Below are 60,920 nucleotides of genomic sequence, written 5' to 3'. Positions count from 1 at the left end.
TGATGAGTCGGAGTACAAGAAGGAGATTGAGAACCTCGCATCCTGGTGTTTAGACAACAACCCTTTTCTCAATGTCAGCAAGGCAAAAGAGATAGTGATTGACTTCAGGAGGTGAAGTGGAACACATACTCCAGTTTGCATTGACGGCGCCAAAGTAGAAATGGTTGAAAACTTTGAATTCCTAGGAGTAAATATCACCAACATCTTCTCCTGGATCTCCCACATTGAAGCAACCAAGAAAGCACAGCAATGCCTCTACTTCCTTAGAAGTATCCCACCCATAAGCATACAAAAAAGATAAAGCTAGAAATATCTAGACATGGCTATAATATACTAACAGTAACTAACTTAAGCATAAATGGCTCCTACAGCTTCGAAGTTCAGTTTAGTTTATATTCATGTGTACCGAGATACAGTGAAAAGCTTTTCGTTACGTGCTAGCCAGTCAGCAGAAAGGCAATACACAATTACAATCGATCCATTTACAGTGTATAAATACAGGATAAGGTAATAATGTTTAGTGCAAAGTAAAGCCAGCAGAGGATTGTCCGAGGGTCATCAAAGAGGTAGATAGTAATTCAGCACTGCTCTCCGGTTGTGGTAGGGTGATTCAGTGCCTGGTAACAGCTGGGAAGAAACTGTCCCTGAATCAGGCGGTTTTCAAACTTCTATAACTTTTGCCTAATGGGAGAGAGGAGAAGAGGGAGTGGCCAGGGGATGACTCGTCCTTGATTATGCTGCTGGCCTTGCTGAGGTAGCGTTAGGTATAAATTAAATCAATAGAAGGGAGCTTGGTTTGTGTGATGGTCTGGGCTGTGTACATAATTTGCTGCAATTTCCTGCAGCAAATGGAGCTGTTCCCAAACCAAGCTGTGAGGCATCCAGGTAAAATAACTCTATGGTGCATCTGTAGAGGTTGGTGAGAGTTGTAGGGGATAGGCCAAACTTCCTAAGCCTTCTAAGGAAGTAGAAGCGTTGGTATGCTCTCTTGGTCATTTCTTCAATTTGGGTGATCCAGGAGAAATTGTTGGTGGTATTGACTCCTAGGAATTTGAGGTTTTCAACCATCTCTACTTTGGCTCCATCAATGCAAGTCCCGCTAGTTTGGTGATAAGCTTGGATGGCATATTGGTATTAAAGGAAGAGCTGTAGTCTATGAATAGGAGTCTGACGTAGGTGTCTCTCTTATGCAGGTGTTCCAAGGATGAGTGCAGGGCAAGGGCAATAGCATAGTTTGTGGACCTGTGTGGCAGTAGGTGAACTGCAGTGGGTCAAGGCCACTGGGTAGACTGGATTTAACGCGTTCCATAACTAGCCGCTCAAAACATTTCATGATGGTGGATATCAAGGCCACTAGACAGTAGTCGTTTAGGCATGAAGTCTCGCTTTTCTTCGGCACTGAGATGATGGTGGTCATCTTGAAGCAGGTGGGTACCTCAGAATGGTGTCGGGAGAGATTAAAGATGTCCACGAATATTCTTGCTAGCTGCTCCGCGCAACTACCAAGGGCACGGCCAGGAAATAGATGCTTGGGCTAGATGCTTTTCGTGGGTTTACCCTCAGAAAGCCTGTCTAACCTCTGCTACAGTCACCCTGGGGAGAGGCACACTGGAATCTGAAGGGCCAGGTGTATCCGCCCTGTTGGCTTTCTGCTCAAAGCGAGCATAGAAAGCATTCAGTTCATCGGGTGGGGTCGCACTATCACCAATGATGTTGCCTTGCTTTGCAGCCAGTTATCTTATTCAGACCTTGCCATATTCTCCTTGTGTCCGAGTGATTACACTGGGAATCAAGTTTGTCCTGGTATTGTCTCTTGGCATCCTTGATAGCTTTGCGGAGATCATAATGGACCTTCTTGTACCACTCGGGGCCGTTTGATTTGTACACAGCAGACCTGGCCTTAACGTGTGAATGTACATCGTGGTTCATCCGTGTTTTCCGGCTGGGGAACACACAGAATGTTTTTGTCGGCACACCTTCCTCTATGCACTTCCTCTATGAAGTCAGTCACGGCAGTGGCGTACTCATTCAGGTTAGCTGCGGAATCCGTGAATATGGACCAGTCCACTGAGTTATAGCAGTCAGGTTGAGATGTCATCCGTGTTCATTGACCAGCATTTCACAACTCTCCGATTTCTCCTGCCTCAATTTTTGTTTGTAGGCAGGGAGCAGAAGTACTGCTAGCTGATCAGATTTCCCGAAATGTGGTCGAGGGGCAGAGTGGAAGGCATTTTGTATTGATGTATAGCAGTGATCGAGGTTGTTCTGGCCCATGGTGGGACAAGGGACATGCTGGTAGTACTTTGGCAGTACGCCCCTGTGGTTGGCTTGGTTGAAGTCTCTGGGTACAACAACCAGTTTGTTTTTCTCATGCAGTTGATAATAGAGTACAGTTCGTTCAGAGCAAGCTTGGCATCTGTGTGGAGTGGGGGGGAGGGGGGGGGGGGGATGTTGACTGTGGTCAGGATAGCTGAGGTGAATTTCCTCGGCAAGTAGTAGCTGCGGCACTTCATAGTCAAGTATTCCAGGTCTGGGAACATAAACTCACCAGGATTGCTACGTCTGAACACCAGGAGGCCTTGACAACCCCCTTTGGCTTTTAAATATCACCTCTAATTCTTCTAAATGCCAAAGAATACAGATCCAACTTTATTTAGCTCTTTGTGATAGGATAACCCTCTCATGTCAAAAAATAGTGAATCTCTTCTAGACGATCTCCTATGTTGGTACATCCTTTCCTAACTAAGGAGTAAAAATGAAACATATTGAGCCACGACTTACATTTGGAACCCAAAGACCACATTGCAGAAATGATGTAGTAATCAAAGTACAGATATATACTGGCAATTTTGAGTTACTTAATGTGTACTTGTGAATATACTATCGAACAATAATTGTGGATAAGGACAGGGCAGATGCACAAGTTAAAGTTCTGAATTGGGGCAAGGCCAATTTTGATGGTAACTATTTGCTAAAATTGATTGGAATAGTTCCCATTGAATGGAACTATTTGATTGGAATTGTTCGCAGGCAAAGAGACATCTGGAAAGTGGGATGCTTTTCAAAGTGATGGTGAGAGTGCAAGGTGTACAAGGCAGATGGGAGTAAGAAAGCAATCGAAATTGAGGCTCTGGTCAGAAAATAGAAGAAGGCATGGGCCAGGGATAGGCAGCTGGGATCAAGTGTATCCCTGGAGGACTGAGGATAGAGAACTGAAGAGCATACTTAAGGAGGAAATTAGGAAAGCAAAAATCAGGCAGGAGATAGATCAGACATATAAAATTGTGGAGAATCCAAAGAGATATTACATTAAGGAAAACAGGGTCACTGGAGAGAGAATAGGGCACTATGGAATCCCAAGCAATCATCGATGTGTGGAGTCACAGGAAATGGCCAAAATCTCTATGAATCCTCTGTATTTACCATGAAAGCTAGAGAACGGGATCGTTAATGGAGATATCTTGAGGACAGTCCAAATTATGGTTCAGGAGGTGCTGGATGTTCTAAGGCAGCTGGAGAGAGGTAAACCTCATGGGTCAGAATGGATATATCCGAGGACACTGTGGGAAGCTAGAGAAAAGATTCCAGGAGGTTTAGATGAGATAAATGAATCATCGTTAGACATGTGTGAGATGTGTGAATGACTGGAGTGCAGCTAATGATATACCTCTGTTTAGGAAGGACGGCAAGGAAAAGCCAGGGAACTATAGACCAGTGAGCTTAGGTATTTGAGGTAGATAAGTACCCCCATTCTGAGGGATAGGATATATATGCATTTGGTTTGACGGGATAGTTGGCATGGTTTTGTATATGAGATGACACAAAGTGGTGGCGTAACTCAGTAGGTCAGGCAGCATCTCTGGAGAATATGGGTAGGTGACATTTCATTTTGAGACCCTACTTCAGACTCTATATATGGGAAATCATGTTTTACCGATTTGATTGAGATTTTTTAAAGAAGTAAATAAAAAGGTTGAGAGGGCAAGGTCGTAGATGTTGACCATATAGCAAGGGAAAGGTCACCCAGCGATAGGAAGTATGTCATTAAGCTGGAAGAATGCAGAGAAGATTTATGAGGATGATGCCAGGATACAATGGCATAGCTATAGGGATAGATTGGGCAGCCTTGGATTTTATTCCTTGGAGCACAGGAGGTTGATGCGTGATCTTATTAAGGTCTCTAAAATCATGAAAGGGATAGATGAATGCACATAGTATTTTACCCAGGTAAGGCAATCAAGAACCAGAGGACATCAGTTTAAGGTGACATGGGCAAGATTTAAATAGAACTTGAGGGGCACCATTTTCACTCTGGGGGTTACAAAAGACTCCCGAATTAATAGAAAGGAAAGTTCGAGAAGGGATAAGAGAGTAAGGTCAGGGAGCGGTGCGAGAGGGGAGGTGAATACCAGAGTCAAAGTGTTGTATATGAATGCGCGAAGTACAAGAAATAAAGTGGACGAGCTTGAGGCTCAGTTAGAAATTGGCAAGTATGATGTTGTGGGAATTACAGAGACATGGCTGCAAGAGGGCCAGGGCTGGGAACTGAATATTCAAGGTATACCTCCTATCGAAAAGATAGCCAGGTGTGCAGAGGGGGTGGGGTAGCTCTGTTGATGAGGAATTAAATTCAGTCCCTTGCAAGGGGTGACGTTGAAACAGGAGATGTGGAGTCAGGGTGGATAGAACCAAGGAGTTGTAAGAATAAAAATACCCTAATGGGACATCTACAGGCCCCCAAACAGTAGCCTGGATATAGGGTGCAATCAGGGGTTAAAATTGGCATGTAGTAAAGGTAATGCTACGATTGTTATGGGAGTCTTTCAACATGCAGGTAGACTGGGAAAATCAGGTTGGTACTGGACCCCAAGAAAGGGAATTTGTGGAGTGCCTCCATGATGGTTCTTAGAGCAGCTTGTATTGGAGCCTACCAGGGAGAAGGCAATTCTGGATTTAGTCTTTTGTAATGAACCGGATTTGATAAAGGAACTTGAGTTTAATGAGCCATTAGGAGGTAGTGACCATAATATGGTCAGGTTTAATCTACAATTTGAGAGGGAGAAGGGTAGATCGGAGGTGTCAGTGTTACAGTTGAATAAAGGGGACTATAGAGTCATGAGGGAGGAGCTGGTCTAAGTTGACTGGAAAGATACACTAGCAGGGATGACAGTGGAACAACAATGGCAGGTATTTCTGGAAATAATACAGAAGATGCAGGATCAGTTCATTCCAAAGAGGAAGAAAGATTCCAAGGAGAATAAGGGGTGACCGTGGCTGACAAGGGACGTCAGGGACAGTATAAAAATAAAAGAGAAGAAGTATAACTTAGCAAAGATAAGCGGGAAGCAAGAGGATTGGGTAATGTTTAAAGAGCAATAGAAGGTAACTGAAAAGGCAATACAGGGATAAAACATGAGGTATGAAGGTAAGCTAGCCAAGAAGGATAGTATAGGAGGATAGTAAAAGCTTCTTTAAGTATGTGAAGAAGAAACAATTAGTTAAGACCATCGGTGGTGAGGAAGATGCTGGAGGCAATCATAAAAGATGAAATGGCGACACATTTAGATAGCTGTAACAGGATCGGTCCGAGTTAGCATGGATTTACGAAGGGGAAATCATGCTTGACTAATCTTCTGGAATTTTTTGAGATGTAACTAGGAAAATAGATAAGGGAGAGCCAGTGGATGTACTGTACCTGGACTCTCAGAAAGCATTTGATAAGGCCCAACAAAGGCCAGAGTGCTGACATGGAAAGAAAATTGGTTAGCAGACAGGAAACAAAGAGTACTTTCACTAACGGGTCCCTTTGAGAATGGCAGGCAGTGACTAGTGGGGTACCGCAAGGCTCGGTGCTGGGACCGCAGCTATTTACCATATACATCAATGATTTAGATGAAGGGATTCAAAGCAACATTAGCAAAATTTCAGATGACACAAAGCTAGGTGGCAGTGTGAACTTTGAGGCGGATGCTATGAGAATACAGGGTGACTTGGACAAGTTGGGTGAGTGGGCAGATGCATGGCTGGTGCAGTTTAATGTGGATAAATGTGAGGTAGCAAAAACAGGAAGGCAGATTATTATCTAAATTGACGTTGGGAAAATGGGATCTGGGGTCCTTGTTCATCAGTCAATGAAAGTCAATGCAGGTACAGCAGGCAGTGAAGAAAGCGTGTTGCATGTTGGCCTCCATAACAAGAGGAGTTGAGTATAGGAGCAAAGAGGTCCTTCTGCAGTTGTATAGGGCTCCAGTGAGACCACACCTGGAGTATCGTGTGCAGTTTTGGTCCCCTAATTTGAGAAAGGATATTCTTGCTATTGAGGGAGTGCAGCGTAGGTTTACAAGGTTAATTCCAGGGATGGAGGGACTGTCATATGCCAAGAGAATGGAGCGGCTGGGCTTGTATACTCTGGAGTTTAGAAGGATGAGAGGGCATCTTATTGAAACATAGAATACTATTAATGGTTTGGACACGCTAGAGGCAGGAAACATGTTCCCGATGTAGGGGGAGTCTAGAACCAAGGGCCACAGTTCAAGGAGTAAGCCATTTAGAACGGAGATGAGGAAACATTTTTTTCACACAGAGAGTTGTGAGTATGTGGAATTCTCTGCCTCGGAGGGCAGTGGAGGCCAGTTCTCTGGATACTTTCAAGAGAGCTAGATTGGGCACTTAAAGACAGCAGAGTCAGGGAATATTGGGAGAAGGCACGAACGGGGTACTGATTGGGGATGATCAGCCATGATCACATTGAATGGCGGTGCTGGCTCAAAGGGCCGAATGGCCTACAACTGCACCTATTGCCTATTGTCTATTATCATCCTACTTTTCCAACCTGTCCAAGTTTTAGTCTTAGTTTTGGAGATACAACGCGGAAACAACCCCTTCGGCCCACTGATTCAAGATTCAAGAGATTCAAGAGAGTATTGTCATGTGGCCCAGATAGGACAATGAAATTCTTGCTTTGCTTCAGAACAACAGAATATAGTTGGCATGAATACAGAACAGATCAGTGTGTTCATATACCATTATATAAATATATACACACATGAATAAATAAACAGAAAAAGTGCAAATAAACAGATAATGGTCTATTAATGTTCAGAGTTTTGTTTGAGTTGAGTTTAATAGCCTGGTGGCTGTGGGAAAGTAGCTATTCCTGAATCTGGACGTTGCAGTCTTCAGGCTCCTTTACCTTCTACCTAAAGGTAGCGGGGAGGTGAGTGTGAGGCCAGGATGGTGTTTGTCCTTGATGATGCTTCCAGCCTTTTTGAGGCAGCGACTGCGATAGATCCCCTCGATGGTAGGGACGTCAGACCCGATGATGGGCTGGGCAGTGTTTACTACTTTTTGAGTCTGCACCAACCTGCGATCCCCGCACATTAACACTATCCTACACAGTAGGGACAATTTTACATTTACGCCAAGCCAATTAACCTCCACATCTGTACGTCTGTGGAGTGTGGGAGAAAACCGAAGATCTCGGAGAAAACCCTCACAGGTCAGCGGAGAACGTACAAACTCCGTATAGACAGCACCCATAGTCAGTATCGAACCTTGGTTTCTGGCACTGTAAGGCAGCAGCTACTGCCATGCTACCGTGCTGCCTGTCCTTCCATGTCCTATCTGGCTACAGCAGATTGCCTGTAGTTTGTAGACAAATAATCTGCCATAATATGCTTTACTGTGGCAGGATGAAATAGTTTGAATCATAACTGATGAATAATGACATGATTGCTGTGTCTGTGGAGCTTGCGGAATCTCCCTGTGGGTTTCCACAAGGGTGTTGCAGTCTCGTCCCCTATCCCAAAAACACGTGGTTTGGCAGGTCACTGTAAATTGCTCCCAGTGTGTAGGTCAGTTGTAGAATATGGTGGGGGCGGGGGTGGAAGTGAATATGAAAGAATAAAATATGGGATAAATTTTTTAATCAGTGGAACGTGGTGGTTGATGGACGCTGTGGACAAATACATTGATCGGACAGTTTCTGTTCTGTGTAGCTATGAATCTTTGACATGGTCAAATTGTGCAATGTCCTTTGAAAGAGGTATAAATACTTTTGTACATGGTATTCACATTTAGGTATTATATTACTGGAAACTTAGCTCAAAGGAGTGTTATATTTCAGTCTGAAATGTAAACATGACCTGCTAATGCTATCAACAGCCCTAACATTTGCACCATCCACATTTTGGAAGCCAACGTAACCTAATCTTCAAGAAATATTTATAGGTTTTGAGGAGTCAGATATTTACAAAGAAATAATATGTTACTCCTTTCAAAAATATATAATTAACTTATTTTTTAATTTCAATCACTGGTCAATGTTTAATTTTAATTGGAATCTTTTCACCTTCATAAGACCTCCCCTCAGCCTTCTCTGTTCCAGGGAATAAAGTCCAAGCCTGCCCAATCTTTCTCTATAGCTCAGGCTCGAGTCCTGGCAACAACCTTCTCCGGACTCTTTTTAGCTTATTGACATCCTTCTTTATAACAGGGTGACCAAAACTGAGGAACATAATACTCCAAATGCGGTCTCACAAGTGACTCATACAACTGTAACATAACACTCGAATGTCTATACTCAATACCATAACCGATTAAAGCAAATGTACCAAAAGCCTTCTTTACCCTCCTAGCTACAAGTGATGCCGCTTTCAGAGAACAATGTACTTGTACTCCTGGATCCCTCTGCTCCACACACCCCTCAGGGTTCTACCATTCATTGTGAAGGTCCAGTCCTGGTTTGACATCCAAAAATGAAACACCTCCCACTTATCTGCATTAAACTCTACTAGCCATTCCTCAGCCCATTTGCCCAGATAGGCACGATCCTGCTGTAATTTTGATAACTATATTCACTCTCAACAATATTACCTACTTTAGTGTCATCTAAAGAAGGTAATGTCATTAAGAATGTAATCTACAAACATACTAATCATACCTTGTATATTATCATCCAAATCGTTGATATAAACATTTCACTTGCACTTTATGTGCAATGTGACGAATAAAACTGATTGTATTGATTGAAACGACAATGGGATTCACTGAGGAAGACCGTCATCGGCCTACAGTCTGAAAAACAACCTTCCACCACCACCATTCGCTTCCTCCCGAGAAGCTGTTTCTGCATACGGACCAAGCTGTGCCTGGATCCCGTACGATCTAATCTTCTAGTGCAGCATACAATGCAGAACTTTATCAAAGGCCTTGCTGAAGCCCATTTCAACAATATCTATGGCCTTGCCCTCTCAACTTTCTTGGTTATTTCTTTAAAAAAATCATTCAAGTTTGTAAGTACAAAACCATGCTAACTATCCCAAATCAGCCAGTCTATCTAAATGCATATATATCACCCTTCAGAATCCTCTCCGGTAACTGTTAGGCTCACAGGTCTATAGTTCCCAAGCTTTTTCTTGCAGCCCTTCTTAAATAGAGGCAAAAACATTAGCCACCCTCCAGTCATCTAACGACGGTTCATATATTTCAGCTGCGACTCCTACAATTTCTTCTCAAGCTTCTCACGTTGTCCTCGGATATATCTGATCAGGCATGGGAGATGTATCTACCTTCAAATGCTTTAGGACATCCAGAACACCTCAACCATAATACTGACTGACTCTATCTATCTGTCTGTCTGTCTGTCTGTCTGTCTGTCTGTCTGTCTGTCTGTCTGTCTGTCTGTCTGTCTGTCTGTCTGTCTGTCTGTCTGTCTGTCTGTCTATCTATCTATCTATCTACCCACCCATATGTTCTTGGGATTTGGGAGGAAATCAGAGGCATCCTCAGGGTTTACAAAAGTGCTATATTTGTGTTGGAGGAAGCTCACTTCAAGAACCAGAGTACAAGAGTTAAGATGAGCACTGTTGATTATAGTCTATGTAATGAGTAAAACAATTCCCAGTGGAAATGTAGAAACAAGGAACTGATTTCCTAAAAAGACACAAAATGCCAGAGTAACTCAGCGGTATAGGTAGCATCTCTGGAGTCATGGACAGGTGATGTTTCGGGTCAGGACCCTTCTTCAGACAGTCTGAAGAAGAATAAGTCTGAAGTAGGGTCCTGACCCCGAAATATCACATATCCATGTCCTTCAGAGATGCTGCCTGTTACCCACTGAGTGATTCCAGCACTTTGTGTTCTGCAAAAAATTCCAGCATCTGCAGTTCCTTGTGTCCACTGGTATTTCTGTGTTCCTTATTTTTACTGCGGGACAGATCAGAGAACTTGCAACATCACAATTACAACAATGTAGCTGCAAAGATTCATACGCATAGAATGGCAAGGATGTTGGGTTGGTAGTAAAACCCAAGTTACAGTAATTAATATGCGCAAACCAACTGAATCTTTGATATAATAGAAAACAAAATACAAAGTCTTGCAGTAACTGAGCAATTCAGGCAACATCTCTGGAGAACATGGATAGTTGATGATTTGGATCAGAACCCTTGTTCAGACTGATTGATGGGAGAGGGGAGGGGAGATACCTGGAAGAGAGGAGGGACAGGACAAAGCCTGGCAGGTAATTGGTGTAGACAGGTGAAGTTGTTTTTTTGATAGTCACATGACGGACAAAGACCACAGACGAAAAGACAGAAGGTGTGTGTCACAACGATTGAAGAGTCATAGTCATGGAGCACTGAAACAGACCCCTCGGTCCAACTTGCATGTGCTGACCAAGATGCCCCATCTACACATGTCCAACCTGCCTGTATTTGGCCCATATTCCTCTAAACCTTTCCTATCCATGTATCCTGTCCAAATATTTTTTAATATCCGGTGGGCGGTGTGACTCTGGTCAGCAGCGGCCTCTGCAGTCTGTCCGCGTTTTATTATTTTCTGTCTGTGTGTTTATGTAGTTTTTGTTATTTTTTGTTGGGGTGTGTGTGTGTGGGAGGGGGGGGGAAACTTTTTAAATCTCTCCCTGCACGGGAGACCCGACCTTTTCTCGTCGGGTTTCCGTTGTCGTTGGGGCCGCAACGAGGAGCGGCCTCCAACAGGAAGAGACCGGGGACTCTGGTGCCGACGACTCACCTCACCGTCGCGGGGCTGGCCTGGCCGAGTCCGGAGCGGGTGAAGCGGTGGAGGAGCGTTGCTGCTGCTGCTGCTGCGGCCCGACCGGAGAGTCGGAGGCTCCAACGGCAGGTCTGTGGACGGCGGCACCGGGAGCCTGCGGCTCCCTGGAGGGAGACCACTTTTCAGGGCTCTAGCAACGGCGACTTCCCCCGCCCGAGTTGCGGGGTCGAAGAGCTCCTGGAGCGGGGCCTACATCACTGCCCCGCGCGGCTTGGAATGGCCGCGGGACTCTGCGAGCGCCCGCCGGGGGCTCTAACACCAAGACCCGGTGTGCGACCTCGCACCACCCGGCGTGGCTTTAATGGCCGCCGGACAATCGCCATCGCCAGCCGGGGGCTTTGACTTTGACTCTGACATCGGGGGGGGAGTGCAGTGGAGAGATAAGTTTATTTGGCCTTCCATCACAGCGATGTGATGGATGTTTATGTAAATTATGTTGTGTCTTGGGTCTATGTGTTTGTAATGTATGGCTGCAGAAACGGCATTTCGTTTGGACCTCAAGGGGTCCAAATGACAATTAAATGTATCTTGTATCTTGTATCTTGTAAATGTTGTTATTGCACTTGCCCCTGGCAGCTACATCCATTTGCCCACCAAGCTTAGTGTGAAAAAATTCCCCCTCAGGTTTCTATAAAATCTTTACCCTCTCAAGTTAAAGCTCGACACTCTGCATCTTGATTCCCCTACTGTGGGTTAAAATATAAAAGTAAAAATAAAAAAGTATTACCTTTAAGTAATACTCTAATTATACACCTCTGTAACATCACCCCTCAGCCTCCTGCATTCCAAGGAATAAAGTACTAGCCAACCAAACCTCTACATATAGCCCAGGCCATCAAGTCCTGCCAACATCCTCATTAATATTCACATAGAAACATAGAAATTAGATCCAGATGTAGGCCATTCGGCCCTTCGAGGCTGATCATCCAACTCAGTATCCTGTCCCTGCCTTCTCTCCATACCCTCTTATCCCTTCAGCCACAAGGGCCACATCTAACTCCCTCGTAAATATAGCCCATGAACTGGCCTCAACTACCTTCTGTGGCAGAGAATTCCAGAGATTCACCACTCTCTGTGTGAAATTTTTTTCACAGCACTTGTTCCAGCTTCACAACATCCTTCCAATAGCAGAGTAACAAAACTGAACACAATACTAAGTGGAGCCTCACCAATATCTGGTACAACTGTATTATAACATCCCATCTTCATGGTCAATACCTTGACTGATGAAGCCCAATGTACCAAAAGCCTTCTTGACCACCTTATCAACCCATGATACAATTTTCATGGAACTATGTACCTACACTCCTCAATCGCTCTGTTCTACAACACTCTACAGGGCCCTGCCATTTACTTTGAATGTCCTGCCCTGGTTTGACTTCCCAAAATGTAATACCTCGGACTTATCTGTATTAATCTCCATCAAACATTCCTTCTCCAACTTGCCCAGCTGATCAAGATCCTGTTTTACTTTTATTTTTAATCATTATTGTCATTATCTACAACAGCACCCACTTAAATCCCATCTGCAAATCTACCATACCTTCTCATCCAAATCCATAATGAAAAACACAAATAGCAATGGGCCCAGTACTGATCACTGATGCACACTACTGCTCACAGGCCAACAGTCCAAACAACAACCTTCCACCATCATTATATTGCTTTCTTCCATGAATCCAATTCCCTATCCAGTCAGGTAGCTCTCCCTGTACTCTAACCGATCGAAGCAGCATACCATACGTCTCCAGCTTTGCCTTCTTCAACCTTTTTGGTTACTTCTTCAAAAAACTCAATCAAATCAGGGATCCCTATCCTTGTTCCTTCTGGGAAACCAATGATGTTCCCTGCATATCTCATATGCTGGTAAAAGGACTAAAATAACAACATTCTTTTGGCTTATGCTCAGCAATCTGGTAATACTTCCACCAATATGTCAAGCCAGGAGCCACACAATTTAACATCACCATAATAGAAGCCAAAGAAATAACATAAATGTTTCCATGTTATACCCACAGATCAATGAATAATTTTATACTGATGCTACACAAAGTCTTATATCTTATGGTAGCACTAAATGACACTGTCTGAAGAAGGGTTTCGACCCGAAACGTTGCCTATTTCCTTCGCTCCATAGATGCTGCCTCACCGGCAGGGTTTCTCCAGCATTTTTGTGTACCTTCGATTTTCCAGCATCTGCAGTTCCCTCTTAAACACTGAGTACATTAATTCCTGGAATCATATTACCTTCACAATCAAAAGCTATTTCCAACACATTTTGATTTAAACCAGCATCTGCAGTTCCTTCCTACACTGTTTTCATTCATATTTGAGGACCACCATTCCAACAAAACTGAAAAGGTTTGATTTAGTTTAGTTTAGAGATCCAGCATGGAAACAGCCCCTGTGGCCCACAAGGTCAATGCCCACCATCAATCACCTATTCACATTTTCTCCCACTTTCTCATCACTTCCTACACATTAGGGGATATTTACAGAGGCCAATTATCCTACAAACCAGCCTTTGGGATGTGGAAGTAAACTAGAAACCAGAGGAAACCCATGAGTTCACACGGTGAACGTGCAAATAGACAGCACTCGAGGTAAGGATGGAGTCCGGGTCTCGAGCATTGTGAGGCAGCAGCTTTATTAGCTCAGTAACTGTGCTGGCTATTTTTGTTTTCAGATGCAGTATGGAAACAGACCCTTCGGCCCACCAAATCCACACCGACCGTCGATCACCCATTCACACTAGTTTTATGTTCCCTCACTTTTCCATCCATTCCCTACACGCTCTCAGCAATTCACCGAGGTCAATAAACCTACAAACCCACACTTCTTTGGGATTTAGCAGGAAATTTGAGCATCTGGAGGAAACCCATGCAGTCACAGGGAGAAGGTGCAAACAACACACAGACATCACTCGAGGTCAGGATTGAAACCTGGTCTCTGTCGCTTTGAGGTAGCAGCTCTACTAACTGCACCATTGTGCCACCCTGTTTAAGCAGCAGAATCTGTTTTTTTTCTGATTTGATAAAATTGCCAGAGAAACTGAAGAAAACCTGGTTGCCACCTGATTGAGATCCTTGAAACAATGAAGACCTGGAGGAACAAAACTTTACTACTCAGACCATTCCCTAGTTCACCATGGTTACACTTTACTGACAGCGCAGAGTTGTTTGGAGAGAAATTCAGAAGAACCCCAAAGCAAAATACTGCAGACAGTGAAAATCTTATATAACCAATGATGTAGGTAGTTCGAGGAAAGAGGTTCTGCTGAAGGAATTTGAGCAGCTAAGTACCAAATTAAAAAGCAGAACCAAGAAGGTAATAATCTCTGGATTGCTACCTGAGCCATGTGCAAATTGGCGTAAGGTTGAGAGGATAAAAGTTGAACGCACGGCTCAAAGACTGCTGTGGAAGTAGTGGTTTTGAATTTGTCGGATATTGGTATTGGGGAGGGAGAGCACTGTTCCAACGGGACGAACTCCACTTGAAGCCGACTGGAACCAGACTCCTGGCAGACCATATAACTAGGGCTATAGATAGACCTTTTAAAAATAGTGGGGGGGGGGGGGGGGGGGGGTGGGGTGTCAGCAAATGGGAGGTGTGGAGCTAAAGGGAAAGAGTGTGCAGGATATGTTACAGAAGTCTCTCAAATTAATGGGACGGTAAGTTCAAGGGTAAAAAGGTCAAAGGTCAAAGGTTATTTTTATTGGTCACATACACCTAGGTGTAGTGAAATGCTTCTTGCCATGCAGCACATAAAGAAAGAATACAGACATAACATTAATAAGAGATTTAAACATAAAGAACATCCCCCCACAATGGTTCCCATTATGAGGGAAGGCACAATGTCCAGTTCACCCATAGTCGGGCTTATTGAGGCCTCCACAGTTGCTTCCACGGAGGCCCGATGTTCCAGGCCGTTCTCGCCGGGTGATGGTGCTCCGGCGACGGGAGAATCCTCACAATGGCTTGGGGCACCTGGAACGGTCGCTTCTGTACTGGAGGCCACGGCTTCCAAAGCCGCGCGCCGGATGGAGCTTTGCCACTCGCGATCTCATCGAGAGATCCCAGGCTTCCGATGTAAAGTACAGCGAGTAAGGTTGGGCAAAATCTGGACCAGTGTGAGAAGGGAGGTGAATATATGGAATTAAGGGAATTATAGCAAGTCATGCGTTGTGAATCAAAAGTGATCTTTAATAAGTAACTAGACTAAGTGGAACCAGTTGGGTCCCAGCATCACATGGGAGGGCTGGTCACCAAATAAATATTCCACCTCTTCACCAATTCCAATATTGCTCGCCAGTGGGGGGGGCGCTTTCTGTTGCGCTAATATTGGTGTTTCGGGCCGAACGTACTGGTTTCCAGAGGGCTAGTTGTGGGCCGAAAGGATTCTTGGGCTGGCAGCCAACTGTTGCAACGATTTTAAAAGCCAAGCCAAGGCAACCAACATTCATTTTGTGAACACAAACGTTTTTTAAAAGGCGAGGTAAACAATTGGGCAGCAGCCACCTGACAACCAAAATTCATTTTGTGAACACAATGTTTTTTAAAAAGGCGAGGCAAACAATTGGGCAGCAGCCACCTGCCAACCAAAATTCATTTTGTGAACACAAACTTTAAATAAAAGGCAAACAATTTGGCAGCAGCCACATTGAGTGGACTCACCGTGGAGTAGACGTGCTCACAGCTCAGAGAGCCGTGACATTCTTGCTTCCTGGGTCTGGCAGAGACTGAGTGAGGCACGACACTTCCGGGTTTAATAGTCCCTCCCCCCTCCCTCCTGCCGCCAGCGGGGGCAGCAGAGAGAATGGGGATTTTAAAAAACCCATTAATATCTCTCTGATTTTTCATCGGTGGGGGCTCTGAGCGAAGTGGCCAAAAATGACAGCCGTAGGTGGTGCCGTTCTCTCGGAAATCGCAGCACAGTGGGCCAAAAGCGATCAAGATCAGACTTTTAGTAAATTAGGTACAGCACACACGCGACTGGGGAGTGTTCTCCCAGAGCTCCGACTAACCACCAGGGCACACCCCTCAACCATGTGACGTCTTCTTCCCGCCAAACATAGTCACATGACCCTGCCAGACCTCGTTCCGAGGGTTCACTTAGTAAATGGCTTAACCACCAGGTGGCGCCCAGCTCCCCCCCCCCCCCCCAGAACAGGAGGCACGAAAATGAAACAGCAGACGAACGAGGCGCTGCCCCCTCACATCTACCAATAGGGATTGAGCCCAGAGGAAATCGATGCCCAACAATGTCTGAGAGACGTCGGCAATCGTAAAAGTCCAGGTAAAATGACAGGGGCCAAAGATGAGCTGGACCGTACGAGCCCCATACATCCGGATGGACCCGCCATTTACTGCAGTGAGAGAGGGCCCACGCTTACTGGAACGAGTGTCGTCCCCCGATGAGGGCAAAAAGTTAACTTCCGCACCCATGTCAATGAGGAATCGTCGTCCCGAAAGTTGGTCCCAAATGCAGAGGCGATGTTTCTGGTCGGCCGCCGCAGCGACTACAGGCATTTCCCGGACACAAGCAGGGCGGGTGGCAATGATGGGCCGCGGGACCCCAGCGCTGATGATAGTAGCAACACTTCCCTTTCCCGGCGACGCCCAGAACCAGCTGCACAGCCGAACCCCTGGCGGATGCAGGGCACGGTCGATGGGCTTCCCAAGGCACTGCCGACACCCGATCGATCGAAATGCCGCCCTGCTGCTTGGACTGCCACAGCTTGTCTGCACGCTCCGCTAGCTGCAGAGGGTCATCAAAATTCTCACCCGCGAGGAGCAGGTGGATGTCGGCCGGCATCTGCTCCAGGAAGGTGTGAAGAGGAGCGCTTTGAGGTCATCGTACTTGTCCTCAGCCAGTGGCGCGCGTGGGTAACGGACCAGACGACGAGTGCGCCGACCAAGTCCCAAGTCCCTTTGTACCCCCGATTTCTGGATTCTCACCCCATTTAGAAAATAGTCTATGCCTTTATCCCTACTATTAAGATGCATGACTCCACAATTTGCAACACTATATTAAATCTGCCACCTCTCTGCCCACTCTCCCAAACTGTCCAAGTCCTTCTACAGAGTCCCTGCTTTCTCTACACTACCTGCACCATCCACCTATTTTCGTGTCATCTGCAAACTTTCCCACAAACTTTGCCACAAATCCCCTCGTCCAAATCATTAATGTACAACATGAAGAGTAGCGACCCTCCCACCGACCCTTGAGGAACTCCATTTGTCACTGGCAGCCAACCTTTATTGCCACTCTTTGTCTTCTGCCATCCAGCCAACCTGCTATCCATGCTGGTAACTGCCCTTTGATATTGTGGGCTTTCATCTTCTTAAGCAGCCTAACGTGTGTCACCTTATCAAAGGCTTTCTAAAAATCTAAACAAACAACATCTACTGACTCTCCTTTGTCTGTCCTGCTATTTACTTCTTCAAAGAATTCCAGCAATTTTTTCAGCAGTACCTCCCCTTCAGGAAGCTAAAATGTTACCAAACCTCATCCTTTGTAATGGATCCGAAATCCGACTGGCCGGCCTGTAGTGCCCACTATTCTGCCTTGCTCCCTTTTTGTGCAGTGGGGTCATATTAGCATTTTCCATTAATTTGGGACCACTCCTGACCCCTAATTCCTGAAATAGCATTATCAATCCCTCCACAATCTCTAAAGCCAGTTCTCTCAGAACCCTAGGGTGCAGTCCGTCTGGCTCAGGTGACTTATCCACCAGCACCTTTTCCCTAGTAATAGCCACTCTACTAACTTCCACCCCCTGACTCTCTTGGATTTTAGGCACATTGCTGGTGTCTTCCACTGTGAAGACTGATGCAAAATAGTAAGATTAAACGAGAACTTACCAGTTTGAAGTTTGATCTTTATTTTATGAGGAGGAACGTTGAGGGAATACGTGAAGAACCCCGCTAGGACGCATGCGTGTCATTCTTCAAAGCAGCGGTGTGGAATCACAGATAACTATAATGACTAAACATAGTAAGATTAGAGAAGAGATACCAGTTCAGGATATGATTAAGGGTGGGAGCGGAGGGCACGTATTCCCTCAACGTTCCTCCTCATAAAATAAAGATCAAACTTCAAACTGGTAAGTTTTCGTTTAATCTTACTATTTTACTTCGGAGTCACGTCAGTGACTATGTGAAGATTTTAAAGCTCTGTGATTCTATGCCGTGGAACGAGTCCATGCCTCACTTCTGCCTTGATTGTGGGGAGAATATTGTTAACATCATTAGATGTCAATACGATCTTGAAACAACGAAAAAAAAATGTTTTTAATTAAATCCAAATCATAGCCCCTATTTATGGGTGAATCATATTACAGAACTTAAAAGTGTTTCTGCAAATGTTCCAGGTTCTATGACCGGTTTATGATAAAATCGTTGGAACGTTCTTTCCGTTGACCATCCTGCAGTCTTGAGGATTTGGTCCATAGGAACACCCAACTGTTTTGCTGCTGATGTAGCTGCAGCCCTGGTGGAGTGAGATTTAAAAACGTTAGTATCTACTCCTGCCTTCATTAGGACCTGTTTTAGCCATCGTGAGATGGTCTGGGCTGTTACTTTTTTATGTGGCTGTTTGTGGCTAATTAAGAGTGCCATTTCTTTCCCTCTGATGATTCTTGTCTGTTCAATGTATAATAGTAAATGAGTTACTACACAGAGGCGGTCATCCGTTGGGTAGGCCTTGAATTCTATTTTTTGTCCTGCTGTTCCCGGTCTGTTCTGTTTTATTAAGTCATGGATAAGAAAAATCAAATTCCCAGATGAAGTGGTCAAGTTGTCCAGCCTTAGTTTTTGTAGTGACTGGACCCTTTGTGTCGTGACCAAAGCCATCAGCATGACCATTTTCATAGTTAGTTTCTGTAGGGACAGAGCTGTTGGTGGGGACCAGTTTCTCAACATGGTCAATACAATGCTCACGTCCCAAATTTGGGTGTACCTGGTTCTTGGGGGATTTGTGATGAAAATGTCCCTCATTAGTTTGGTTACCAGGGGGTGAGTCCCTACAGAATGCCGCTCTGTTCCGTGCCATACGTAGTTTGACAGAGCACTTCTGGCACAGTTGATGGCACTGTAGCTGAGTCCCTCATCGTAGTGTAGACTGGCCAGAAATTCCAGGACAGATGGAATATTGTTGGACCTGTGGTTGAGGTTATTGTCGTGACAGTACTTCCCCCATTTCTTGATGTACACCAAGTACTGTTTTTTGGTGGACTGTCTGTGGGCCGATGCAATCATGTCCATTGTTCGGTCCGTCAGTCCCATGTGTTGTAGAGGCGCTTTCAGACTCTACAAATTAATAAGTTGGTGTGTTTATGACAGGGGTGACTTTCCTGTGTTACTGGATGGACCAGTAAATTTGGTCTATGTTGAATGGTGATGCACGGTTCTAATGCCATGTCTAGTATCATCGGGAACCATGGTTGAGTAGGCCAATCGGGTACTATAAGAATCCCAGATGCAGAGTCTTGTTGTATTTTCCTCAGTACCCGACTGATGAGGCAGAAAGGAGGGAATGCATAAATAAACAATTTCCCCCAATGCAGCGAAAATGCATCTGTAGCTGCTGCCCCAGGGTCTGGTTCCCATGAAACATAACTTGGTAATTGGTGATTTAGCCTGGATGCGAAAAGATTGATATCTGGTGTTCCATACCGTGCTGTAATTTCAGCAAATACATGTTTATCCAACATCCATTCAGTGTTTTCATTGAATTTGCGTGACCTGGTGTCTGCCACTAAATTTAGTTTACCTGGTAAGTCGGTAGCTGATATCCAAATATTCCTCTGGATGCACCATTGCCAAATTGTGTTGGCCAGATTGTCACATGATGTCGATTTATTTCCACCCATTTGGTTGATATATGCTACCATGGTGGTGTTGTCAATTTGTAGTCTAACATGCTGGTGATTTAACCCCGAACAATATGACTTAAGGCCATGGAATGCACTTAACATTTCCAGGTAGTTTATACCCCGTGCTTTTAATAATGATGCTTCCTGTGCATTCCATCTCCTTCCACAGCTCGAGATGGAATTGGTGGCTCCCCAACCAAGTGCACTGGCATCAGTTTGTAGTACCATAGACGGGTTGCTGATAATTAGTGGGTTGGAACAATACTTGCTGTTGTGTTCCCACCATTTTAGTTCTATAATGGCTTCTGTAGGTAGCTCCATTGGCCTGTCAAAATGGCCCCCATTAATTTTGAGTGCTCTTATTTTAGCTCTCTGTAAATTTCGATAATGCAAAGGTCCGAATTGTGTGGCTGGAAATGCGGCCGCTATTTTCCCAATTATCCTGGCTACCAGTCTAATGGAGGGTTTGGTGATGTCAATGATTTCACTGCAAGCCTCTTTTAAGGCTGTAGCCTTTTCTATCGGCAAAGTCACTGACATGTGAACCGTGTTAATGGCGAACCCCAGGTAATCCATTTTTGTTGAAGGCGTTAATTTAGACTTAACTGGATGGATGATGAATCCCAGTTCTTCGAACAGTTGTTTCGTGGCTGTTACTGCTAGTTTCGCCAATTCCAAAGTTTTGCCAACAATAAATATGTCATCCAGATATGCCATTACCATATGTTTTTGTTTTCGCAGTAACGCCAAGGCTGGTTTCAAACTTTTTGTGAATAACCTGGGGGCTGAAGTTAGCCCATTTGGTAGTGCCTTGTATTGCTAGAACTGTCCCATCCAGTTGAATTTCAAATAGCATCTGTGGTCACCTCTGATGGGTACTGTACATTAACCATCTTTTAAATCGATGCTTGCCATATAGTAGCCTACGGAAACTAATTGCTTAGCAGTAACAAAGGTTTCCATTTTGCAATGAATATATTGTACAAAGGTATTTAAAGTTGTCAAATCGATGATGATGCGGCAACCACCATCTTTCTTGTTTTTGACAAAGATATTGGACACGAATTCCTGTGATTCGTGTTGGGTGTGTTCAATTACTCCTTTTTTATGTAGTTGTTGTAGTTCAGCATGTGCTTTAGATTTTTCTATGCTTGTGAGCACGAACGTTCGGTTCGGTGCATGCTGTACTGGTGGGTTATGTTTTAGTATAAATTCTATGGTATAACCCTGGATACTGCTTAGAATGTAAGTGTCTAGAGTTATCTTATTCCATGCATCCAAATAATATTGTAACTTCCCTCCAACTTTCGTGCTCCCTTTAATTTTTAAGGAACCAGACCCACCTATCTCCATGGTTACCAGTGGTAGGTGTGTTATTTCCTCGTCATCTTTCGAGGACGTTGAGGCGCCATTGTTTGGGTCTGTTGTTGGGTTGGAGGCTGGCGCATTTTCCAGGGCAGTTCTTCTGGGCCATGCCCTAAAAAAGACCGCTGTTGGGTACTCCTGGTTTTTGTGCTCCCTGCGATTTGTGTTGGCCGTCTGGGAGGTCCGTAGGGCTGATATTTTTTGCCAAAGTGTGTTTTGGTGGCTGCCTTTATGAGCCCCAGCGTTTTCGCCTCTTCATCCAGTTCCATAACTTGTTTGGGTAAATCCCCTCCAAACAATAGAACAATAGAACGGTTTGGAGGTTCCTGGTTTACAAAGGCTGGCAAATTTGGGGTCCAATGCTGGTTCGGTTGCACTTTTTCTAATGTTATTCAACTCATACTGTGAGTTGCACAATAGAGCCAGTGCATCCTGGTGGTCTTGGGTCATATCTTGCTCCTTCAAAGTACGGGCAAAAGCTGTTATTCCTGCCGTTAATGCTTTTAGGACCTTTTGAATTTTTAAATCACTGGTTCGAATTGCTGTCCCCACATGCTTCCAGATGCACTGGTTTACACTCGGAACATGTAATGACTTGCAGTTACCTGGAGGTAAATGTCGTGCCATGGTGTCTGATAGAGCCTGTGTCTGTAATTGATTAAAGGACATGTAATCAATGCTAGGCTTACTGGGGGTATGTTGTTCCCTGCCCTGTTCAGGGTCAGCCCAGAACTGATCCTCCGTGTTCTCCTCTGATGAGGAAGAGACACAATGCAGCCCCACAAGGGGTTATTGATTGCCCACTGTGGCTAGCCTCCATCTCCTGGAGTCTGCCACTTTGGAGGATCTCCTCCAAAAGCCGCTCCAACTGGCTCTTATGCTCTCGGGCTCCAATTCCGGCAGCCGGTCCAACCGGCTCCAATGCTCTCGGGCACTGGCCGCTCCCGGCTGCTAGTTATTCTGCAACCGCTCCAACCGGCCCCGGTGCTCATGGGCACTGGCCGCTCGCGGCTGTTCCTCGTCCTGCAGCCGGTCCAACCAGCTCCAATGCTCTCGGGCACTGGCCGCTCCCGGCTGCTCATCATCCTACAGCCGCTCCAACCGGCCCCGGTGCTCACGGGCACTGGCCGCTCGCGGCTGCTCAAAGTCAGACTCGTCTGATTCTGGCATTCGATTCGTCTTTAGCTTCGCTTTCCCGCCCGGCCGAGGAGTGGATTTTGCCGGTGCGGGAGCGAAGTCGGGCACAGCTGATCCCACTTTGGGAGATTGGCGTGCCGTCGGCTGCTGCTGTTGCTGCTGGCTGCTGGTTCTCCCCCTCCAGCTTTTTCGCAGCCTTCCTTCTAGTCACTCTGTCCATTTTTCCACCTGCAAGGTAAGTTGGAAAAACGCAGAGTCCCTTACCTGCTGTTGTCGGCTTTTAGATTCTGCCACTAAAGGGGACGTCCTCCCCCTGCTGTGACTCGTTGCAATGCGTGTAGCGATATGACACGCATGTGTCCTAGCGGGGTTCTTCACGTAGTCACTCACGTGACTCCGAAGTAAAATAGTTATTCAACTCCTCTGCCATTTCTTTATTCCTCATTGTCACTTCTCCTGCACCATGCTCCTGTGGTCCAATGTCCATTCTTGCCTCTCTCTTTCTCTTTATATAACTGAATAAATTATTTTAAATTATTGGCTAGCTTACCTTCGTATTTTATTTTTTCTCCCCGTATTATCTTTTTAGTTACCCCTGGTGTTCTTTATAATCTTCCAAATCCTCTGGCTTCCCACTAGTCTTTGCTATGTTATACGCCATCTCTTTTAGTTTTGTACTGTCCTTGACTTCCCTTGTCAGCCATGGTCGCCTCTTTCTCCCCCTAAATTCTTTCTTCCTCTTTGGAATGAAAAGATCCTGCATCTTACAGATTATTTCCAGAAATTCCTGCCATTGCTGTTCCACCATCATACCTGCTAGGGTCCCTTTCTAATCAACTTGGCCAACTCCTCCCTCGTGCCTCTGTGGTCCCCTTTGCCCAGCTGCAATACCGACACATCCAATTTCACCTTCTCCCTCTCAAATTGCAGATTAAAATTTGTCATGTTGTGGTCACTACCTCCTAATTTGGTTAATTAAATAACACTAAATCTAAAATTGCCTTTTCCGTGGTGGGCTCCGCTACAAGCTGCTCTAAGAATCCATCTTAGAACCACTCTACAAATCCCCTTTCTTGGGATCCAATACAAACCTGATTTTCCTAGTCTACCTGCATATTAAAATCTCCCGTGATCACTGTAGTCGTTTTTACATGCTAATTTTATCTCCTGATGCAACTTGCACCCTATATCCTGGCCTCTGCTTGTGCGCCTGTATATAACTCCCATTGGGGTTTTTTTACCCACATAATTTCTCAGCTCTATCCACAATGACTACATCTTCTGATCCTATGTCACCCTCACTAAGGACTGTATTTCATTTCTAACCAGGAGAGATACCCTACCTCCTGTCATTCCGATATGATGTATAAGCCTGAATATTTAGCTCCCAGTTCCGATCCTCTTGCAGCCAAGTCTGTGTAATTCCCACCACATCATACCTACACAGCTTTCTGTGGCAACAAAATCCACACATTCACCACTCGCTGACTAAAGATTTTTTTTCCTAATTTCCTTCCTAAAAGAATGGCCTTTAATTCTGAGGCTATAACCTCCAGTCCTAGACTCTCCCACTAGTGGAAACATGCTCTCCACATCCTCTCGATCCAATCCTTTCACTATTCTGTATGTTTAAATGTGGTCCTGCCTCATTCTTCTAAACTCAGACAAAATAACACTGGTTGACGTTTCAGGTCGAGACCCTTCTTCAGACAGTCTCAAGAAGGGTCTCGACCCAAAATGTTACCTATTCCTTTTCTACAGAGATGCTGTCTGACCCACTGAGTTACTCCAGCTTTTTGTGTCTATCTTTCATTCAGAGATCTGTTAACAATTTCTTATTACATCAAAAGCATTTGACTCATTTCCGATTAGTTCATTTTGTTCCAGACCTTCATACATTCATAAAAATCTTTTATTTTATGATTTTTCATTGAATCTCTGTGACCTCCTGCCACATTCTGACTCTCAATGACATCCATAAATCTGGCTGACAAAGAGTATATATACTCCTGGATCAAATTATTCGGTAACTCGACGCTTCCTGCATGCCCGCAGCTAGGATTTATGTTCTTCGTGTCCCAGGGAAACACAGCAGATGAGGCTATTGGGAATTTCAGATCTCCAACCAATCCTCACATGCTGCAGCTGCAAATCCTTCCTGTCATCCCTACATAATATTGTCACATATGCTCAACAATAGGTTGCCATTCATCATAATGAGTTAATTTATTGACTCATTCAATTATCTGAAGTTAAGCAGTCTACATTATTGATAACAACCATTTTATTTGTTGAAAGCTGTCTTTTAAATACAGTCATTTAAATTAAGCACTAATTCTGTAACTGTAAATCCTTCCCAAGATTATCATCGAGGCATCACAGGTATTAGTGATAAGTAGCATATTGTTTTGCATCAAATTCTCACAATTACCTAATTACCCCATTAGGACACGCTTGCATTCCATCAATTTCCATTCTCAATGACCACTTGCGAAACTCCAATTGTTTCAAATGATTGCAACCATTAAGCATTTTATTATAAGTGTCGTCACAGATGTAATGAAGAAAATTCACACCAATCAGCACATTTTGGAACAAGTATGGTCTCCTAGCTAGAACTCTCATTACTAGAATCAACTTCTATCTTGACCATATCACCAGGACCATGACTATTACACACCGTGCATCTACCGATAAACTCAAACATAGTCATTTATAAGATTTCTGTTTATTTATCTTGGAGTTGAGCTGCTGGGCAACACCTCCAAATGTTTCAAATGTTACAGACAATTATGTTTCTTACTAGAAGTGTAATGTAGGACATAAAAGAAGGCCGCAGCATTCCACATATTTTGATAGCAAGACTGAGAGCAGATTGCTATTTTTAAAAAGCATTTAAGGGAGAAAAGTTACAATTTTGGTGTAAACACCCAATTACCCACCACTATTTGTTGTTGCACTATTTGCACACTCTCAACACTATTATGACTACACAAATCTGGTAAATCTTGTTGGGTGTAAATTATTAGTTTGCATGAACTACAGAGTTTACGCAAAGACATAATAAATGGAAGCATGAATTGTCCATTGGTCTACCCAAGCTTGCACTGATTTTCATTACGACCTGGCTGATTTTTTACTTCGGTGACATAGTCTGGCATTGTCCCCATATCTTGTTCTCTTAATATTCTGACCAAAACGACTGAGGCTTTTCAATGCTCTATGATAGTAAATTCCTAATCTTCACCGTTGTGTGAATGAAGAAAAAAATGTTTAAGCCTCCTATCCTCTCTTCTGAAACTGTGCCCTCTAGTGCTAGATTCATCAGTCCGGGAAACATTTCCCCTGCACCCAGCCCATCGAGCCCTTGAGCACTTTATATGCATCATTGAGATCTTACCTTATCCTAAATTCTAAAGAATGCATTCACAGTCTACTCAATCTCTCCTCAAATAGTAAACATGACATCCTGTTATTGTACTAGACTAGTGAATGTTTGCAGCACTCTTCTGGTAAATATAGCCTGTCTTTTGCCCAAAGTTATTAATACTACACACATAACTCCCAGTGCAATTTCATCATGGCCTTATGCTATGGTTTGTGGAATATGTCACATTTTTCACCATATATTTTATGGAAATTATGGAAATGTACAATTTTGCATTTTAATTAAAGCTATACTGACCTGACCTTTTTTTTTAAATTAAACTCCAGCTGTCCTGGCCATAGTTTCAAAATGGATATTAGGTGCTGGACAGGAATTTATAAAAACAATTTAGTTTTTCAAACGGATTTGTAAATTATAAATGTGGCTTGTGCTTATGGAAAAAAAAAGTACCACCTGTTTAGTAGAAGCCTATTTTAGTGGAATGGCTCAGTGGAATGAAGATACTAAAACTTGGGTGTGTTATTTGTCAGCTTTACAGCTTCAACTTATATGGCTACGTGTGGTGTCAATCGGATTACTGCTAATGAATTCCAAAGCAAATTGCTTATGTTGCTTGTCTAATTATATCCCGATATTAGAACACCAGTCAATGCAACAAGAAAATCTGCTCATCAGGCTGTTGTATACTAAATATAGGAACAGGACTTGCTGTGCTCACAAAAAAAAAAGTATATATAAGTTGACCGGGGCACAGAGAAAGCTGCTGGTGCCCAACCATCGGGGTAAGTTTCTCACTTTCTTCATAAACATTCACTGGCGAAGCCGGGGAGGGGAGGGGGAGACCCCATCACGTCTCTCGGGTATTAAATGATGAGGAAGAAGAAATCAATCCAGAAAAACCCCACAAATAGAATTGACCAACCAACATAAACATTTTGGCTCATGTAGATCAGACCCCGAATGATGTAAAATTAATTAATTTATTATTTTCTTTTGCTAGAATTGCGTGGAATATTTTATTCTTCACCGGGACTGAAAAAGGTAAAGGATGATTGAGCAAGCAAATGTTCTAACAGAAACGTGTGATTGATGAAACTGCGTTTGATTTTTTTTAAGTTGATAATCGTTCGGTGATAGCGCATAAAATTCAAATATATATGATCCATATGATTCAAATACTTAATGATTCAGTACGAGTTGTTATTGAACACCGCATTAAAAGTAGTTGCTTCAACATCCACCGGCGCAGCGAGATGTATCATGTATCACGTATAGCATAAACGCTGCACATATTCTGTGCAACAGTGGCGAGGTGATCATCATTTTCTACAGTTACAAAGCAAACGATTCACAAATATTTAATACCAATGAAAGGTAACCAGTGCATATAATTAACCTTGTAATTAATTATTGGCATTCAAGAAACGGATTCAAAAGATTTATTAAATGAGATTTTCGCGCTATTTTCTCGTTAAATTAAGCGATGTATAATTGCTCTGGTCTTGAAGAGTGAAGCTCCACGTTTTAGGATTTTTGAGAACACTATGGCCAGGCCACAAGAGCACGTTTGTACATTAAATAGTCGTACTCTACAGAATCAATACATTCAGAATGAAATGAGAAACATGCTGAAAAGAACGTGCCTCGTTGCTTTCTGATAAATAAGTCAGTGAATCATTTGTTACTGCTAAAACGAAATGCATGGATTTTGCTGATGCTATTTAGAATCATATAGAAAACCTTTTCTCGTCAATTCCAGCAATAGACCGAAGCCATGGGGGATGCGGAGATGGCAGTGTTTGGAAAGGCGGCGTCGTATTTACGGAAGACTGATAAAGAAAGGCTTGAAGCTCAGAACCGACCGTTCGATGCCAAAACCTCCTGCTTTGTTATCGATCCTAAAGAACTGTTCGTGAAGGGAACCATCAAGAGTAGGGAGGGCGGCAAAGCCACCGTGGAGACCTTATTAGACAAGAGGGTTCGTTGAATAGTTACACATAATACTGCATTCGGAAACCTCTGCAGCGTACGCCAATGACACATTTCATTAAATTTGCCTGTTGATTATTTTCAGACCGTTACTGTTAAAGACGATGACGTCCTGCCAATGAATCCTCCAAAATACGATAAAATAGAGGACATGGCCATGATGACTCACCTGAACGAGGCAACCGTGTTGTTTAACCTCAAAGAGCGTTATTCGGCCTGGATGATCTACGTAAGTACAGTTGTTGGATCTTGCAAAATGAACATACTGAAATACCTGATAAATTCTAATTCCATTCTCCCACCTTAGACCTACTCTGGGTTGTTCTGTGTCACTGTAAACCCCTACAAGTGGTTGCCAGTGTACGACCCGCAGGTTGTGACGGGATACAGAGGGAAGAAGCGTCAAGAGGCTCCTCCTCACATCTTCTCCATCTCTGACAACGCGTATCAAGCCATGCAGACGGGTAGGTGGCCAGACTTGATCATAATAGTTTTTACTTTCTGTTTAGAGTCAAATTACTACCGAGTTGTAGCAAAAACATGGAACAAAGGTATACAGATAACAAATAATAATTCCGACATCTGTACTCTTGCCTTCATCGGTCGGGGCTTAAGAGAGCCAGATGACATGTTGCAATTTGATAGGACTTTGGTTCCGCTGCGTTTGGGATATGGTTTGCACCTTTGATCGCCCCATTACAGGAAGGATGTGGTGTGTAGACAATAGGCAATAGACAATGGGTGCAGGAGTTGGCCATGTGGCCCTTCAAGCCAGCACCGCCATTCAATGTGATCATGGCTGATCGTCCATAATCAGTACCCAGTTCCTGCCTTCTCCCCATATATAATACAATAATATAAAATATTTTATTACATGTCATTTGAACCTCAGTGAGGCTCAAACAAAACTCCGTTTCCCACAGCCATACAAACAAAGACAATTCCTACAAGACATACAAACAATTCAATTTACACAAACATCCATCAAAGTGAATCTCCTCCTCACTGTAATGGAAGGCAAAGTATTTTCTCTCCCCTGAATCCGCTATCTTCAAGAGCCCTATCTAGCTCTCTCTTGAACGTATCTAGAGAACTGGCCTCCACACTCTGAGGCAGAGAATTCCACACTAACAACTCTCTGTGAGAAAAAGTGTTTCCCCATGTCTGTTCTAAATGGCTTACCCCTTATTCTTAAACTGTGGCCCCTGGTTCTGGACTCCCCCAAGATCGGGAACATGTTTCCTGCCTCTAGTGTGTCCAAACCCTAAATAATGTTATAAGTTTCAATAAGATTGCCTCTCATCCTTCTAAATTCCTCAGTATACAAGCCCAGCCGGTCCGTGCTCTCAGCATATCTCAGTCCCGTCATCCTGGGAATTAACCTTGTGAACCCATGCTGCACTCCCTCAATAGCAATAATGTCCTTTTTCAAATTTGGAGACCAAAACTGCACACAATACTCCAGGTGTGGTCTCACCAGGGCCCTGTACAATTGCAGAAGGACCTCTTTGCTCCTATACTCAACTCCTCTTGTTATGAATGTAGGAGGTACAACAGAATGCTACATGGATTAGAGGGTATAAAATGTAAGGACAAGTTAGACAAATTTGGATAGTTTTGTCTGCAGTGCTGTAGGTTGAGGAAAGACAATATAAATATATTAAGCTATAAAGTATCTGTGCTCAGTCAGTATCTGTGCCCCAAGGTGGAAAGATTAAAGGGCATCGTTTGAAGGAGATGAGTGGCCAAATATCCCCTGGTGATGGTAGTGGAGGTAAAGACAATATGGCATTAAGAGGTTTTCAGACAGACACATTGTTATGCAGGGAATGGAAGGATGTTGATCCCGTGCAGGCAAAGGAGATCAGTTTAATTTGGCATCAGGTTCGGCACCGATATTGTGGGCTGAAAGGCCTGTTCCTCTGTCATACTGTTCTATATTCTACATGTGCTGTGTCGCCCAACAAACCCACACCTCTCTGTGATTTGAACTCTGGATAGTGATGTTGTTTTCTTTTTCCCAGATCGTGAAAACCAGTCCATCCTGATTACGTGAGTGTTACTGAGTACAGAGCTTGCGATAGTGTGATAGAGGTGTCATTATTTATTTTTGCATATCCATCACATCGCTAATATCACCATGTAAATGCATTTTCTGTTGAAACCCACTTCCCTGTTTCCTCGTCGACCCCAACTGCCGTCCACTTCTTCAATCCAAAAACCTCTCCAATTCGGCGAAAGCTGCGCTGTCCTCCTCCCCATTCTTATCCAGTCACATTTAGTTCTGTGCTCACAACCTTCCCTGTAGCGACACATCATTAAGATTCACAATTCTTCCCTGGCGTTGTCTCTTCGGCTATATTTTCTATCCATGTAATCAGGGGACATCTAGAATCATTCAAATATAGTCTCATATGCGGCGCTGATTTTAAATCACTCTACGTTTAATAATTAATAATATAATAAATAATCAATAATTGAATAAATAATTAAATATTCTTCAATAAATTTGCTATAATTTTATAAAATAATTCCAAAAGTTAGCTTCTTACACATAGTCAGAGCTGAGTGGTGTCCAAATCACCACAGGGTTTCTTCGGAGTTTCTATTATTAGGTTACGTGATCGGTCTTTTCATAGTCTCGTCGACCTCCCCCTCCAAACCCCTCAAGACGTCCCACTATGGCAACCTAATTTGCGAGTTTAGAAGAGTTTGCGCTCGCCACAAACTCATAGCGTGGTCGACACGTGGTCCGAGGAGGTCACTGTAACTCTCCTTCATGCTCGAGAGAAGTTCCCGCCTACTTGCTGCCTCAGTTTGGTCGAGGAACATTTTTCAGTATGCTGAAAAAATTTTCCGCAAGTAAAAATTGGTCGTCATGTTTGAACTCGTAGTGCAGTGGTAGTGGGGTCGCCATGTAAGGCAGTCGAGGTAGCCATAGGCAATCTCCTTTGCTGACCGGGCATTTTAATTGGCTCATTGGAGTTTTCAGAACCAAGGAAAACCGACCGGTAATGTTAAATGCCCGCTAAACTTTATTAAAAGTTGTTTGGGTGTGTGTGTGTGCTGACGGTCGATGCGTGCAGCCAGCTCGCGGGTTTCATCGCTGACAGTCGATCCAGCTCGAGGTTTTTCAGGCGAGTGCCCTCGAGCTTGAAGGTCGAAGACAGTTGCTGAAAAGTCCCGTAAGTGGGACAGGTCCTTAAGTGTTTCTTCTTCATGGCGATGTGAAATCACATTCATTGGTGCAGCGGTAGAGTTGCTGCCTTACAGCGAATGCAGCGCCGGAGACCCGGGTTCCATCCCGACGACGGGCGCTGGCTGTACGGAGTTTGTACGTTCTCCCCGTGACCTGCGTGGGATTTCTCCGAGATCTTCGGATTCCTCCCACACTCAAAAGACGAACAGGTTAATTGGTTTGGTAAATGTATAAATTGTCCTTAGTGTGTGTAGGATAAAGCTAATGTTCGGGGATCACTGGTCGGCGCAGAATCGGTGGGACGAAGGGCCTGTTTCCGTGCTGTGTCACCAAACTAAACTACACCAAGCTTTTTTTGGAATTGTAGTTCACTTGAATCTTTATTCCTTCAGTCTGTCTCGCTGTTAGTTTGGTAATTGTTCACTTCGTCACGTTCTTCATGCAGCGGAGAATCCGGTGCCGGGAAGACTGTGAACACAAAACGTGTCATCCAGTACTTCGCTTCGGTTGCAGCAGTTACCGACGCCAAGAAGAAGGAAGCTCAAGCTTCTGGGAAGATGAAGGTGAGAGAGAGCTGGTACCACGCACAATCTGACATCATCTTGCAGTTTACTTCTAACTTAATTTAGTAAATTAGTAAATTCTAGATTCTAATATCGAAAGTATTTTTGCAGGGATCACTGGAGGATCAAATCATCCAGGCTAACCCACTGTTGGAAGCCTTCGGTAATGCCAAGACTGTGAGAAATGACAATTCATCTCGTTTCGTAAGTTTCCTGTGCAGTTTCATTACCCTCTTGTGTGCAGGCAATGATTAACAGAGCAGTGTTGATCACAATGTTTCACACAACTAAATCGGTTTCTGATATGCATGTTCTTTATATTTCAAGGGCAAATTCATCAGGATTCACTTCGGTACCACTGGTAAACTGGCTTCTGCTGACATTGAAACCTGTAAGTGCAGTGGAACTGGATTTGTAAATATTGTTTGTAAATCAAATTGTTGACTAGTTTGACATGTTCTTTGTCAATCCTATATTTGTTTGTCTCACCAGATCTCCTGGAAAAATCCAGAGTGACATTCCAGCTGAAAGCTGAAAGGAGTTACCACATTTTCTACCAGATGATGACCAATTTCAAACCAGAAATTGTTGGTAAGATTCAAAGTGTTGAACTGAAGAATTAAAATGAGTTGGTTTACAGAATTGCCTTTCTGTAGATGCTCACGACTTTCCACAAAACATTTATTTTGCAGAGTCATGTCTAATTACCACAAATCCTTATGATTATCCTTTCATCAGCCAGGGTGAGATTACAGTCAAGAGTATTGATGACACAGAAGAATTGGTTGCAACTGATGTGAGTAGTTGCTCTGCATTTATTTGTACCTTCTTAATTTGACTAATACATTATAATACATTAATATATTCAAGCCATCATCGACATTAATCTATATTGACACAAAAGATGTTCATAACTGAATGAAGATGATTTGACTAAAATAAAAATAGTGTAGATAATTACAATGGTTGACCTAGGAAGTGTTTATGTATATGGAAATAAGAAAAATAAACCTGCCATCTCTGACTTTCAGGTAACACATAGTAGGCCGGATTGCACCCCAAATGTTGGTTTGGGAACAGCTCTGCCCAGATCACAAGAAACTGCGAAAAGTTGTGGATGTAGCCCAATCCATCACAAAGACCAGACACCCCACTATTGACTATATCTAAATTCATGGTGGCTTGGAAAAGAACCAATATAAACAAAGACTTGTCCTACCCCTCTCATTTGTTCCTCTTTTCCACTCCCATTGGGCAGAAGATAAAGAAGCTTCAAAGCGCACACCACTAGACTCAAGAATAGCTTCTTCCCCTCTGTTATTAGGCTTCCGATTTGTCCTTCCATACGTTAGGGTACTGTCTGATTCACATTTACATCATTGTGTTCATTGGACTTTGTCTCTGGAACTGATGCACACCAATGCAGATAATTATATTCTGCACTCTGCATTTGCTCTACCTTTGCTCTACCTGTTGTACGAGTGTGACTTGATTGTATATATGTACAGTATTATCTGATTTCATTGGTTAGTAGGCAAAACAAACATTTTCACTGTACCTTGGTTCACATGACAATAATAATACTACACCTACAAAAACGACTACTCAAAATAGTTTTTGGGAGTGTCTACAAGATAACTGATGCATTCATATTGTTTTGGATTCTAACCATTTTGTTGCACAGACTGCCATCGATATCCTTGGCTTCGTCATTGAAGAGAAGTGGGGCATCTACAAACTCACTGGCGCAGTGATGCACATGGGCAATATGAAATTCAAACAAAAACAGCGTGAAGAGCAGGCAGAACCAGACGGCACAGAAGGTAACAGTTCATTTGACATCCGCATTTATCATTATTTACAACTTCAAAATAATACGGACCTTCAGTATAATGTAATCAGTGCCAAAATATTTTTGAAAGATATTCCACCTCCCTAACAAATATCTACAGAGTTAATGTTCGCCACCAGAATGTTGCGCTGTTCTGTGTTCTTTTTCCACCCTGGGCCCATCACAAACCAACTCACTATATTGTTCATCGGTAATTTTATGTTAGCTACTTGGTATAACATTGATATATTGTGAAGAAGATGTTAAAATAAGGTCGGATGAATCAGGCAAACAGCTTGCTGTGCACAGATCCAGATATTCCAGTGTATTGCCAGCAGTTCCACACAGAGAGAAAATTAAACTTCCTGGCAGTTGCTTAGTGAAATTTCTTGAGTGAATGCCTCAGTGTATAGATTGCTGGAATGCAGCAAACAGTCCGTGAAGGAAAGGGCGTTATGGCATTGTTTCCAGGGAAGCCATGCAGGATTCAAATGGCCTTTTGGCTGTCCGTGTGTCTTTATGAGAGAAGATAACAATCAAAGGTTATTTTCTCCAAAGAAAACAATTCATTGCCATTTTCAAATGTAATAATTTGCCTTTGTCTTATGTTAGATGCCGACAAAGTTGCCTACCTGACCGGCCTCAACTCAGCAGATTTGCTAAAGGCATTGTGCTTTCCACGGGTAAAGGTTGGCAATGAATTTGTGACCAAAGGGCAGACGGTTCAGCAGGTACGGTTACCATGATGGTTCGTAGATGTTTAAAATACTTTATTTAGAGTGTTACCTTCAACTAATACACATATTCTATTCTTTTAGGTCACCAACTCAGTTGGTGCTCTTTCCAAATCTGTTTTTGAGAAAATGTTCTTATGGATGGTCATCCGCATTAATCAACAACTGGACACAAAGCAGGCCAGACAGTATTTCATTGGTGTGCTGGACATCGCTGGTTTTGAAATTTTTGATGTATGGTTCAGAATTTTAAACATTAACTAGATCATATATTTAAAATTGACAACACTAAAGGCTAATAAGGTAATTAATGATAACACAAGAAATGTCTTTATTTGTTCAGTACAACAGCTTGGAGCAGTTATGTATCAACTTCACAAATGAGAAGCTGCAGCAGTTCTTCAACCACCACATGTTTGTTCTGGAACAAGAGGAGTACAAGAAGGAAGGAATTGAATGGACATTCATTGACTTTGGTATGGATTTGGCTGCTTGCATTGAGCTCATTGAGAAGGTAGGTAATATCATGGAAGACATAAATGAAAATAGAATATAAATCTAGTTTTATATTTATGGAAAAGGATGAATAAAATAAACATTGGCTTTGTCCACAGCCCATGGGTATCTTCTCAATCCTCGAGGAGGAGTGTATGTTCCCCAAGGCCTCAGACATTTCCTTCAAGAATAAGCTGTATGATCAGCACCTTGGAAAGTCAAACAACTTCTTGAAGCCCAAGCCTGTCAAAGGAAAGCCTGAAGCTCACTTCTCACTGGCCCATTACGCTGGCAATGTGGACTACAACATTACTGGCTGGCTGGATAAGAATAAGGATCCACTGAATGAAACTGTAATTGGGCTGTTCCAGAAGTCATCAGTAAAACTCTTGGGTACTCTCTACGTTGCAGTCGCTGAAGGTAAATCCCTGCTATAAACAGCTGTTAGCAATGGTATTGCTTTCTCGCCTTTAATAATTTGTTAAGAACAATTAAATGTGTTGCTTCTTTGTCACAGACAGTACAAAGAAAGCAGGCAAAAAGAAGGGTGGTTCATTCCAGACAGTGTCTGCTTTGTTTAGGGTAAGATTTTTCCTTGCACATTCACTTATCACAAGTTATATGAATCGTGAATTAATATGTAAATTATTGACCGAAATGCATCAGACTAATGTACAATTGTGTAACTGTCTGTATTTTTTAACCTCGCAGGAAAACTTGGGCAAGCTGATGGCTAACCTGAGAACCACACATCCTCATTTTGTGCGCTGTCTCATCCCCAATGAGACAAAGACACCAGGCAAGTCGTAGTTCTATCTATCCAGTCAATGTGTCATAGAAAATAATGTTGTATTCTACTTTATTCTTTCAATTACTTATGTTGTAAACACCAGGCACTATGGAAAATCACCTTGTCATACACCAGTTGAGGTGCAATGGTGTGCTGGAAGGTATCAGAATTTGCAGAAAGGGATTCCCAAGCAGAATCATCTACGGAGACTTCAAGCAAAGGTGAAATATCTCAAAATATACATTTTTATTCCATTTCAAATATGTTGGTCAATATTTTTAGTTCTAATAAAAATCACCAATAATGCGTATAAAACTCTCATGCAACAGGTACAGGATTCTAAATGCAAGTGCAATTCCTGAAGGCCAGTTCATTGATAGCAAAAAGGCATCTGAGAAATTACTGGGATCCATTGATGTAGATCATACCCAGTACAAGTTTGGACACACTAAGGTAATTATGTTGAAAGTGTAAGTTTTGTAATGTGAAATAACGAGATGAATCAACAATATACTTTTGAATGTAATCTTAGGAACAGGTGATTTGAAAAACATCTTTGTTAATATGTAAGTGGATATCTGAAGCCAGTAAAATTCAACTAAAATGTGCTCCATTAGTTCAGTTCTGCAAAATACTTATTCTATGTTGACATTCTGATACATATTTTTATGCACAAGAAAGCAGTTTAAACTCTGCTCCTAAAATGTTTATATTTTTAGAATTAAGTATTCAAACTTTTTATTTTTATTAGCAGTACAGTAAATTACATTAATACATCGCATATATCTTATTACATTATGTTGTACCACTTCATTTTTTGAGCTTTAAAAAAGATAGAAATGAAAGAAGTAAGGAAAGTAAGCAAGAATCGTGAAGGTGCAGGAAAGTGTTGGGAGAAGAGAACCCCTTAGGGAAGGAATTAGAGAAGGAAGTAAAGAAAAGAAATAAGACCCTAGAAAGAAAAGAAAAAAAAAGAAGAAAGGAAAATCAATTGCTCTATTGTAACACAAAACTCCGCAAAAAAGGATATACCAACCGTAAAGGTATTCAAACTGATCCCTTACTTTGTTTAAGGTGTTCTTCAAGGCTGGTCTCTTAGGTACACTTGAAGAGATGAGAGATGATAAGTTGGCAATGCTCGTTACACGAACTCAAGCTGTATGCCGTGGCTTTTTAATGAGGGTTGAATTTACGAGAATGATGGAAAGGAGGTAAATATTGCTTTACAAATATCCAACAATATATTTACACATAAGCAAATGTTATTCATGAATATAGCAGTTTATTCCATAAACAGAATATTGCTCTAATCTTTGTTCATTTTACCATGGCCTTTAGGGAAGCACTGTTTACTCTACAGTACAATATCCGTGCATTCACCAATGTCAAACACTGGCCATGGATGCAACTGTACTTCAAGATCAAACCTCTCCTGAAGAGTGCTGAAACTGAAAAGGAAATGGCAAATATGAAAGATGAGTTTGAGAAAACTAAGGAGGCACTTGCCAAATCTGAAGCACGGAAGAAGGAATTAGAAGAGAAAATGGTGGCTCTTGTGCAAGAAAAGAATGATCTCCTACTTCAAGTCCAATCGGTACCCACATTGGCTATCTTTGCATGGTTATACATGTATACAAAACACATGGCCTGGTATAATTCATTGTATCATTTTATTGCAGGAAGGTGAAACTCTGGCAGATGCAGAAGAAAGATGCGAGGGGTTGATTAAAAATAAGATTCAACTAGAGGCTAAAATGAAGGAAGCTAATGAAAGATTGGAAGATGAAGAGGAGATGAATGCTGAGCTGACAGCTAAGAAAAGGAAACTGGAGGATGAGTGCTCAGAACTGAAGAAAGATATTGATGACTTGGAGCTCACATTAGCCAAAGTTGAAAAAGAAAAACATGCCACTGAGAACAAGGTATTAAACAGTGATTTTGATGACAAATTGATACACTATTCATAAAAGATTTCTGATGATTACATGTCATTATTCTGTTCATTTTGTTTTGCTGAACATAGGTGAAAAACCTCACTGAAGAGATGGCTAGTCTTGATGAAAGCATTGTTAAAGTAACCAAGGAAAAGAAAGCTCTCCAGGAGGCCCACCAGCAGACCTTGGATGATCTCCAGGCTGAGGAAGACAAAGTCAACACTCTAACCAAAACAAAGACTAAGTTGGAACAACAAGTTGATGATGTGAGTATTTTAAACCAAGATTAAATCAATTGTTTTTTGCAGTTATCATGGATTTAAGTAAATTTTAATAAAACATACTGTTTCTTAAAAAGCTTGAAGGTTCTCTGGAGCAGGAGAAGAAACTCCGCATGGATCTGGAGCGTGCTAAGAGAAAGCTTGAAGGTGACTTGAAGCTGTCTCAAGAAGTAACAATGGACTTGGAGAATGACAGGCAGCAACTGGATGAGAAACTAAAGAAGTCAGTGTTTAAAGTTATGAACAAATATGGTTTATTTTTGTAATCCACTGTTTAAAATTATTTTCTATTTGTCACTTTGATGCCTTGCAAAATATCCAGCAATTGGATGAGAAATTAAAAAGTCAGCATTAGGTCTTTGTTATAAGACACTGTTTAAAGTTGTATCCCACTTGCCTTGTGCATGTCATGCAATGTTTATTTTTCATGACATTGACACTTCTGTTGGAAAACGTTAAGTTGTACCTATTTAAGCTTCTGTGATTGTGCTACATATATTACATACATGAACATACACTTAAAAGATATATGGTGATATGTCTAAAGTATATTTTTGGTATCTGCTGTTTACCAAGTAACTATTTCTTCCGAATGCCAATGAGAATAAGCCATTTTTCGTGCGTTCATTCAAAATACGTGAAAATGTTCAATTAATTAACTGAATTTTTCATTTTTGTTATTAAAGGAAAGAGTTTGAAATCAGCCAGCTTCAAAGCAAAGTTGAAGATGAGCAGGTTATGGCTACCCAACTGCACAAAAAGATTAAAGAATTACAGGTGATGTATAAGTCCAGTCAAATTAACAATGCCTTTCAGTGAAAGTCATGCACATGAATTGATACTACTGGTTCCATGATTATAACCAATGCATATTTATCTTAAGGCTCGTATTGAGGAGCTTGAGGAAGAAATTGAAGCTGAACGTGCCTCTCGCGCTAAGACTGAGAAACAGAGAGCCGATCTTTCTCGGGAACTTGAAGAGATCAGTGAGCGACTGGAAGAAGCTGGTGGGGCAACTTCAGCTCAGATTGAAATGAACAAGAAACGAGAGGCAGAATTTCAGAAAATGCGCCGTGACCTAGAAGAATCTACCCTCCAGCACGAAGCCACAGCTGCTGCTCTTCGCAAGAAGCAGGCTGACAGCGTTGCAGAACTTGGGGAACAAATCGATAACCTGCAGCGGGTGAAGCAGAAGCTTGAGAAGGAAAAGAGTGAACTGAAGATGGAAATTGATGACCTCGCCAGCAACATGGAATCAGTGTCCAAAGCTAAGGTACAGTGATAGAGGACACTAAATACTACACTTTTATAGTTAACTTTGAATTGTTGGTGTTGTTCGGTTGGTGTCGCAGCTCTTGAAAACTGGTTGCTTTGTTTTCAGGCAAACCTTGAGAAAGTAGCACGGACACTAGAGGACCAGGTCAGTGAAATGAAGACCAAACACGATGAACATCAACGGTTGATCACCGACTTATCAACTCATAAAGCACGTCTTACAACAGAAAACGGTATTGATCTTGATTTAAAAATAATATTGATCTATATTTGTTGTTCACCATATAGAAAACATTACCATGTAATATTTGTAATATTTCACTCACATTATCTTTAATTCACAGGTGAGTTGAACCGCCAAGTGGAGGAGAAAGAGGCCTTGGTATCGCAGCTGACAAGAGGGAAGCAAGGATATACCCAACAGCTTGAGGAACTGAAGAGGCAGCTGGAGGAAGAAACCAAGGTACTAAATTAACTTGAGAGATTTGTTTCACAGGGAAACTTTCTAAACGTGCATTATTGTCAATTTTGAACCAATTTAATGTTATAAAAATGCAACATTTATGTTATAAAATATTATATTTTATTGCACTGATGTCCAGCAACTTACTTTAGGGTTTCCCTCTAAAGCAACATTTCTTTTCATTGTGACCATAAGCAAATTAACAAGGTTAAGTTACTTTCTAATAATCACAATGATATTGAATATCATGCCACGTTGTAATCATTTCAGGCTAAGGGAGCCCTGGCCCATGCTCTGCAATCGTCCCGCCACGACTGTGACATGCTCCGTGAACAATATGAAGAGGAGATGGAGGCAAAGGCTGAGCTCCAGCGTGGAATGTCCAAGGCCAACAGTGAAGTGGCTCAGTGGAGATCAAAATATGAAACTGATGCAATCCAGCGCACAGAGGAACTGGAAGAAGCCAAGTATGTAACAAAGAGGAACCTATGTTCATGCAGCACATGCTGTCAAGGAGAATGTATGTTCTTCCACAATTTCCTGTGAGATGGACTTGATGGTTTTGTGTTTTTCAGGAAAAAACTTGCTCAGCGTCTGCAAGATGCAGAGGAGCATATTGAGGCCGTGAACTCCAAATGTGCTTCACTGGAAAAGACTAAACAGAGACTACAGAATGAAGTGGAGGATTTGATGATAGATGTAGAGAGGGCAAATTCAGCAGCAGCAGCTCTGGACAAGAAACAAAAGAACTTTGACAAGGTAGGAGCTGGTTGTTGCGTTGTTTCTCTTTGCATGTAGTTCTGAAGGAAGTAGCCAACATCATCTCTTTCCATTTTAGCCAGGGACTGGCAAGCAGCTGGTAGTTTAAACAAATGTCTAAACAATTGAAAGGGTTCAGTGATTTTGGCATTTCCTGAGTGTGAAAAAGTCACATTAGAAATAACAGACATTATTAAATTACTGAACCCTTTTAATATATTGTACCATCCTAAGAAGTACTTCTTTCTTGTTTATTTTTCACATTCAAGCATAATATTATGTTTGGGAAGTCATAAAATCTTAGAGAGTCATAGTCATAGAATCATAGAGTGATACAGTGTGTAAATAGGCTCTTCGGCCCAACTTGACCATACTGGCCAACATGTCCCATTTACACTAGTCGCACCTGCCTGCGCTTGGTCCATATCCCTCCGAACCTGTCCTATCCATGTACCTGTCTAACCATTTATTAAATGTCGGGATAGTCCCTGCCTCAACTACATCCTCTGGCAGCTTGTTCCATACACCCACTACCCTTTGTGTGAAAAGGTTACCCCTCAGATTCCGATTAAATCTTTTTCCCTTCACCTTGAACCTATGTTCTCTGGTCCTCGATTCTCCTACTCTGGGCAAGAGGCTCTGTGCATTTACCCGATCTAATCCTCTCCTGATTTTATACACATGGATGCTGGGAAAATATCAGTTCAGTTTTCAGATTAAAATCTATACGTCTTTCTCACTGGATATCACACCTCATTGATACTGAGACAGAAGTTAAATTTGAGAATACATTTCTTACATTTACAATTGTACAATTAAGGTTCTGGCAGATTGGAAACAGAAATATGAGGAGACCCAGGCAGAACTGGAAGCATCTCTGAAGGAATCTCGTAGTTTGAGTACAGAAATCTTTAAGATGAAGAATGCATATGAGGAGTCTCTAGATCACCTTGAAACTCTTAAACGGGAGAACAAGAATCTACAGCGTAAGTCTATACCCATTCTCTCATTTAATATTATTAACAAGATACTTACTTATCTTGGAATTTAATGCTTTTACAGATTCTATTCTGACTCATTGCCCATTCCCTCTGAATTTTCACTAATAATGTAAAATATGCACGCATTTCTATTGTAATCTAAGTTTTATCAACTCAAGATAGGTTGAACTAACACTACATTTAAACACAGAGGAGATTTCTGATCTGACTGAGCAACTGGGTGAAAGTAGCAAGGCCCTCCATGAGATGGAAAAGGCAAAGAAGACAGCTGAGCAGGAAAAGAGTGAAATCCAGTCAGCATTGGAGGAGGCAGAGGTAAGGTTATTTCAACATTACATTTAAGAAATAGATATTTTGAACTATCATTGTTGTCAAATAGAGTAAATAAGTTGCAATAATATCAGAGTAACAACCTGTTTAAAAGATATTTTTAAGATATAAAGAAATCAACTTTAGTGACAACAATGTGCAAAATACTGAAAATACAGTTAATCTCTCTCGTAGGCCTCCCTGGAACATGAGGAGAGCAAGATCCTCCGCATTCAACTGGAACTGAACCAACTGAAATCTGAAGTTGACAGAAAGATTGCAGAGAAAGACGAGGAGATCGATCAGGTGAAGAGGAACCACCAGAGAGTTGTGGACACAATGCAGAGCGCTTTGGAGGCTGAAGTCAGGAGCAGGAATGATGCCTTGAGAATCAAGAAGAAAATGGAGGGTGATCTAAATGAAATGGAGATTCAGCTGGGACATGCCAATCGCCAGGCTTCAGAAGCTCAAAAACATCTCAGAAACATACAGGGCCAATTGAAGGTTTGTATCATGGGATAATGACTTCTAGTACACTGTTATTTTAAATGTTGTGTGATTGTCAGTCAATTATGTAAGTATTGATTTTCTTCTCGCAGAACTTAATATAAAATGCAAGATTTGTTATTTGAACTATGAGTTAGATTTTTCAAACTATTTATTGATGTAAAACAACTTATTACTACAACTGATTCAATTATAAGATAAGCATTACAGTGTACTGTAATACCTGGTAACAAAGCAATCTTGCATTATCAACAGGACACCCAGATACAGCTGGATGATGCCTGCAGAAGCCAGGAAGACTTGAAGGAGCAACTAGCCATGGTGGAGCGCAGAAGCGGCCTGCAACAGGCTGAGATTGAAGAAATGAGAGCCGCTCTGGAACAGACAGACCGAGCTCGCAAAATTGCTGAACAAGAGCTGATCGATGTCACTGAAAGAGTTCAGCTGCTGCACTCTCAGGTTAGTTCCCACATTGTTGTCACCCTACATTACCACCAGGTCTTGTTAGGCATTGGTCAGGTTAGTCTTGTTTAGGTTATCCTAAAAGGGGGATTTTATAATTGCTTTGTTCGATTTCCTGTTTGGATACCATCTGATTTACAGGAAATGATCTCCAGGGATAGAACATTGAAACACAGAGACATAGAAAATAGGTGCAAGAGTAGGCCATTTGGCCCTTCGAGCCAGCACGGCCATTCTATATGACCATGGCTGATCATCCGTAATCAGTATCCCGCTCATGCTTTTTCCCAATATCCCTTGATTCTGTTAGCCCGAAGAGCTAAATCTATCTCTCTCTCTCATGAATACATGCAGTGAATTGCCCTCCACTGTCTTCTGTGGCAGAGAATTCCAGATTCACAACTCTCTGGGTGAAGAAGTTTTTCCTTATCTCAGTCCTAAATGGCCTACCCCTTATTGTTAAACTGTGACCCCTGGTTCTGGACTTCCTCAACATAGGGGACAAAATTCCAGCACCTAGCCTGTCCAATCTCTTAAGAATGTTATATGTTTTAATAATAACACCTCTCATCCTTCTAAATTCCAGTGAATACAAGCCCAGTCGACCCATTCTTTCATCATATGTCAGCCCGCCATCCCGGGAATTAACCTGGTGAATCTACGCTGCACTCCCTCAATGGCAAGAATGTCCTTCCTCAAATTAGATGAAAACTGCACACAATACTCAAGGTGTGGTCTCACCAGGACCCTGTACAACTGCAGTAGGACCTCATTGCTCCTAAACTCAAATCCTCTCACAAAGAAGGCCAATTAGCTTTCTTCACTCCCTGCAGCACCTGCATACTTATTTTCAGTGACTGGTGTACAGGGACACCTAGGTCTCATTGCACCTCCCCTTTTCCTAAACTGACACCATTCAGATAATAATCTGCCTTCCTGTTCTTGCCACCAATGTGGATAACCTCACATTTATCCACATTATACTGTATCTGCCATGCATCTGCCCACTCACCAAACATACCCAAGTCATCCTGCAGCCTCATAGCATCCTCCTCACAGCTCAGCTTTGTGTCATCTGCAAACTTGGAGATGTACCATTTGATTCCCTCATCTAAATCGTTAATATATATTGTAAATAATTGGGGTCCCAGCACGGAGCCTAGCGGCACCCCACTAGTCACTGCCTGCCATTCCGAAAAGGACTCGTTCATTCCTACTCTTTGTTTCCTGTCTGCAAACCAGTTCTCTATCCATGTCAATACCCTACCCCCAATACCATGGGCTCTAATTTTGCACAATAATCTTTTGTTGCTCATTTTTCCTGCTGTATTCCAACCTCAAGAATCCAGATCAGCACCAATAATGGTGTGAGGGCCAATTTAAATGTTACTTGATTGCCTCATCTCCATAGCATGACTTCAGACATCCAATATCAACTGGCATATAGACAGCAACGGATTGATATCCGTCTCCCTATATTTTGTTTGTTATTGGTTCCGTCAAAATTCTTCCTCCACCTCCCACAATATATTAGTGCATATTGAAACTGGGATTAGATTCATCTTTACTCCTGCAAAATTAACATTAGGGCACAGATAATGTGAATGCACAGTCTTTCTTCCAGGGAAGGGAAATGAAAAGCTAGAGAACATAAATTTAAGGTAAGAGAGGAAAGATTTAAAAGGGACCTGAGAGGCAATTTCTTCACACGCAGAAGGTGGTAGATACTGTATATGGAACAAGCTGCCAAAGAAAATGAATGTGGTTGGTACAATAATAACATTTAAGAGACATTTGGACAGGTAAATGGATAGGAAAGATTTAGATGGATATGGGCCAAATTCATAAAATGGGTCTAGCCTAGATAGCCATTTTTGTCAGCATGGATAGGTTGAGATGATGAGCCTGTTTCAGTGTTGTACTTCTCTATGATTGTATGACTCTTATTCAAATGTGTCTTTTCCTGCAGAACACCAGCCTCATCAATACTAAGAAGAAGCTGGATGCCGACCTGAATCACATCCAGTCTGAAATGGAAGAAACTATCCAGGAGTCAAGAAATGCTGAAGAGAAAGCCAAGAAGGCTATCACTGATGTAGGTCATAAATTATTTTAACAATTTGAATTTAGTTTTCAAATATTACCTCAATTAATTACGTTGATAAAATTAGAATTTTGAACATGTAATGATTTGCCCAATTGTGTCATATTGCAAGGCTGCCATGATGGCTGAAGAGCTGAAGAAGGAACAGGACACCAGTGCTCACCTTGAACGAATGAAGAAGAACCTCGAGACGACAGTGAAGGACCTGCAGCTTCGCCTGGATGAGGCTGAGCAGCTGGCAATGAAAGGAGGAAAGAAACAGCTCCAGAAACTGGAGGCCAGGGTAAATCCTGAGACTGTTTTACTGTGCACACTGAAACTTTGGATATAATATGAATATTATGGAATAAATCCCTTTTTGTGGTTGTTTAGGTGCGCGAGCTGGAAAGTGAGCTGGAAAGCGAGCAGAAGCGAGGTGCTGATGCTATTAAAGGTGTTCGCAAGTATGAAAGAAGGGTCAAGGAACTATCTTATCAGGTACTGTACAATTAATAATCAATTGGTGCACTTAATTCAGCCAAAGCTCTGGAAGGATAACAGTGTTCCTGTAGCTATACCCCTGCAGTCAGCATGATTGGTGTCCTGGCCACCCTACAACATTTGCTTTGTCCTTTGAGGTTAGCCCATTCCCTGAAAAGTCCTGTTTGAGTTGTTACTTTCCCAATCTTGGTTGATTGAAGAAAGTGTTGTCATTTGTATGCACCAAGTAACAGAAGCTTCCAATAGAAGGAATCTGGTGGGCATAACACAAGTCTTGTGGTAAAGGCATTTTGGGGTCGTACAGACAATTAACCTTTGGCTGGGTCACTGAAAAGAAACCCTTTCTCAATACTAATCAGAGGGAGGGTCCTGCTGTGAGATGATGAGCGGAGCCAGAAGAGGCCATTGGTGATGAAGTGAGTGGAGCACTGAGAAGGCAGCAATGTAAATATCACAGAAGGATGAGTGGGTCAGCAAGAACCAGGATATGTATCTTTAAATGTGTCATAAGAATACAATAAAATGAAAAATAAAACATTTCAAATGTTGCTTCTTTTGTGACATTCAGTCAGAGGAAGACAGAAAGAATAATCTGAGACTACAGGACCTGGTTGACAAGCTGCAGATGAAGGTTAAGGCCTACAAGAGACAATCGGAGGAAACTGTAAGTTATTATGACTATAATTGCAATTTTTCAAGAAAATTATTTTGTATGACATTAAATTTTAAGATTTTTGTATAATATAAAGAAGAACTGTTAACACAATCTACATTAATAGTAGGGTGGGAATATCATGTCTATGGGCAGAGCATTAAAACACCATCTCTATTCATTGTTCTAGAAATGTTTCAATTAGATTCTTTCCCATTGCTCTAATCTCAAAAGAATAGAATCCTTGTGAATATCTGAGCTCTGAAATATTTGTCATAATATAAGGCTCATTATCATAATTCATGAAAAGCTTGTTTTTAACGGGTCAGTTAAAGATTAACAGCATTATATGTAGGACCAGGTGTAGCATAGTAGGCTTATCAGCCTTCACCATTCAATAAGATTAAATCCGTTAATTTTTCTATCTATTTTCCCGTATTGAGAAATCCATCAGGTCCAAGTCTTTTGTGTTGGAAATTCTAAAAGTATTTGCTTTTTCTCAGTCCTAAAGTTATTCTAGTCTCTTCAGGCAGCTTCTCATGTACTTTAGCAAATATCTCAAGAATTTTAAATAGTTCAAGAATACCATTTCCTGTTGTTCAAAATTCCAAAGAATGTGAGCATGTTTTATTATGTACAGTATCTGCTCACATGACTGGTCTCACCTCAAGAAAATCATAAAATGGGCAAGTGGAATGCTAGCTTGATTCAGAGGACTGAAGGACAATTTATATTACAGTTCCACAAAACATTGATTAGCCCACAGGTGAAATAGTGCAAACAACTATGAATGCTTTACCTGAGGAAGAAAATATTTTCCTTTGGATGAGATTAATCAGAATGACACCTAGACTCCAAAGGTTACATTTTGAGGGGTTTACCAAACTAAGATTCTATACCATGAAATTTAGATTAAGAGTTGCAAGGATTGTGTGGAAATCGAGAGGATTGATGTAGGAAAACTGTTACTATTTGAAGCCAAGCACTAGTAGGCATAGCATGATTGTTTTCCACATTAGAAGTAAATTGCTAATCATTTCATTGAATCAATGTGATTTACTAATAAATTAAAGCATCTTAACCCCAAAGTGTAAGAGATCAACACTAAGAATGTTTCAGAAGAAACCTTCATCCAATCTAAACTAAGTAAATCCATGTATTTTGTGCATAAGATTGATTAGTGCAGATTTGTGCATTATCCACTCTTGATATTCAAAAAGTAAAGCCGGCAGACCTTCATCCAATAAAGCTCAAAAACTGTAAATTTCTTAATTAGTTGGTCATCAAAAGTATAATGGTGTTTAGCAATCACCTGGTAAATAATTTTCATTCGTAAAATCTGAGCTTTTACACTGTTTTCCTACAGGAGGAACAGGCCAACGCTCACCTGTCCAGGTTCAGGAAGGTTCAGCATGAACTGGAGGAAGCCGAGGAACGTGCCGACATTGCCGAATCTCAAGTCAACAAACTTAGAACTAAAACCCGGGAAATTACTATCAAGGTATTGCACCCTAAGAAACTTTAATAATAACAAATTATGGTGGCAATTATTTTAAATCTACCACGTCAGTTGTCATAACACAAGTATTATTTTACAAGCACTCTTTCATTGTATTAAATTAATAATTTGTTTTTCCTTTTTACCTATCAGAGCGCTGAAGAGTAGATGACAACTTGAAATGGTCCAAAGAAGAAATCTACAAAATGTGTATTTCTTTGTAACATAGTTTTATAAATGTAGCAATATCAACAAAAATAAACGTGCAACACGAAATTGTTTCCTTGTTTTATTAAGACGATGCAATAATTATAGTCCATCTCAAAGCCTCTTAAATGCCACCATTAAATCGGCCTCCACTGCCACCCCTGGCCGCACATGCTAAGCACCAACCACTCTATAAGAAAGAAAACTTGCCCTGCATGCCTCCTTTAATTTTTCCCTCTAACTTTTAAGATGTATCCTATGGTCTTTGACAGTTCCACCCCAGGAAAATGGTTTTGTCTACTGCATATAATTGTGTATATCTCTCATAATTGTATAGACGTTTATCAGGTCTCCCATCAACCTCCAATGTTCAAAAGAAAACAATCTAGATTTGTCCAACCTATCCTTGTAGCTAATACTTCACCTTCCTTATGGCTCTGACAAAACATTTTATGTGGTTAAACAAAAACTTCTGTCTTCAGTCATTATGTTCGTTTGCAGAAACAATACCTTAATAGATCACGTGCATTTCCTACGCACCAAAATATCTGGAAACATACCTAAATAGTTCATTTCTTCCTCATTTATATTCCTCAATTTCAGGTAAAGTTGAATGTTCTAATTTAAGTAACTAACCAACAATAACAAACCTTTCCCCTTCCCCATCTCCTTCCACCTATATATCTCTTCCTCTGGCTTCACATGTCATGCTTCTTCTCTCCTGATCTCATTATTTCATAGCCTTTTGTCTTTTTCCATCTCTGGAATTTGTCCACCCATCTACTAATCAACCACCTGTATCCTTGCATTGTCTAGTCCCCATCTCTCTTCTAGCTTTCTCTTCCCCCTCCACCCCCCCAACTACTATCATCTGAAGAAGGGTCCCGACCCAAAACATCACTCAGCCATGAAAGAGAGAGACATTTCAAATAGGTGTCTTTGAAGCCTGGGAATTTTGTCTCCCAATGGGCCTCATGGATATAAATTTGCTGAATCCAGCCCAAATAATGAACATTTGGATGATATGAGATTAATTTCCATTTGAGGTCATAACATATCAATCATTATACCATCCACTATTCCTGCTACACATTATATTTGGCAAAATTTGCAAGCCAATAGTTTCAACAGATGCCCACAGTCATTCTGAAAAGAATTTCATGAAAATGTTTCCTGGTCTTAATGTTATGGAAACATTCGAGGAAACATCAAAACTCAAAATCCTCAACTGGAAGAGAGATAATTGTGATAACTGCAGTCCCAAGTGATCGGAAACAAACTGCCAATGAAAAGAGTAAACAGGCAATGTAAGTTACCAAGAATACATCGTTTTCAAACTAGGCTCGGCACAATGAGACAGAGTGCTGCGTGGAGAGACAAGAAAGTCAATCCAAATCTGGAACCCTTGGATAACAATGGGATAGTTACTAAAATAAATAGAAATGGCGCATGCTAAATTTCGACTATTGAAAAAAGCAAGAAAATAGGCAGTGCAGATGGTGAAGAGCAGCACCGAGTGAAGATCGCAAGGATGGGATGATATACGCACCTTTAAGGACGCTTAAGCCAGATATTTTGAGCCAATGATCATTTCATGTGGGATGGCAGCCTTTATTTAATTTTCCTTCCTACAAATTTATTAAAAGAGAATTTGATTACAAGTCTGATATTCCTGATATTCCAATTGTATTAACCGTTGTGATAATGCATTTAGAAAATTGCGCACAGCTTAGATTCCCAAACTGAGAAAAGATACACATAAGTTGAGTACAGCTGAGGTTCACCAAATTCATTTACAATATATATTAATGATTTAGACGAGGGAATTAAATGTAACATCTCCAAGTTTGCGGATGACACAAAGCTGGATGGCAGTGTGAGTTGTTTCCTCCTGGGTGAGGAATTTTCAGTCAAGTACACACAACTCCAAGAGACTGCAGATTAAAAAATAATGTTTAAGCTTCTGAAATTATACCCATTGTTTTATTTAATAGCCTGGGATATAGTAGCTTTGGTTAAAGATTTTATCCGGATATATTTAGCTGCTTTCAAAGATGCCAAATCCCTTAATATCTCCTATTCTCTATGGCTTATTCCATCTAATATTTTACATATTTTCTCTTTAGCTAATGCTTCACCACTTTTCCTCTCCTTTGTAAATAAAGTAACAAGGTATCCTTTTAGAATGTTACTTTAGCTATGCAGCCGCACATGGGTTATTATTTTAGTCCCTTTGTTATCCTCTTGCCCTTTATATAGATCACATGTTTTTGATTCTTCCTTGATATTACCTTCCTGGTAAAATTTCTCTAGTAAAAATACATGATACAAAATAATAAAAGTATTTAAAAAACAAGCGTTTATTCACATGTTTAAAGCGAAATTTATTATAAATACCATCGACCTAACCTTCAATGGTACTAACTTTAAAATTTTAAACATTCAGACCAGATGTAATTGGTTTTAGTTTAGTTTAGTTTATTATTGTCACGTGTACCGAGTAAAGTGAAAAGTTTTATGTTGCGTGCTATTCAGTCAGCGAAAAGACTATACACGAGTGTACTGTACGCCTTGCTGCCTTACAGGTCAGTCCCGGTGGCACAACGGTAGAGTTGTTGCCTGACAGCGAATGCAGCGCCAGAGACCTGGGTGCGATTCCGACTACGGGTGCAGTCTGTATGGAGTTTGTACTCCATGATCTGCGTGGGTTTTCTCTGAGATCTTCAGTTTCCTCCCACATGAAGTACAGGTTTGTAGGTTAATTGGCTTGGTATATGAAAAATTGTCCCCAGTGGGCGTAGGACAGTGTTAATGTCCACTGGTCGGCGGGGACCTAGTGGGCCGAAGGGCCTGTTTCCGCGCTGTATCTCTAAGCTAAATTATATGGCATAAACAAAATAAATTGCTCCATCCACCAATGGCTGTAATAATTTCTTAGTTTGGTGAAACAATAATCATTTTAATCTGCTTGGGCCAAGAAAAAATCTTCACTGACGTCTCATTTACCACCCCAAAATCCCTTTCACCATTTTGAATCGTCAAAGCCAGAGTTCACAGATATCGACAGCCTTGAGGCTGTGCATCTAGAGCACACAATGCCCCACCTTAAGCAGTGGAGGAAACACCTCAGAACTGCCTACCCAATCACCCTGAGAGTCACCAACAGTCTCACCCATGTAAAAGTCTGTAATTCTCACATTGGCCTCTTCCGCCACCTCAGACCACACAGAACTGGAATGGCAATGAGCCATCCTCAATCTGGAGAGAATCATTATGGGGGCCTGTGATTACATCATAATATTGTGATCCTGTAGGCCAATTTACTTTGTAATTACCTCATCAGGGCATTCTATGCATAGTGAGCTAGCAGATCAGCTGTTTTCACACTTTCAAGCCATCACCGGTATTCCTATGATGCAATTTAAATTGGTATATTCATATTAGAAGTGTAATGTTACAAGAAACTTTATAATGGTTTATTTTTCAAGCACTTTTAGAGTCACTCACAACCATTGAAATGTTTGGCAAACAAAAAAAATATTGATTTATGTTTTGCAGAGGACACAATAATTTCTACAATCTTCAATTAACAATGGAAGGTAACAGAAAAAAATCCTTTCCAAAATACAACTGAAATTAATCTTGCAATCCCATTTCGCAGTATGAGAAACATAGCAATTGCTTAATGTCAAGAATAATCAAATGTTGCTAATAGATTTTAACATCCTGTCGACATAGTAAGTTTTAAAATGCAATACCTTGTTCATCTGAAGCCTAATAAATAAGTTTAATATAATATTTAATTTTCACCGAAACAGAAATGAAACGTTCCTCTTCCCATGGTCACTTTGTTATTACTCTAAATAATGTATCAGGATATTTGATACATTATAAATAAGGAAGATATCATCTCTAAAAGAGCTTCAACATTATTTTGCAACCTTAATTAAAATCTTCCAAGTTAATTCCCCTTTACTTTGTGTTATATGCCATCCAGGTTGCCTCCCGAAGTAGTCTATACTCAGAGATTTATTGTTATCCATGAGCTTAGTGTCTAAAGGTCAAGAGTTATATTACAGTGTGTGTGAAAATCTTTAGAACATTGAATTGCTCCCCAAAATCCACAAACCTGACTGTCCCAGTAGACCCATTGTCTCTGCCTGTTCATGCCCTACCGAACTCATTTCCACATACCTTGACTCCATCCTATCCCCCTTGGTTAAATGCCTCCCTACCTATGTTCAAGACACCTCAGACACTCTCCGTCGTCTCTACGCATTTCATTCTCTAGGCCCTCATCCTCTCATCTTCACCATGGACGTCCAGTCACTCTACACCTCCATCCCCCACCAGGATGGTCTCAAAGCTCTACGGTTCTTCCTCTACCGGAGAAGCAACCTATACCCGGCCACTGATACTCTCCTCCACCTAGCGGAGTTGGTCCTTAAGGTTCGTAAGGTTCATTTATTGTCACATACCCCGTAACGCTGCTCTCTCTCCCCATCCCCCCACTCGCAACAAGGGCAGAGTCCCCCTGGTCCTCACCTTTCACCCCACTAGCCGTCACATACAACAAGTAATCCTCCATCAGTTTCGCCACCTCCAACGTGACCCCACCACTCGCCACATCTTCCCATCTCCCCCCATGTCTGCTTTCTGCAAAGAGCGCTCCCTCCGTAACTCCCGTGTCAATTCTTCCCTTCTCTCCCGTACCACTCCCTCCCCGGGCACTTTCCCTTGCAACCGCAAGAGATGCTACACTTGTCGCTTTATCTCCCCCCTCGACTCCATTCAAGGATCCAAACAGTCGTTCCAGGTGCGACAGAGGTTCACCTGCATCTCCTCCAACATCATCTATTGCATCCTCTGCTCTCGATGTCAGCTGATCTACATCGGTGTGACCAAGCGGAGGCTTGGCGATCGTTTCGCCGAACACCTCCGCTCGGTCCGCACTAACCAACCTGACCTCCCGGTGGCTCAGCACTTCAACTCCCCCTCCCATTCCGTATCCGACCTCTCTGTCCTGGATCTCCTCAGAGCGAGCAGCACCGGAAATTGGAGGAACAGCACCTCATATTCCGCTTGGGGAGTCTGCATCCTGGTGGCATGAACATTGAATTCTCCCAATTTTGTTAGCCCTTGCTGTCTCATCCCCTTCCTATCTCTCCCTCAGCCCTTGGGCTCCTCCTCCTCCTCCCCCCTCTTTCCTTTCTTCTTCCCCCCCCCCCCCCCCCATAAGTCTGAAGCAGCATTTCGGCCCGAAACGTTGCCTATTTCCTTATTTCCTTCGCTCCATAGATGCTGCTGCACCCGCTGAGTTTCTCCAGCATTTTTGTGTACTTTATCTATGACACTCATGATTTATACACCTCTATCGCATCACCCCTCATATGTAATAAAATGCTAGCCTGTCCTACCTCTCCCCCTAACTCAGCCCTTGAGTCTGGGTAACATCCTCAAATCTTATCTGCACGCTTTCCAGTTTTAAGTTTTCCATTCAGATTTTTTTCCAACACCCTTTTGAACAACAAAATAATAATCTTTCCACCTTTATGGATGAACCCAGCAATGAAAGTCATTTGAACCTGAGCAGTGGGAAAATATACAAAAACAACAAAATTAGCATGAATTGTTAAAGACATACATTACCTAACCTAGCGCAGGCTCAGCGATCGTTTCACTGAACACCTCTGCTCAGTCCGTTTTAACCTACCTGATCTCCCGATGGCTCAGCATTTCAACTCCCTCTATTATTCTCAATCTGACCATTCTGTCCTGGGCCACCTCCATTGTCAGAGTGAGGCCCAGCACAAGTCAAGTCAAGTCGAGTCAAGTCAAGTTTATTTGTCACATACACATACGAGATGTGCAGTGAAATGAAAGTGGCAATGCTCGCGGACTTTTGTGCAAAAGACAAACAACCAAACAACCAAACAAATTATAAACACAACTTCAGATAGCCCTTGCTTTCTCTCTCCATCCCCACTAGTCTTAGTCTCCGCCTATATTCTATCTTTATCCCGCCCCCTCCCCTGACACCAGTCTGAAGAAGGGTCTCGACCCTTCTCTCCAGAGATGCTGTCTCCCCCGCTGAGTTACTCCAGCATTTTGTATCTACCATTACCTAACTAAGTTGATAGAATTTTAATAAGTGGCCAATAAAATTCACTGCTGGGAAGATTGACGTTGTTTTGGCAGGATGTAGGGCAGAATACCAGTGGGCAGAATACTTTCCCTCAATTAAGGCTGTGTCACACCTGGATGATGTTTACTGTATAAACTTTATTTTCGGTGGAAATCACATTACTGCCATTTCATCAACTTTTAGTTCATCCAGAGATACCTCAGTTTATCACCAACCATTTCTTCTTTGATCGTCATCCGTCCCATATCATGACATTAACAATGATCTGGTACCATTGATAACGGAGACTCTCGATCGCGCAGGCATCTTATTTAAACACGACCCGAACTTGCACAGTTGTCAGCACGTAATGTTCTTTAAGGTATATCAAATTTGTTCAAATGTACCCGTCTATATTTTATTAAGATGTGGAACACAGTGCAACATTTGGAAAGTTTCCTCAATTATCTGAGCACGTTAACAGAAGTTACTTCAATCTAACGATTCCCGCTTTGAGATTTTTTTCAATATTGACTAATTTCTGCGCGGATGTAAATTCAGGAAAACGCTCGCGTTCTGCGCAGTAGGGTATATAAAATGATGCAGCTGATTATGCTAATAGTGATACAGGACCCTGTGAAGGTCATTTCTTAACCAGCTGTTTGAAGGACAATCAGTGTGCCAGTCAACAACGTGTAACATTGCAATTGATCATAATCAAATTTCCTATTTAATTCTATACAAACGATTATTTTACCTTTCACGCAATGCAACTTGTCTGATTCCGCCGATTCCTCTTCATCCAAAGATGCGGCAACAATCTGCAAGAACAGAAATAAAGAGGAACCGCCGTGATTATTAAAACCTAGAGGCACATTTTGGAAATGATAACCACAGGGTTTGTAAATTAATTTCATTTCATCGGAGCCATTATACAAATACCGTCTCAGAATATAATCGCAAATGAAAACCAATACAGATCCATCATGTTATGCATAACGGAATATGTGAACAACTAATTTACAACACGGCAAATTTTATCGTGTATAATTATACCAAAAACTCCCGATTAGCGTGAAGAAAGTCAGGGAGGAAGAGAACCGTTGGTTGCACCCCAGAAGCCGCCAATGTACTGTCAGGCAATTTATATACCCCTTTTATTGCCTGTGCAGCAAGCGTGGTCCCTATTTGGACTTTGGTAAGTACGACGGGTGGATTTCGTTGTGGGATTAACTATCGTTTTCTCGTATCAGGATAAATTTAGAGAAGCTATGTCAGTAGTTTTGGAGGAATTCTTCAGCGATTAATCCAATCATCATCATGTGTCCAGAGACTTTGCACGGAAAACATGTGACATGTTTCTGTGGTCATAAGAAACTTCCAACAGATGGAACATTTGGGCGAGGAACTCTGCATCAGCAGAAAGTACAAACACGTGTAAAATGCGTTACCGTTTCCTAATCGTCGCTGGTTTTAAAGACAAAACCAGAAACTTAATTTGGACGTTGTGCTAATATATGGCGTTTTCCTGAATTGTACCCAATAAATGAAAATACAGAGCGTGTTTGCCCCAACTTTGCACAAACCGCTTACGGAAATTAACAGATATGACAGGATCCAGCGTTTTTGGAACAGCGTTTCTTCCACCGGTTGAAGAACTTTAGGAAATCACAGGCAGTGGCACAGGGGCGCAGCTGGAAGACCTGCTGCTTCACTGCGCCAGAGACATGGGTTCGATCCTGATTTCGGGTGTTGTCTGTGTGGAGTTTGCACGTTCTCCGTGTCCACCGGTTTCCTCCCAAATCCCAAAGACGTGTGTGTTTGTAAAATTGCTCCTAGTGTGTAGGGACTCGATGAGAAAGTGGAATAGCATGGAACTAGATTGAACAAGCTAATCATAGAATTTGTAAAATCATTTAACCAGCAACCACTTCTTCAAACCAGCATGTTATTGATACAAGCAGTGGAGAAATACATTGATTCCCCATGACAAAGATGGACCCAACCTCCTGTCTACATCTTTAGTTATTCGCAGTTATGGACAATCTATTCCTATAATTATTATATCCTTATAGGGTGGATATTCCAATGTGGTAGTTATAGGGATTTTGCCAAGTAAACTGCATTCCTGTTAGACCAATGGAAAGTTCTGCATTTCATTTCTACCATTTACTTGTTAATTCTCAGAGAGAACAAATTAAAGCCAGATATCCAAGTTGTCTGCTAACAACCTTGCACTAATTGGACTAAGTTTTCTTAACATTATCCTAAGTTTTCCTAAAACCAATTTAGAAACAATACAGTGGCAGTGATTATTTATGATCACAAGAATGACTAGTGTAAGATGCTGTTATTTGTGTCAATAGAACTTCCTAGATGGATCTTTATGAGAGGGTAAGATACAAGAACAAGATCTGAAAGTCTGGAAGAGATAGTTCATGTTCATAAGTTAGAGGATCAGAATTAGACCATTCGGCCCATCAAGTCTACTCCGCCATTTGATTATGACTGATGTATACTTCCCCATTCTCACCATCCCCGACCTCTACCTCCGCTACATCGATGGCTGCTTTGGTGCCACCTCCTGCACCCACACACAACTGACTGACTTCATCCGCTTCACCATTAACTTCCATCCGGCACTCAAATACACCTGGACCATTTCCGACACTTCTCTACCATTCCTTGACCTCACTATCTCCATCGCAGGTGATAGACTTCTGACCGACATCCACTATAAACCCACTGACTCCCACGGCTATCTGGACTACACTTCTTCCCACCCTGCTTCCTGTAAGGACTCCATCCCCTACTCCCAATTTCTCCATCTACGCCGCATCTGCTCCCAGGATGAGGCGTTCCACACCAGGGCATCTGAAATGCCCTCATTCTTCAGGGAACGGGGGTTCCCCTCTCTCACCATGGATGAGGCTCGCACCAGGGTCTCTTCCATATCCCGTAACGCTGCTCTCTCTCCCCATCCCCCCACAACAAGGGCAGGGTCCCCGTGGTCCGCACCTTTCACCCCACTAGCCGTCACATACAACAAGTAATCCTCCGTCAGTTTCGCTACCTCCAATGTGACCCCACCACTCGCCACATCTTCCCATCTCCCCCCATGTCTGCTTTCTGCAAAGAGTGCTCCCTCCGTAACTCCCTTGTCAATTCTTCCCTTCTCTCCCGTACCACTCCCTCCCTGGGCACTTTCCCTTGCAACCGCAAGAGATGCTACACTTGTCCCTTTATCTCCCCCCTCGACTCCATTCAAGGACCCAAGCAGTCGTTCCAGGTGCGACAGAGGTTCACACCTGCATCTCCTCCAACATCATCTATTGCATCCGCTGCTCTCGATGTCAGCTGATCTACATCGGTGTGACCAAGCGGAGGGTTATGGCGGTTCTATACTTCCCCATTCTCCCACCTTCGCCCCATAACCCCATAAGAATCTATCAATCTCTGCCTTAAAAATATCCATTGACTTGGCCTCCACAGCTTTCTGAGGCAATAAATTCCACAGATTCACCACTCTCTGACTAAAGACTCATAATCTCCTTTCTAAAGATACATCCTTTTATTCTGAGGCATTGCCTCTGGTCCTGGGCTCCCCCCCTACTGGAAACACCCTTTTTACATCCACTCACCAAGGAAGACACAAACAATCTCCCAGAAGTACTGGAGGACAGAGGATCTAAGGGGGTAGAGGAACAGAAAGAAATTTTCATTAGGTGAGAAATTGTATTGGGTAGGCTAATGGGACTGAAGGATGATACATCCCCTGGGCCTGATGGACTGCATCCCTCATGGAGGTGGCTCCAGAAATAGTGGACGCATTGGTGCCCATTTTCCAATGTTCAATAGATTCAGGATCAGTTCCTGTGGATTGGAGGATAGCTAATGTTATCCTACTTTTCAAGAAAGGAGCGAGAGAGAAAACGGGGAATTGCAGACCAGTTAGCCTGACGTCTGTGGTGGGAAAGATTCTGGAGTCAATTATTAAAGAGGTAATAATGGGGCATTTGGATAGCAGTAAAAGGATTAGTCCAAGTCAGCATGGAATTATGAAAGGAAAATCATGCTTGACTAATCTTCTGGAATTTTTTGAGGTGTGATAAGTAAAATGGATGAAGGGGAGCCAGTGGATGTAGTGTATCTAGACTTTCAGAAAGACTTTGATAAGGTCCCGCACGGGAGACTGGTGACTAAAATTAGAGCACATGGTATTGGGGGTAGGGTGTTGACATGGATAGAAAATTGGTTGGCAGAGAGGAAGCAAAAAGTAGGAGTGAACGGGTCCTTTTCAGAATGGCAGGCAGTGGCAAGTGGAGTGCCGCAAGGCTCGTTGTTGCAGCTGCAACTGTTTTCCATACATATTAATGATTTGGAAGAGGGTATTAGGAGCAACACTAGCAAGTTTGCGGATGACACAAAGCTGGGTGGCAGTGTGAACTGTGAATAGGATGTTGCAGGGTGACCTGGACAGGTTGAGTGAGTGGGCAGATGCGTGGCAGATGCAGTATAATATAGATAAATGTAAGGTTATCCACTTTGGTGGCAAAATCAAGGGGGCAGATTATTATCTCAATGGGGTTAGGTTAGGTAAGGGGGAGGTACAGCGAGACCTGAGTGTCCTTGTACACCGGTCACTGAAAGTTGGCGTGCAGGTACAGCAGGCAGTGAAGAAAGCTAATGGAATGTTGGCCTTCATAACAAGAGGATTTCAGTATAGGAATAGAGAGGTTCTTCTGCAGTTGTATTGGGGTCTGGTAAGACCACATCTGGAGTATTGCGTACAGTTTTGGTCTCCTAATTTGAGGAAGGACATCCTTGTGATTGAGGCAGTGCAGCGTCGGTTCACAAGATTGATCCCTGGGATGGCGGGACTGTCATATGAGGAAAGATTGAAAAGACTAGGCGTGTATTCACTGGAGTTTAGAAAGATGAGGGGGGATCGTATTGAAACATATAAAATTATAAAAGGACTGGACAAGCTAGATGCAGGAAAAATGTTCCCAATGTTGGGTGAGTCCAGAACCAGGGGCCAGTCTTAGAATAAAGGGGAGACCATTTAAGACTGAGGTGAGAAAAAAACATTTTCACCCAGAGAGTTGTGAATTTGTGGAATTCCCTGCCACAGAGGGCATTGGGGGCCAAATCACTGGATGGATTTAAGAGAGAGTGAGATAGAGCTCTAGGGGCTAGTGGAATCAAGGGATATGGGGAGTAGGCAGGCACGGGTTATTGATTGGGGACGATCAGCCATGATCACAATGAATGGCGGTGCAGGCTCGAAGGGCCGAATGGCCTCCTCCTGCACCTATTTTCCATGTTTCTATGGTAATCCTACACCAGCACACCCACGTTCCTTTATACCTCTGATTTCTGAATTCTCTCCCCATTTAGAAAATAGTCTACACCTTCATTTCTACTACCAAAATGCATGACTCCACACTTTGCTGCACTGTAATCCATTTTCCACTTCTAGGCTCACTCTCCCAATCTATCCAGGTCCTCCTGCAAAGTCCCTACTTTCTCTACACTTCCTGCCCCTCCACCTATTTTTGTACCATCTGCAAACTAGGCCAGAAAGTTTGCAGATATCATCCAAATCATTGCAATACAATGTGAATGGTAGCAGCCCCAGCACTAACCCCTGCGGAACACCACCAGTCACTGGTAGCCAACCAGATCCAGCCCCCTTTATTCCTGCTTTTGCCTTCTGCCATCCAGCCAACCTGCTATCCATGCCAGCATCTCCCCCCGTATCATGTGCTCTCATCTTCTTTAGCAGCCTCACGTGTAGCACTTTATAAAAGCCCTTCTGAAATTCCATATAAACAACAGTCACTAACTCTCCTTTGTCTGTCCTGCTATTTACTTCCTCAAAGAATTCCAATAGGTTCATCATGTAAGATCTCCATTTCACAAAACCATGCTGACTTTAGCCTACTTGATCATGACCATCTTAGTACTCAGAAACCTCATCCTTTATATGGATTCTAAAATCTGACCAATCACTGAAGTCAGGCTAGCCAGCTTATAATTTTCACTCTTCTACATTGCTCCCTTCTTGAATAATGGAGTGATATTTACAATTTTCCAATCCTTTGGAGCCTCTCCTGACTCTAGTGATTCTTGAAAGATCACTACTAATGCCTCCACAATCTCTAAAGCCACCTCTTTCAGAACCCTGGGATGGCTTATCCACCTTCAGACCTTTTAGCTTCTAAAGTACTCCTTGTGGCCCTGTCTCACGGTGCGAGTCCACCCACGAGTGATCCCGAGTGAAAGAAAAAATCAAACTCGTGGTTGTCTACGAGATTCCAAATTTATGTTCACGTACATAAACGAGTTCCCACGTGTATGTCTAAGTTTGCCGTTTACTTCTCATTTCTGCGATGTACCAAGTTCTTCTCCCGAGTTACCAAGTTCCTCTCCCGAGTTACTCTTGAGCCAACAACGACTACCGATGTGTGGACATGCTCTAGATGTCAGCTGATCTACATCGGCGTGACTAAGCGGAGGCTGGGCGATCGTTTCGCCGAACACCTCCGCTCGGTTCACAAGAACCTACCTGACCTCCCGGTGGCTCAGGTCTTCGACTCCCCCTCCCATTCCCCATCCGACCTCTCTGTCCTGGGTCTCCTCCATGGCCAGATTGAGCAACACCAGAAATTGGAGGAACAGCACCTCATATTCCGCTTGGGTAGTCTGCATCCTGCGGGCATGAACATTGAATTCTCCCAATTTTGTTAGCCCTTGCTGTCTCCTCCCCTTCCGCAGCCCTCGGGCTCTCCTCCCATTCCTCAGCCCTCGAGCTCCTCCTCCTCCTTTTTCCTTTCTTCTCCCCGCCACCCCCCATTAGTCTGAAGAAGGGTTTTGGCCCGAAACGTTGCCTATTTCCTTTGCTCCATAGATGCTGCTGCACTAGCTGAGTTTCTCCAGCATTTTTGTGTAACCTACAAACCTGTATGTCTTTGGAATGTGGGAGGAAACTGGAGCTCACGGGGAAAATGTACAAACCACAGTTACGGGGAGAACGTACAAACCCCGTACAGAAGCACCGGTAGTCAAGATTGAACCCGGGTCTCAGGCGCTGTAAGGCAGCAACTCCACCGCTGGCCACAGTGCCAGTATTTTGGATTTCACACCATCAGCTGCCTGAGATCAGCACTGTGATGAATATTTTGTTTATTTTATTGTCACGTAAACCGAGGTACAGTGAGAAGTTTTTGTTTGTTCCGTGCTTTACCAGTCAGCAGAAAGACTATACATGATTAGAATCAGGCCGCCCACAGTGCACAGATCCAAGATTTAAAGTTTAGTTTAGTTTATTGTCACGGAATCAAGGGATATGTGGAGAAGGCAGGCACAGGTTACTGATTGTGGATGATCAGCCATGATCACAATGAATGGTTGTGCTG

At 42.4% G+C, this 60,920-nt stretch overlaps 1 protein-coding gene and 1 long non-coding RNA gene across 2 annotated transcripts; one reads left to right on the top strand and one right to left on the bottom strand.

The window, feature by feature from the left end:
* The first annotated feature begins 26,587 nt into the window (after nucleotides 1-26,587).
* LOC129708131 (myosin-4-like) lies at nucleotides 26,588-47,444 on the top strand. The gene is made up of 41 exons (XM_055653708.1): nucleotides 26,588-26,624; nucleotides 26,843-26,883; nucleotides 27,602-27,820; nucleotides 27,917-28,060; nucleotides 28,139-28,295; nucleotides 29,856-29,883; nucleotides 31,476-31,593; nucleotides 31,705-31,797; nucleotides 31,921-31,984; nucleotides 32,086-32,184; nucleotides 32,286-32,389; nucleotides 33,278-33,416; nucleotides 34,037-34,155; nucleotides 34,243-34,392; nucleotides 34,502-34,672; nucleotides 34,773-35,073; nucleotides 35,171-35,235; nucleotides 35,365-35,452; nucleotides 35,547-35,664; nucleotides 35,773-35,896; nucleotides 36,518-36,654; nucleotides 36,782-37,037; nucleotides 37,123-37,365; nucleotides 37,467-37,643; nucleotides 37,736-37,881; nucleotides 38,345-38,435; nucleotides 38,542-38,931; nucleotides 39,040-39,166; nucleotides 39,278-39,396; nucleotides 39,667-39,863; nucleotides 39,972-40,155; nucleotides 40,976-41,141; nucleotides 41,347-41,471; nucleotides 41,661-41,969; nucleotides 42,228-42,431; nucleotides 44,404-44,529; nucleotides 44,651-44,821; nucleotides 44,911-45,015; nucleotides 45,587-45,682; nucleotides 47,037-47,171; nucleotides 47,322-47,444. The coding sequence occupies exons 3-41, from the start codon at nucleotides 27,617-27,619 to the stop codon at nucleotides 47,334-47,336; spliced, it is 5,805 nt and encodes a 1,934-aa protein (XP_055509683.1). The 5' UTR covers nucleotides 26,588-26,624; nucleotides 26,843-26,883; nucleotides 27,602-27,616; the 3' UTR covers nucleotides 47,337-47,444.
* An 850-nt stretch (nucleotides 47,445-48,294) lies between these two features.
* On the bottom strand, nucleotides 48,295-54,608 carry LOC129708140 (uncharacterized). The gene is made up of 3 exons (XR_008725293.1): nucleotides 54,556-54,608; nucleotides 54,257-54,320; nucleotides 48,295-49,003 (listed from the first exon to the last, which is right to left on the bottom strand). It is a non-coding gene; the product is annotated as an uncharacterized LOC129708140 (long non-coding RNA).
* Between the last annotated feature and the right edge of the window lie 6,312 nt (nucleotides 54,609-60,920).

The sequence above is a fragment of the Leucoraja erinacea genome, chromosome 23 (genome assembly GCF_028641065.1).
Source record: "Leucoraja erinacea ecotype New England chromosome 23, Leri_hhj_1, whole genome shotgun sequence".
NCBI lineage: Eukaryota > Metazoa > Chordata > Chondrichthyes > Rajiformes > Rajidae > Leucoraja > Leucoraja erinaceus.
The sequence above is the reverse complement of the archived record's forward strand: the minus strand, read 5'-3'. Positions and strand labels throughout refer to the sequence as shown.

Excerpts from the sequence above, each read along its gene's own strand:
- LOC129708131 (XM_055653708.1), top strand. The coding sequence starts at position 27,617 with ATGGGGGATGCGGAGATGGCAGTGTTTGGAAAGGCGGCGTCGTATTTA. Across the intron at positions 33,417-34,036 it reads AGAACCAGACGGCACAGAAG|ATGCCGACAAAGTTGCCTAC; the intron begins GTAACAGTTCAT and ends GTCTTATGTTAG. Across the intron at positions 35,074-35,170 it reads CTACGTTGCAGTCGCTGAAG|ACAGTACAAAGAAAGCAGGC; the intron begins GTAAATCCCTGC and ends TCTTTGTCACAG.